The sequence below is a fragment of the Mustela putorius genome, unplaced genomic scaffold, assembly GCF_011764305.1.
Source record: "Mustela putorius furo isolate JIRA1106 unplaced genomic scaffold, ASM1176430v1.1 tig00000145_pilon_pilon_pilon, whole genome shotgun sequence".
Taxonomy (NCBI): Eukaryota; Metazoa; Chordata; class Mammalia; order Carnivora; family Mustelidae; genus Mustela; species Mustela putorius.
In genome coordinates this window covers 49,049,480-49,110,500 of record NW_025421294.1, presented here as the reverse complement: position 1 = coordinate 49,110,500, position 61,021 = coordinate 49,049,480, and the positions used below count along the sequence as shown (strand labels likewise).

Below are 61,021 nucleotides of genomic sequence, written 5' to 3'. Positions count from 1 at the left end.
CAGACACAGAGAGTAGATAGTGGTTGCCTCAGGCTCCCAGAGAGAAGAGGGGTGCTAGGATTGAAGCCTGATGGCTAAGGACTGCTGGGTTTCTTTTTGGAGTATTGAAAACATTCTAAAATAGGTTGTGGTGGTGGGCGCACAGCTTTGTGAATATATCAAAAGCCATTGAGTTGTATGCTTTAAATGGTCAATTGTGTAATATGTGAATTATATTCATTAGAGCTATTTTTAAAAACTTGGCATTCAAATTCTAGTAGCTAATGACGGCTTCAGTCTATAGAGTTGAAAGAATAAAGCCAAAAATGAGCATTTGTTTGTATATATTTGAATAACTTTGTCATTATTTCAAAAGTGCAATTCTTTCCCTTTTTTGGATCTACAGCCAAATGTAAACTCACAAATTGCTTATTTGTATAGACTTGCCTTTTGAGATTCAGTACTCAGTATTCTTCTTACCCAGTCAAGTTTTAAAATTTACAGAATTGAAATTACTCAGATTGAGTTTTCTAAATTTATTTGTGTAAAGAGACAAATTGCAAAATAATTTGAAAGCAGATGGTGAATTTTTCTGAAAACTGATATGACATTTGTGGTTTTTATGCAATGATCCAGTTAAATCCATTTGGTGTTTTTTTTTTTTTTTTTTTTTTTCCCCTTCTGCTCCTCTTCTCTTACTATCCATTCTTCTGGTAGAAAGGGCTGGGTTGAGAGTCAGTGGCAATAAAGACCTCAGTTGCTGGACTAGCCAAGCATGTTCTGAAGTCAGGCCTGTTCAAAACAATAGTATTTTTCATGATTAAGTACACACCGTTTGTTCCAAAGCATCACCAAGGAGAGCAGGCTGGTCTGTACCTGGATCCCCATCCTGACTAGGTCCTTCTGGTTTGTCAACAAGGATCGAAACACTGAAGGCTTGTCAAGACCATGGTTTGGGTTAAGTGCCAATGACCACCCCAGGGAGGTACACAAAAAAGTGGAGCCAGCCATGTCTTGTTTTGGATGACAACACCCCAGATTCGCAGGTCCTCTAGCTAACGACCCAGGACCTGATAGCCTGTGGCTCATCAATGCAGTTGCAAACTCTAGAATCACCCTTCATAGTATCTTTGAAACCCAGTGTGTTTTACACATATCGTACATCTCACCATGTTTCAAATACTCAGTAGCCCCATGTGGCTGGTGCTAGTAGTGAAAGGTGCAGGTGTGTGTGTGTGTGTGTGTGTGTGTGTGTGTGTTGAACTCAAAATTTGGTTCTGATTCTATAGCAAAGGAGGAGCAACCAGGCTTGCTTTTTTTTTTTTTTATAGTTTAAATTTTTTATTTTTTTAAATTTCTTTTCAGTGTAACAGAATTCATTGTTTATGCACCACACGCAGTGCTCCATGCAATACGTGCCCTTCATAATACCCACCACAGGACTCACCCAACCTCCCACCCCCCTGCCCCTTCAAAACCTTCAGATTGTTTTTCAGAGTCCCTAGTCTGTCATGGTTCATATCCCCCTCCAATTTCCCCTAACTCCCTTCTCCTCTCCATCTCCTCATGTCCACTGTGTTATTTCTTATGCTCCACAAATAAGTGAAACCATATGATAATTGACTCTCTCTGCTTGACTTATTTCACTCAGCATAATCTCTTCCAGTCCCGTCCATGTTGCTACAAAAGTTGGGTATTCATCCTTTCTAATGGAGGCATAATACTCCATAGTGTATATGGACCACATCTTCCTTATCCATTCATCCGTTGAAGGGCATCTTGTTTCTTTCCACAGTTTGGCGACCGTGGCCATTGCTGCTATGAATACTGCACTCAGGCTTTCTTATGAGCTTGCCCAAATGTGGGTGTGGGGCAGGACTTAAGAAGGAGGGGTGAGGATTAAAAGCCATCGACTGTCAATCATTTAAAAAAAAAAAAGAGTTGGAATCTCTCTGTATATGTATCTTTATTAATATCTATCTATCATCTATATATCTACCAATATACTGTACTCTTCCACATGTGAAACATATTCAACATTACACATTAAAAAAAATTCAGTGCGGGATTGTCGGGGGGGAGAGTAAGTAAATTATAAGACACTAAAAGCTTAAGACTTAGTAAAACAAGGCTGTGTATGTATAGCAAAAGTGCACCAGTTTAGGGAAGGACATACAACTCCTCCCACTAGCAAATAGGGCCCAATCGTTGCCCCTGAAGCAGAACTCGGCACCTGCTGATCCTTTTTCTGGAATGTTCTCTGCCCAGCCCCCAACCCCCGGCCCCCCAACTGCGGTGCTTCAGCTCTCTGTCACATCTGACCCCTACCCTCATTGGAGGGGTCTCCTGTCCATGCTATCTGAATGAAAATAGAGCTTCCCTTGCCCCTTACTCTCTTCTCTTCCGCTGCTTCATGTTCCCTCATGAAGCTACCATTTCTGAGATTCATTACTGTGCTTGCGGTTGATCTCCCGCCCTGACTCTGGAAGCTCCATAGGCCAGGGGTTTGGGGCTGTTTTGTTCGTGGTGTTGGCCCAGCACTTGGAGAGGAGGCTGGCGCACAGTAGGTTTGACCAAGTGCCTGCTTGATTAGGAGGACAGAGGAGGTGGCCACAAAAGAGAAGCAGCAAGGCACTACTGTTAGTGTGACAGGGTTTTCATAAAAGACGAAGTCAGGCTTTTTTCTGTTTTAAGAAAAATAGTTGCACCTAGAATAACATGAGGCTAACTAAAGATTTCTGGAATGCTCTAGGATTTGTTTTAATGAATAAATGGAAATTATATCTAATTAGCATTAATTTTTATGTGTAAATGGGTACATCCAAATTGTATAAAAGCAGTTCTCTTGAATAATTTAAACACCGTCTTCCTTGCAAAGCATTTAGCACGTGGTTCCCTCAAAGATTCTATTAATGGGTACTAAAACCATGAGGTTGAAATGCAGAATAAGGAAAATTTTTTTTTTCCAATTATGCAGGCATGTAAGTGAATAGCTCAGAACTGTGCAGACCCAAGAAATCCAAGGATCCTGGGAAAGTCAACACAATGGCCTATACTGATATAACCTCAGATTTGGGGATGTTGTGTTAAAAATAATATAGGAAGAAAGGAAAGCCCTCCTTATGGTAGAATGCGAGTTAATAAATGTAGAAAGAACAATGAAAATAGAAGATCACCACCAGGGAAAGTGATTGTTGTAGCAAATGTCAGTGTATGCTAAAATTTGTGGCTAAAAGTATGACAAGAGAGAGCATACTAACATACTCTCAGAGTATCTCTCTACTAGATACATTAATTCTAAAGGAAAAAAAATAGAAGCTTTCTTGTGGGGAAAAGTGGTGGACACCACCTAAACCAAGTAATCAAAGTCAGCATCACTAGTCCTGGGATAACCTAGCTCAGGGTACCTCCTGCTAGGATTTGCTGAGAAAGGGGAAATGGCACACTGGTGTGGGATTCCTTTTTTTTTTTTTTTTTTTAAAGATCTTATGTATTTATTTGACAGACAGAATACAAGTAGGCAGAGAGGCAGGTGGGGAGCAGGGTGTGTTGGCGGGGTGGGGGGGGAGCAGGCTCCCCAAAAAGCAGACAGCCCAATGCAGGGCTGGATCCCATGGTCCTGGGATCACAACCAGAGCCCAAGGCAGAGGCTTTAACCCACTGAGCCACCCAGGCGCCCCTGGTGTGGGATTCTTGACAAAAATGCAGAACCCACATTTAATCATGAGGGAACATCAGGCAAATCCAAGTGGAGAGACATTTTACAAAATAACTGATTACTGCTTTTCAAAAATGTCAAGATAACAAATGATTAGGGAAGACCAAGAAACTGTGATTTGAGGTGATTATGGGGGCATGAAATTCCACAGTGTTCATCCTGTATTGGATCCTGGGGCCGAAAAAGGACAGGTGGGACAATCGACAAAATTCAAATCAGGTCTAGGATTGTTTAATCATGTATTAACATCAAATTCCTGCTCCAGATACTTGTACTAAGATTACGGATAATGTTAATACTAGGGGAAGCTAGGTAATAGTTAAAGGGAGCTCTTGTACTATTTTACAATCTTCTCCCTCTGTCTGAAATGAATTCAAAATAAAAAAAGTTAAATACAGATATAGGTATATTGATTCAGCAATGTGAACCGAGCATAGGAGTAATGTTACTAGTAATAATTCTATTGCAAGTTGGACTGTGTCCCTCCCCTAGTTCACATGTTGACGTTCTAACATCCTCAGAATATCACCTTACTTGGCAATAGGGTCATTGTAGATGCAATTAAGAAGAGAGCATGGGACGCCTGGGTGGCTCAGTTGGTTAAGCAGCTGCCTTCGGCTCAGGTCATGATCCCAGCGTCCTGGGATCGAGTCCCACATCGGGCTCCTTGCTCAGCAGGGAGCCTGCTTCTCCCTCTGCCTCTGCCTGCCATTCTGTCTGCCTGTGCTCACTCTCTCTCCCTCTCTCTCTGATAAATAAATAAATAAAAAATCTAAAAAAAAAAAAAAAGAAGAGAGCATCCTGAAGTAGGATAGTCTCTTAGACAGTGTCCTTACAGAAGAGGGGAAGTTTGGACACAGGCGGGCATAGGGAGAATGCCGTGTGAAGACTCCGGCAGAGACCTGAGTAATGCAGCAGATGCTAAGGGTCACCAGAGATGGCTTGCAAACCTCCAGGAGCTCGGAGAGAGACATGGAACACATTCCCCTCCCCTGCCCCCACAATCCCCAGAAGAAACCAACCTTGCCAACGGCCTGATCTTGGATGTCCAGCCTCTCGAACAGTAAGACGTAAGCACCTGTTGTTTATACCACGTGATTTTTGGTACCTTGGGAATGGGCCACTGCATATGAACACACGAGTTAATGTGCATTGAAAATGTGCAATATGGAAGGCTCTGTTTTGAGCACATGCATTATTTCATTTCATCTCTACTCCGCAGAAAGTGCTCTTACTGCTTCCAAATGATAGCCAAGAGAGTTGATGCTTAGGGTGGTAGGGAACTACATACAGCTAGTAAGTGGCCAAGTGGGTTAAAACCTCTACAGTGACACCCGTGAGTTCCCAGGAACAGCAGGATCTTCTTAACGCCTTGCTTTCATTCCCAACAGCCTCTTCTGAGCTGTCAAATGGTTGCCTTTGATGAGTTTCTCTTTATACCTTATATACAAATTCCAGGGATGAAAAGTAGTACAGTACACATGCAGATGCCAAATCCTGTTCACTCACCTCCCGTTTCTCCGCAGTCACCCCAGCATGGTGAAATAAAATGCCTGCTTATTTGGAAACACTTGACATCTGACGTCTTAGTCCTCCCAAGAAAGGAGCATTCATCATCCCAGGAGAGGTTCCATTTTGAAAGTGAGAAAATAATTTAAGTGAATATCGGGATTAAATTCAGTGATTCAAATCATGCGGGACTGCATCCTGGGGCAGTGGAGCTGCTTAAGGAAGGTGGAGAGTAAATGTTTCCTCCATTTGGTAGCAAATAATCAGAGAGAATTGCCCACTGGGGTCCATCTTGTTTGCCTTCTTGAGTCATTCTCCCATTCAATTAACCTTTATTGAGCATCCCTGGGCTTCTTGGCACCAGGCTCAGCCAGCGGGATTTGAAGATGACAGGCCCAGTTTTAGTTTGTCTCTTACTCAAGGTTGCTCCCAAGGCACACAGTGGAGGCGAAAGCTTTTGAAGGCACATTCCCATTTCTCAGTTCTTAACCCCTCTCCTCCTAGGCGTTGTCTTATGAATGGCTGAAGGGGATTTTCTTGCATGTAACGGTGATCCCCAGCTCCCTATCTCTAGACCACATTTCATTTCACACATGGGCTCTGAGCCCATCGATGGGCTCAGGTTTTAAGCAGTGAAATGATGGGCTCAGATTTTCATTTTACCCATCGCGTTTCTGCTTAAAACCTTTCAACAGCGTTCTGTTGCCACGTGGCGAAGCCCAAGCTTGACACTTGAGGACACACCTCCTTCCGTTTATTTAGGAGGATTTAGTTCCGACTTGCTCCCCTTCCTTGTTTTTTATTTTTCTCCTTTCCTTCTTGTCCCTCACACCTCGCTTCGGTTCAGAAGAGTTTTCGCTGGTTTCCAAACATGTTTTTCCTCTAGACTTGCACTCATGCTACTCCTTTACCTGGCAATTCCTCTGAATTCTTGTGGTCACAACATGGATACATTCTCATTTGGGAATCTGCTTCAGTTTCTATTGCTGCTCCAACAAACTACTGTGTATCTAGCTGCTTAACAACCATGCCCATTTACTGTCACGGAGGTCAGAGGTCCAGGGGGGCTTGACTGGTTCTCTGCTTAGTGTTTCACAAGGCAGGGCTGTGTTCCTTTCTGGAAACTCTTGGGGGGCAGTCTGGTGCTAAACTAACTCAGGTGCTTGGCAGAATTCAGTCCTGTGTGGTTGTGGGAGTGAGGTCCCCATTTCTCTGAAATGTGGCCCCTTCATGTTCAAGCCAGCAACAGCTTGAAGGTCAAATCCTTCTTGTGCTTCAGGCGTCGGTCCCTTCTCCCTCTACTGCTTCGGACTTCTAAGGGCTCATGGGATTACCTTCATTCTACCTGAATTATCTGGAACGATCTCATCCCATTCACAGGTTCTAAAGACTAGGCATGGACATCTTGTGGGAGAGGGGGGCATTATTTTTTCTGCCACCGATATGCCCACCTTCAAACCAAGGTTCTGGGTCCCTCCTTTGCAGTCCCATGGGTGGCACTGTTGGTTGCCTAACCAAGAACCATTTCCCACTCAGCTCCTCCCGTCAGGGCCTGCCTCTGACTTCAGAGGCAGCGATTGCCAGATTCCTGTTTTCCCAGCCTCCTCGTAGGTCGGGCATGGGCATGTCTGCCCGTGGAAAGGACTCTGGAAAGACTGTCTTCTCTGATTAAAAACAAGTATTCAAGGAGGAACTGCCCTTCTAGTCTTCGGGCACGATGATACGAGGAATGACGCAGGGAGCCTCAGCAGCCATCTCACAGATGAGGACAAAAGCCGCATACCAAAGCTAGTGGAGAAGAAAGCTGAGAAGCGTCTAAGCTCTCAATGATGTCATCAAATTGCTGAATTACATCCTGCCACGCCCTTACCTCCAGACTTCTTGTTCAGCGCCCTTATAGCTGCTTATTGCTCAAGTCACTTTTTAGTGGGGTCTGCCTTATTTACAGCTTCAAGCACCTGTGAAGGCAACCCCCACAGATAACTCCACAGAGTTTTCCTAAACCACACTGTCCTCTCATTGTCCTTGCTGCTCGCTTCAGCCCTGTTGAGGCCGTTAAGATCTTGGAGGCAGCAGACCTGCCTGCCTTGCTTATGGATTCTCCCCTGCACCTCTGTGCCTGGTACAGTAAACATGAGTCATTTTTTGCTGAATGAATGAATGCATGAATGAATGAATGAACAAATGATGGAAAGCCCTCCTTCTCCTTCAAGGAGAAGTGCTCCTTCATGGAGCACTTACCACTGTCTCCATGACCAGGATTGCCATGTGGGTTTGGGCAGGTTGTGGCCTGCACAAAGGGCCCTGATTGAGAGGTTGAGAGAGAGCAGAAATCGAGCCTGCTCTCCGCTCAGGAAGCCAGGTACTCTGGTATGGGGCTGTGTCTGCCCGGAGGAAGGGACATCTTTTTTCTTATTAGCCTTAAGGTGCTCTAGGGCTAGTAGCAATGCTGTGGCAGCCCAAATCCTGACTTTTCTTGGCTTAGAGGGTACATGTCCTTGCTGCTTCTCTTCCACTTTCCCATGGAGTGGAGCAGAGGAAGCCCTTCAGCTTCCCTGCACCACATTCCAAGGAGCCTGGCAACTATTTTGAGAAGCTGATTAGTATGAATGTGTCTGTGGGAATCCCTAGATTTTCATGTGCCGCCCCTCGCTGGTGATAAGCTGGTCATTTGAAAAGCAACCTTCTGGGGATTTTGGTTCAACATGTCAGGAACAGCCAAAATGGGAGTCAGGGGACCCAGATTCAAGTTTGAGTCCTGGCCTTAATCAGGCTCTGGGTGCTTGGGCAAGACCTCAGACTTCTCTCACCTTCAATTTCTTCCTTTATAAAAGTAGAGGTTTTCAAACTGGGCTCTGAAGAGTTTAGGGGTGTTGAGATGGGGCCCCAGGGCGCTCACTGGTGAGAGGGGGAAGGGGACCTAATGGACAGGAGGCTTCAGACAGAGCGACTCAGCTTTTGTCTGCTTTCCATAAAGGACTTTATAAAAAATTCATTTTTAATTATTCAGGGACTATGCTAATATATTCTTCTTGCAAAGAATTAGAGCATTGCTGATAAAACTAAAGTCCCTTTGGCCACCATTCTCCCCGTGCCTATATAGGGTGGGACTTCATTTAAGATTTCCACTTGGACACAGGGAGTCCAGCTTGAACAAGCTGGGAGACCATGGGTCTGGTGAGCCTCTAGGGACCCCAAAAGGGCAACAGGAGGGATTTCAAAGAAAGAGGTCAGCCATGGCTGGAGAATGTTTTAATAAGGTCAAGCAGAAACCCATGCAGTGGTTGCTGAAACAGAGCAGAGCTCTGCATGCTGATTTGGGGGGGATGTCACTGCTGGGTGCTGGGTGCTGGCCCAGGAGATGGCTGCTGGGTGGAGGACAGAGATTTCAAGTCAGGACTGGAAAACTTTTGTACATGTCCTGAACCAGCACTCATCTCCACGCAGAGGGAGGAAGCGGTGGGATTAGCACTGCTTCTCCTTTTTGGCCTGACTTTATAAACACAGAAACTGCAACTGACTTTTGAGGTCTTGCCAGGTGCTGGGTGCTGGGAGCCTGGTTTCCTTACATTCTCACACCATCCCCAGGAAGGTGGCAGCACTGCTAACATACTTGTTTTGGGGGTGGGGGGACTGAAACATGGAGAGATTAAGGAATAACCTAAGGGTGCAGAGCTGGTAAGTGGACAGCAGGGATTTGAGCGGAGGTCTTCTTGCCCAGGGCCAGGTGCACGCACATACCCCCTGCATTCTGGATCCTTCCAGCCACTGTAGCCTCCATTCCATCAGTGTTCGTTGTGTGCTTGTTGGCTGGTGGGTGTGGAAAGGAGGAAGCGGATTGGACATCATGGTTTGTCCAAGATTTGTTCCCCAATTTATCCTTTCCTCCAAACCCAGGGTCACTGGCAGAATATTCTGCTCTCTGGACCCCCCACCCCCACCCCACCATTCTGGGGGTAGCGATGGCCCTTTTTGCAAAGAACCAGGGAAGCATCCTGGTGAGCTGGGGCGAAGGCCAGGGGAGAGATGGTTTATGTTCCTTATGAAAGAGGCCAGGAGATTAATGAGCAGCTGCAGAGTCCTGCAGCGGGTCATACACCCGCCCCTGGGCGGAGGGGCTGCACAGGACCCCGGTGGCCGGCTGCCAGGATGCGCCGTGTGCCTGCAGACCAGACCTGCGTGAAGGTAAATGCAAATCAGCTCTGCCAAGCACGCTTCCTGCAGAAGGAGGGTTTTCAGTATGCGAGCCTGGTTTCCTCTGCCCTCAGCCCAAATGCTGATTTTATTTTTGCATTTTATGAGCTTGAGAGAGGAAATTCATTTCCTTGGTTATAATATGGCCCTATGGAGAAAGTCGTGTCCACATGCATTTTGCTCACAGATGCTGTCCTAGAAGAGGGGCCATACTGCAATGAAATGGAAAGAGATGATTAAAATCTGATTTATGGGTCAGGTGAATTGGTCGGTTTATGTCAAATTATTGCATCCAGGAAGGCTAAAGGAAATGAAAAAGCTCTTCCTGGGAGCTGAAAACCTTTGTAAAAAGAAATATTTAGGATGTACATACCTTTATCCCAGCCTAGCTATATTTTAAAATATGTATTCACCATGTTTGCTCCTTTTAGACCCCAAAATCCCTGAAGGCAGGAATTGGGCTCATTGCATCTTGGTATTCCCCATGTGGGGATGTTTCTGTAATTTTATTTATAAAAAAGGGATTTTACACTGAAGAGCTTGACTGATCTCTTCATTGACCGAGTAATGCTTCCTCCATCCCAGTCCACCTTCTGAGACATGTCACCACCTCCTAACTATGGTCCCTCCATGTCCCTCCCCCCACAAAAGCATAGGGTCCTGAATTACTCTTTTTTTGGGTTATAGATAATATAATAAGAATATTAGCAATCGGCTTTTATTGAGTGGATTAGGGATTTTTATAAGCACTTTCTAAGGGTTATTCCATTAATCCTCACAACCACTCTGTGAACTGGTTGCTGTTATTATCCCATTTTACAGATGAGAAAACTGGGGCTTGAAGAGGTTAAGTAACTTGCTCAAGATCACAGAGCCAGTCCATGGAAATAGCCACCACTTACCGAGTGATTCCTATGGGCCAGGTACTGTGCTAACCCCATTAAACAGATTATTTCTTTTTATAGAGCTCTTAACTCTCAAGAAAGTGTCCTTCAGTGTCCAGAATTTTAAGCACGTAATCTCTTGGAGACTGGAAGCTGTGAGAGAGCAGGTCTTGTTTAGCCTTGTATCCAGAAAGTTGAGGATGGTGCCAGGGAAGCCAGTGACTCAGAAAAACATTGTTGAGTGAATGAAGGAAAAACAGAGGTGTCTTTCCCGTAGGAGCTGCTTGCCCAAACACCACCACCACCACCCACCTTAGTCCTGCTCAGGCTCAAGCTGCCCTTGGCACAAGCTTCCTGACCACAGTTACCTCTCTTCAGGCAGGCAAGGTATCACCAGGACCCCACTTGGCATCCCTGGATTTGGCTCCAGGGTGTCTCAAGGGGTATATCAGATGCTCCATAAGGGGTAGACTCAGGTGTTCTAATGCCAGTTCCCACCAGGGCTGGCCTGACTTCTTTTTCAGACATGGTCAGGTGCCTCTCCTAAGCGGGGAGCTAGATGTTGAAGAGAATATCTTTATTTAATTTTCAGTTTATTCATTTTCTGATTTGGAAATCAACATGGGAGGAGTGATTGCTTAATGGGTACAGAGTTTGCTTGGGAAGAAGAAGAGAACATTCTGGAGATAGCTGGTGGTGACAGGTTGCAGAACAATTTGAATATAGCAGATGCCACTGAATGTGACACCTAGAGATGGCTAAAACGGTACATTTTCTCTTATGTGTATTCTGCTGGAATTTTAAAACCACACACATAGGTCTCTCTTTCTAACACAAGAAGTTTGGGGTAGGTAGTTACAGGGGTCGGTTCAGCTTCTTGATGTTGCTAGGGTCGCAGAGTCTTTTTATCTTTATAGTCTCAGCCTGGTGGTTTCCATTCTGACTGCAGGGGTTTCCTCTGAGACTTCTTAAATTTCATCTGTTCAAGAGAGGGAGGAGGAATGGGTAATGTTTGCCCTGGCTCTGTCTTTTCTCAGGAGAACGCCAGCCAAATTTTCTTATGTGTCATGGGCTGGAACTAGGTCTCGTGGCCTTGCTGAGCAGCCAGCGTGGCTAGAAAAGTGATTACTTAGCTTCCCAAACCTAGAGCTCGGGAGGGCCACTGGGAGAGGAAGAAGTTGAGAGTAGGCAGTGATGGGACCGCCAGAAGGTTGTGCCCAGTGTCCTGTCGAAGATCACACGGACATGTAGCAGGGCTGGCCAGGCCCAGGCCCAGTCTCCTGGTTCACAGTCCTGAGCTTTTTGCTAGAGCATTTAATACATTTGTAGGGAATAGACACCCCATAGAATAGGACTGTCCTGAAGAATATCTTTCAAAGACAAAAACTCTTCAGTGCATGTGCTGAAATTAAAATTACTTGAATGCTAAGAGGTCATGTCAGGTGGGAGCCAGACATCTGAGCTCTGCCCCATGCTGGCCGGAAGTTTCGGGAAAGGTCCCCTGATCTCTGTACTTATATATGTGATTAATTATTTTTTTTTCTCAGTTAGCGTTGTTCATTAACTTACCATTAAGTGTTTGGGTCTCTCTAGATGAAAGGTCCTGTAGGAGGACAAAGAGTTGTTATTAACCAACCATGTGCTATCAAGTGTGGGCTCATAATACGAGATGATGGGTTTCCAAAGTCGTATTAGGATGACAACCTTTCCACCATTCCTCCAGGTCGGAAGCAGAGTAGAATAAGGGCTCCAGGAAACACTTCAAATAAGGTCACGTACAACATCCCTATTACAGTTCCTTTAGGAATAGCCCAGGTATGTACACTTTGCCATCGAAGATCGTAGAGAATGGACGCCGTTCTCTTGGATCCCCCCACTTGCTCTTTCCATGGGAGGCACCAAAGAGGAGTTGGCAGGCTCTGCCCTTTCTTTGCACGCCCTCCTTTCTCCATTGAGCCCTCCTGGTCAACTCCTGGTTACACTGATTCTTCTCTTTTGTTCTTATCCGGGGTACCATAAACCGAACATTTTAGCATTTCATGGTACTGAAGTTAACGTTTCATCCCTATCTTCTAACTGTGCCAGGAGTGGGCACTATTTGGGGGAAGGCAATGTGAGGTTTTCCGGAACTCCTCAACCTCAAGGGCTAGCACATGTCCAGACACATGATGAACCCTCTGTGAACACCAGATCTGGCCCTCTGGGCTGGGATGCTCGTGACTCTACCAGGTTGGAGTTTTATTTCATGATGCTTTGGAACTAACAGAGTCAATTCCAGGCTAGAAGGGGAATGAAGCGAGAGCATCCAACCTCTAAAGAGAGCACAAGGCAGTTCAGTGCCCGTGCAGACCACAGGGACATTCCCCTGAGCTCAGCGAGACTCTGACTTTGGGAATCCTATAAAGGGAAAGGGCAGCTCTGCAGAACTGGAAGTGAAATTGCTTCAAAGGAGGGCAGTTCTGAAATGGCAGGGGAAAAATAATGCGGTCCCAGTCGAAGTGGGAACAGGAGCCTCAAGTCAGCTGAGAAAGCCCAAAATATCATTGCAAAGAAGTTCTATTTTTATTGGTTCATCGTCAGAATGTAAACACAAGTAAACAGAAAACAAATGAAATCATTTTACAGAAGGCACATTCATTACTTAAATTACTAAAAGTAGCACCTTAGTGCTGGGCACCTTCTGGTCACATCCCACGGGTCAGCTTCTCTCACTCTGACAAGTAAGCAATTCGTGATCATTTTCTTTGCAGCTGTGTGCTTTCCTGCGTGGCTATTAAGGAGCAGCTGGTGAATCTGACAATTTTATGTGGTTGGCCCTACTGGTTCTCCTTCCTGAATCCTAAGAACTTTTTACTTTCCAGACACTTAAGATGTCTCTGGTCCCTCTTCTAAGTCTTAAAGATGGATGGCGTTAAGGACTGCCTCTGTGGCAGAAGCCGAATTTTGACTTCCGCTATTTTTTCAGCCCTTTCTAAATTCAGTCATCCAAAAACTAAACCTGCTGAGAAGGGCAGGTGGCCCTGCACTGCTTTACCAACACCACTTCCAGGAAGTCTTCATGGATACAGAAACTAACATCTCCATCTCCAGAACCTTCTCAAATGAATCCGTGTCTCCATGCCTCTATTTAACTACTTCTGTGTTCTCATCCATCACAAATATATCATGGTGCTGGCATCAGAACATTGTGCTCTCACTGGTTGTCATAAAACAGAAGTTCTTGTAGTCTCGCTTGAGAAGCTGTCAGTATAAAATAACACATAATTTCACATTTTGCAATAACAGCGCCTCTTCCTTACAGACCAGGTCCTGAGAGTAGAAAACATACAATACATCTTGGCACACAAGTGTTCAATAAAAATAATAAATTAATAAATACATAAATTACTTAAATATTTAAATAGCATTAAGGTCAGTGGCAACCTGGTCACTGGAAAACCTATAAATAAAGGAGCTGATTATTTCAGCGGCCATTTGGCATATAAATGTAAAAATACTGCAAAGACATGATCACGATCCTTTACAAAAAAGCAAATTAGGTAGCAAGTAACTTTTGGGGGCCTATTCTATTCAGTCTTTAGAAAATGTTGCATAATAACGTCCACTTTCCCTTTAAGGTTTCATCCTGGCATTGGAACCTGAAAAAGAACACCAACAGTTTCTGTGAATTAGAAATGTGGCAGCAACGCCTTCTTATTTCACACAACACATGACTGGGGCAGTTGGGTTTGGGACTCCAAGTTGGAAGGGCCCAGCCTGTCCTTATGTGGTCTAGGGTTCGGTTGCCTTTGGTGTCCCCCCACCAAGGGTGCCCAGGATAAGGGTCTCACTCCTGAAGACAGCTTGCAAGCTATTCTTGCTCTGACTCTTAACCACCTTTCTCTCTCTCTCTCTCTTGTTTGCCTTCTCCAGGAAGGCAGGACCCACACCCGTTTTCCTTACCACAGTATCTCTGTACCCGGCATAGTACTCAGAACACTCTGAGCATCAAATAATATCTGTTTAATGAACAGATGTATCTTTCTGACTCTGGTGACTGTCTGCCAGGCCCCCTATCTCCCTTTTTGTCTCCCACCCTGCCCCCCCCACCACTGCCCTGCACCCGGGGACACTGAGTGTGCAGGTGTAGGCTGGCCTTTGTGGGCCTGCTCACCTAACTGCAGGACACAGATGCCCAGTTGCTCCAGGATGAGCTATAGTAGCGGTCTCGGGCTTGCACACGGATCTTGGCATCCTTATGGCACGTGACCTTGGCTGAGGTCTTGTCCACGCAGAGTCTCTCTTTCTGAAAAGGACAGAGAAGTCTTTGGCAATGCAGTCACAAGATGGGCTAGGTGTATTTCTGCAAAGCTTGATCTCCCCAAACAAGCACACCTTGGTTTTTGGGCACCACAGGTGCAATGAACAGTGGAGTGTGTAGAACGGGAGCCACCTACTGATAGAATCTCTAAATACAGGTGCAGCTTTTCTACTTCAGCCCAGAGGGAGAGATGGTTTGGTTCAGGTTTCATCTTTCTAGAACAGCTGTCTTGCCTGAAGGCCCCGTGCACACTCACCCCTGTACTAGGCCAATGGTGGGACAGAGGCATATATGCTCTATCTGTCCCCTGGATATTCTGAAATACTATATCCTGATCCTTTTATCAGAAAACGTGCTGAAATCCAGGTATTGCTAACTTTTAGCTGTGTGACCACAGGAAGATGATCTGGGCTCTGTGTCTCAGTTTCATCCTTTATAAAAGAGGGATAGGAATTATTCCTATCTCACAGATGTGTAAAAGTTAAAGGTAACCCTCATGTAAAATCCTCAGCTAAGTCTTTAGTCAGTAGAAAGTGTTCAGTCAATATTATTTATTAATGATATAAATCTTATGTAGGGAAGATACATATCAAGATTTTAAATAATACTTAGGTAAAATCTATTCCAGAATAGCCCATATCCATACAAAAAATAATTCTCAGGGAGTGACTAAATGACTGAATTTCTACCAAATGTGAACACTATCCTGAATAAGGCCTTTATCCAGTGGTTTCTAAAACCGGGATCCCAGGAGGGTTAGGCTTTGTAAAAGTGCCTTCTGGACCTTGGGATTAGGATGCCAAGGCAGGAAAGTTTGAAAGCCACTGTCTTAGCCTATGTAAGCACTAACATTCTGCTCAAAATCACTTCATGATAGGTTGGGAATTACCCGTTTGGGGTGAGACATCGCATGCATGTTCTAGCATTCATTATACTCACTAAATTGAAACAACGATGATTTGAGGTTCCTGGATCTCAGATTTCCTACATAAGGACCAAGTCTGAGCACAAAAATTAATGACCACCCATCCTGGAGGAGGGAGCGTGGTTAGGAACATGGGATCTGTGCCCACCAGACTGGATTCCTGGTTCTGATCCTTCCCAGCAGGTTTAACTCTGGGGATGTCATTTAACCTGCCTGAGCTTCACTGTCTTCCCTGGTGCAGTGTTGGTAATAATACCGTCTGCCTTTGTAGGGTTACATGAAGGATTAAGTGAGATATCCATGTGAAACCCTTGAAGCTGTCTCGGGCCAGGAGAAAGTGCTAAGTGGGCTTCCATAAACCTCCACAAACCTGACTATGTGGCCCTGGAGTCACAGCTTACCTTCTCCCTATTGTTCTTGCCCTGGCCCTGTACGCAGAACGTCAGGGAGAAGTAGGAATGCGGGGTGCTCCAGGTGTCGGGGTAATCCCAGCTGACCTCCACATGCCGAGAATTTTGTAACGGCTTCAGCTGTAGGTTCATGGGTGGGTCTGGTTTGACTGTGGAAGAAGATAAAGCCACGCCCTTTATTTGGCTGAGGGGGCTTTGGTGTAGGGTAGCTCTGGCTTCTGATCCCACTTTCACCTTTGACCAGCCATGAGTCCATAGAATGGTTACTTAACTTCTCTGGGCACCCGGTTGGCAGACGTGAGGCACCCCAACTGCTGGTGCTCACGCTGGTGTTCTCACCTCTTGTCCCCTCCTCTCTGGCTGAAACTGAGAGAGGCTCAGAGTCCTTCTCATCCCTGCACAAGCCGATGAGCCCCGGCAGCGGAACTATCTCAGCGTCATGCTCAGAAGAAATACCGTAGAGACAACAAGAGTCTCACATCTGGGCAAGGTGGGGAAGGACCACCCTCTCTGTGCTCAGTACCCCTCTTGACACCAAACTTGGACCTGACCTGAGCCTCTCGCTAGGGATGAGATGAGAGATTTTCCATCTCGTGCTCTTTCTGTTGTCTTTTCACGACATCTGGCGCTGACTTGCCTTGTGGCAGTTAAGCTCGATTGTCTCTATGCTCACTCATTCATTCATTCATTTGTTCAGTAAATGAGGAGTGAGCACCAGCTATGTGCCAGCTACTGGACTACGTGTGGAAGATATAGCAGCGAGTACTACAAAAGACTCTGTCCTCAGGTAGCATGCTTTTGTCTAGATGAGGGCAGGGGAGACAGTCTATGGAATGTCCAAAGCCCAAGGACCATGGTCCCTAGTAGATGCTTTTCAGATACTCTTCTCTCTGTTCTTAGCACAACTGACATCTTCTTTTCTTTAGAACTCAGCCAAATATCACCTCCAAGAGACCTTTCCTGGGATCCTCTGTGAACCCAAGCCTCCCCCTACCTGCCAAGAGTGATTTCTCCACAAATGCTCGAGCAAGCTCTGTGGTTCTATGAATTTTATCTCATGAGGAACGCCCAATGGCTAAATGGCAAAGGAAGTGACAAAAGGCAAAGTCCCCATCTGCTGATTGAAAAAATAGATGTCGATTTTGGAGGGGTTTTTATTCCAATAATGAAGATTCCGCCCCACCCCCCAAATGCTAGAGAAAGACTGTCTGGGAATAATTACAATTAGCAGAGAAGCCTTCATTCTGATTATAAATATTATGCTTGAGGGGGTCCTCCTGGATTCACCATGGAAGCTGCCTGGGCAGCAGGCAGAGGGTAGCCAAGAGCCTGCTCTTTCCAATGGGGCAGAGCTGGGTCTGAGTGGCTAGCTGTGAGGTCCGGGGCAAATTATTTAACCTGTCTGAGACTCAATTTTCTCTTCCTGAAAATGCAGAGAATAGTATCCACATTGTACTCTTTTGGGGAGTACGGAATAAAGGAGACAATGCAATGTAAACCCCTCACCTCGGTGCATGGGGCATTGGGAACATGTGACAAATGGCATTTATCCTTATGAAGCATATATAATTCAGCAAACTCACTGATGTCCCTGATGAAGAAGCTGCTGGTGTAGTTTTCATACTTGAGCTTGTGAATAGCACCCACCACAACCTCGATGGGCAGGCTCTCCTCGGCGGCAGGGCAGGCACTGCCCTCGTAACATTCCACCGTGTACTTCTTATAATCCCTGTTGTCCACTCTGACCCTCTCTGCTGAGAGCGTCACTGCTCCACACGTCACCCCTTGGGTGTCAGAGAGGCTGAAATCAAAGCAGACATTACCCCGTGTCATCCATCTGTGGTCAGTTCCCAACGGCTGGAGTCAGACAGCTGTCGGAGGACACGAGTTCTCCAATGGGTTTGATTTCTCCTCAGGGGGTAAGAAACTGCCCTCCTTGGGAAAACAGGCTTTACCACAAGAGGCGGTACAAATATTTAGAGATAGCTTTGCATGTCCATGCCTCTGGCCTAAATGAATCCAGAAATGTTTAGATCCAGAGCCCTTCGTCAAATTTCCTTACTACAATTTTAAATGCATTTTCCCCATTGTAATGACAAAATCCATACGTGTTAATTATAAAAAAATTAAAAAGATAAAAATGCATGTAAATGAAATGTGTGTGTCTCTTTTAACCCTAATCTCACTCCCCAGATAGAAACCCTATTCATAGCTTGTTGTATCCCTACAGACCGTTGTCTCTGAATATTCAAAGCAATCATATACCCACATGTACATATGGATACACGTATATTTGGTCTATACGTATTCAGTACGATTTTATTTTTCATTAAATAAGATCCAACTATGTATATGTGTATGTGGTTTATAACCATCTCTTCCCCTTCTGAACATACGGGGAGCACTCCAAGGTAGACCACACAGACTGGGATATCCATTTTGATGGTGTCACATTAAGCTAGAGGATAAGGCACTGGACTTTAACTTTTCCCCTGCTGATTACCAAAAATATCACAACGAGCACTGGCATTTGTGTCTCTGCACATTTGTATAAGCGTTCCCTTAGTAAGCATTTTCATTTTCAAGATGGAAAAGGGAGACCCTAGAGGTTAATGTGCTCAATTAAATGGTGGCCAGACCAGGCTAATCACCTGGGGTTTGCTCTGTCACCCCGCCTTGTTCAGGAACCTAGATGGTGAGTGAGGGAAGGCACACAGACTGCTTAACATAGGTTCCGTATCCATGGAAACTGGTTTCTTAGGGGAAGTCCAAGTGCATCGGAAAATGAACTTAGGATTACTGGTGTCGGCAGAAGGAAAGGAGTTGAGATAGCTCTGGGAAAATTTCTAGAAGCCTCAGGGTTTTGGAGTTGGCTTCAGGGCTTTCAAGATCTATGCCCCGGAGCTCTTGTTTCTATTTTCATCTCAAGGTGCAATTTAGGCACTCATTCGTAGCTTCGATGTCTCCTTTTATCCCTCCCCATGGTGCTATGAGCCTTAATGAAGCACTGCCAGGCCATCTGCATGAGTGGGTTCAAATAAGCAGAGGCTATTCTCAGGCCCCAAGAATATCCTGTTCTAACCCACACATTTGTTCAGGCGATTAGCTTAAATCTCCATGTTCTTTCCCCAATTTAGGCAGGAGGGGGTGTTGAAAAAATATAGGCTTGACTTTGTTTTCTCCCTTATCATTAACTGATAGCCCATGGCGGGGTCGCCCTTACTTTCATAATGAAATAGTTCCAGCAAAATACTGAGAAATCAACATGGTTTCACTTACCCTCTGCTGCTTTTGACACTGAATTTCAAATCAGTACTGATTGCTGTCAGCCACCAGCAGGTGAAACGTCCAGAATAATTCTTTGCCTCACATTTTAGAAAGACCTTATTTTTGGATTCTGGATTTGAAAAGAACAAAAAAATTCAATATTTGGAGGTTTTCTTTCAGATCGATTTTAGTTGTGGTGAACCACAGGCCACCGAGGGGTTCAGGAATGAAGACCTTCTATTTATTCCCTTGGAAAATGATGAACTCCCTGACAGGCAGTTCAGCAAGGACTAAGAATGTCTCAATACGTTGCTGATGCTGCAGAGTACACCATGCACTTAATATGTCAGAGAGAGGTATTCAGGTTTTCAAGGCTACCATTCCAGGGCTGATATACACATTGGTTAATTTCCATTAGCCATTTAAAAGAACTTTAGGAAAATCACCCAGCTTCACCATGAAAATCTCTCAACATGGCATTGGGAGGGCTGATCTCCCAAAGTGTCTAAGAAACCAAAGAAGAACACAGGTGGTTCTGTAAGGGATTTGATATTAGTTGTTTCACTACACTAGTCACGTCTTAATCTTTTATGTTTTTTGATTTATTCCTTATGGAGCACAAGAGAAAACTGACATTCTCTGAGCGAACGGAATTACCTTTCTGTTCCTTTAAGATATCAGTGGACCAAATTCCGTCTTCCTTTTTGTGAATCAGCAGGAGCGAATGGCTCAGAACCTTGCCTCCTTTATGACAGGTATACCGGCCAGCATCTCCAAATTCTTTGACTTGAATGGTCAGACTTTTACCGGAGCCTAAGACGTCACTGCTCTGGTCCGAGGTCCAGGTGATGTCATCTTCTTCAGGGGTATGGCAGGTGAGGACCACCATTTCTCCAGGGGCGTCCGGGTGCCAATCCAACTCTACAACATAAACTGGAGAGCACAGGGAGTGGAGAACTGGACTGTACACTCCATGAACCCCGGCACTGGGTCTTAGGAACCCCTCTGCATTTGAACTGCAGAGCACGACCTTGCCTTGCTGAGGCAAATGCTTGCTGAGATAACTGATCTCAGGTCACTGGACCCTACTTGGGTTTAAGGTCATGAAAAGATAAGCAAAGAGTTTTATGGAGTCATTAACTGGCAATCTGTCTTTAATAATTAACCTCTGATTCCCTGGCAAGATGGGGAAGGCCTTGATGCAATCAAAAAATGCAAACAGCACAAAACTCTTTACCAAGAACTTTCCAGCATAATTTCAGTTTCGTGGAGAATATGGCAGGGCACAGCCATGTCAAGAAAACTGACCAGCACTGAGATCATGTCCCCACTAACTGGCTAGGGGATTTGGAACAAGGTAATAAATCACCACAAGCCTCAGTTTCCTCATCTGTAAAATGACAATAATAGCACCTATGTCATAGGTTTCGCTATGAGGATTAAATTAAAAAAAAAAAAACATGTAAATCACTTAGCATGGCGCTTACCACTGTAAACTCAGTGTTGGTTATAGTTATTCACACAACAATGTTTGGTCAGATGACTGTACAGAGAAATTGCCCTAGAATTTTCCATGGGCATTTGAGGATTTAGTTCCTACTACATAAAACTCAGTAATGGTATTTGTTCTATTTTTTTAAGCAATTTTACTCTCTTATGAAGTGGTTCAGTAGATACTGGTCTTCCCATGTCATAGAGGAGCATGCCAAAACCAAGAAGCTACACAAGCTTACATCCAGTTAAAGCACAAGAGCAAAATCTCAGGCCTTCTGCCTTGTTGGCTTGGCATTGGCTCTCTAACCTGAGGAATGGCCCAGTAGGGTATTTCAATGAGTGCGTCACATTCCAGCTTCATTCCTGTGTGCATCACTTACTAATGAACTAGAGTAATTTAATGCCATGGTTCCCCAAGCCTGATCACTGATCAGCAGCAGCACTAGGAAACTGCAGGAAATACAGAATCTGGGTTGTCGAATCAGGAACTTTGGGATGGGCCCGAGGGTCTGTCATTTATGCTCTCCAGACGATTTTGATGCCCTCTCAAATTGAGAGCCAGGCACACTGGTTAAGAGCCTGGATTTTGGAGTCACGTAGGTCTGAGTTTAGATTCACTCCATATCTTATACTTGCCCGTGGACTCAGGCAAGACATTCAATTCCTCTAAGCTTTGGTGTCATCATTTTCAAAATGACCAAAATTATTAGTGCTTGCTTCAGCAGGTTGAGACATGGATGATACAATCAAATTCATGCAACAGCTTAATATGGTGCCCTTAAATGCTCTATAAATGGTGACTCTTATTGTTGGCATCCAGATGTAAAGCACTATGGGATATAAAGTTCTCACTTTACCTTAGAGGGATTTATAGCTACTGAATGGGTAACAAAGACATGAGGTAAAAAGCAAGTCTTTGGAAATGATTAGTTTTGCTGACATAAAACCATGTGGCACCTTTGGCTTTCTCTAGTTCTACCAGTAACTGAACAGCAAGGCTATTTTCCTCTCACAACTAAGACTCAGAAGGCCTAGAAGACCCTCACCCAGGGGGAAGGGGACAGCAACTGCAAGAGGGAGCCTGAGGAAGGGATTCTAGAACCTAGTGCCTGGCCTCATCACCTTATCTTGCCTCCAAAGTCGTCTGCCCTCTCTTCCTCACAATCACTTCCTGGAATTTCTGTGGTTTACCAAATTAGAAGTAACTTTGGGGTTTACTATGCAAGAGCCAAGCTTCCTGAGCTCACTAAAAATCCCAGGGTTGGAAGGGATTTGGCATAATCATCTGGCTCAGGCTTTTGCCTTTACTCAAGGGAGGGTCTAAAGCTTTCAAAGCTTCCTCATGCAGAGGGGACATGGCTGGATTGTTACCTCCCCAAAATGATTAAGAATGGTGGGATAGACCAAAATTTTTTTCAGATATCCATTTTTTAGGGTGGTGCTCTTCTGACTACGCACAGATTATTTCTGGTCATCAGCTGAAATGTCTTTACTTCTAACTCATGCCTATTTCCTTCTGTGCTCCAAGCACGTAGGAAACATTGCTTTACGTCTCTCTTATAAAACCTTCTTCAAATACTTAAATGAACAGACTTTGAAGTGAGACAGAGTTGGGATCAAGTCCCTGTTCTATCCTTCCCAGGTCTGTTAAACTGGGGAAGTTAACTTAATCTCGGTAGCCTCTATTTACAACATCGGTAAAATGGGAATGGAACAGTCCCTAATTCACACAGTTGTGAGAATTAAATGAGATACTGTGCTCAATTAATATTAACTTTCATTACCATTATACAATTACAGATGGTAATTGCCAACATTATGTTGGCTTCCATTAGAAACATTTGAAGATCTTTCAGGAACAGCTAACAACAATTAATACATTATTTATTGTGTGAGAGATAATAGAAGGATACAGGAACCCCTTTTACTAACGCCTACCTATTCTATTATTCTACTAGTAATTTTTTGATCATTGGGCTTATAAACTGGTTCTCTTGAATCACCAGACATCATTTTAAATAACCAGAACAGTCCTGGCTAACACTACTCTCCCTTCACAGGTGTTGAGTTATCCCCTGCATTCGTTAACATTCAATCATCCATGTATTAGGGGGTCCCTTTAAAATCCCTAGTTCACAGTTGGGGAAACTTAGCCTTAGAGGTGACCCAGCTCAAGGTCACCTAACGAAGAGTGGCAGAGTCAGCCTTTGAGCCCAAATCAATGTGAGCCTAAATCCTATGCTTCCCCCAAAGTGCGTGGTCAGAGGTGAGTCCTCTCCGTGCTACAGAGGGAGTGATATTGTGAGGTGGAGGGCGGATGATGGAACACAGCTCTTAATCTTCCCACATCCTTCACTTTGGAATTTTCATTGTATGACATAGTTGGGTTTTAGTAATACTCATGAAGTCCATATAGCTTTTCCTAACATAGTCTATAAAAAGTTCCTATTCTGGAATTTAATATGAAAGCCAAATGACATGGATGCCCTCAAAGGTGAAGGAATTACAGATGGCCCGCATTTTCCCAGTGATGGCACTCACTAGGAGGCCCCAAGGCCTGGTTGCCCCTTTTGGTCTGATTTCCCCCCAGGGCCTGCCTGATAAGTCTGGGCTTGGGTTTCGGGGCCACTGCAGAGAAGGAGAGCCTGGTTACCATTTTTCTCCAGTTCCCAAATGGCCATAAGGGGAGATGCCAGCAAACTCAGGGAAATCCAGGAGATGACCAGCTGCCAAGGGTGCATCTGTAGGAGGGGGAGAAACAGGAGAAGAAGGAGGGAAAGAGAAAAAAGAGGAGGGAAAATAGAAGAGATGATGTCAGTAGCTATTCAGTTGCTTTCCAACCCAATCCATTCTATGCACATTATTTTTATTTTATTTTATTTTATTTTTAGGATTTTATTTATTTATTTGACAGAGAGAGACACAGCAAGAGAGGGAACACAAGCAGGGGGAGTGGGAGAGGGATGAGCAGGCTCCCTGTGGAGCTGGGAGCCTGATGTGGGGCTTGATTCCAGGACCCTGGGATCATGACCTGAGCCGAAGGCAGAGGCTTAACCCACTGAGCCCTCCAGGTGCCCCTGTACATTGCTTTTAATCTTAACTTTTCTCTTTCCTGTCTGCACTGTCAGACAGATACGATGTGAATCACAGGAGCCCTGTGCCAGTCTCTGGGTAAGGACATCTCCAAAGAGAGAACCACAGACTGTCTGGAGCTGAAGGAGACCAACCCTCTGATAGTCTTCTTGTTTTGAAGCTGAGAAACCGGGGATCCGAGAAGGAACACGACTTGTCTGGGTCAACATTCAGCCAAGATATCCTTGGTACTTACCAGGTAAAATAGCCCTTTACCTAGTAGGTATGGGTAAGCAAGTAATGCTGGGCTAGAGTCATTAGGAGAAAATTTGGGGGCTGGATCCTGCCTTCTCGGAGCAAACACTTTCATTCAACAAATATATGATCTCTGGTCAGGGAGACCAGCCAGGGGGTGGGGGGGAGGTGGGGCCTCATAATCTGCATTTCTTAAGAGTTTCCAGGTGAAGCTGATGTTGCTGGCCCAAGGACCACACTTTGAGAACTCCTGGTTTCACCTGTGTTCAGGGCCTGCTGCTCTGAAAATCAAGATGTTCTTTGGGAGAAGCCCATAAAATATTGATATACCCACTATGAGAAGTGAAATGCATCACTTTGTGCCCCATCAGCCACCATCTCATAGTAAAACTCAATCTAGAGCAGTATCCAGGATTTGTGCCAATAATTCAAATGTGAAAATTGTGCCCTACTTCTGAATTAGGTACAGATGATTATTATTTAATTTCATTCTGAAACACCTCCATCTGTCCCAGAAAGCACCAGTGTTCTCTGAGCTGGACACGGGCTCTGAGACCACTGAGTAAATCATACGAAGAATAAGACTCAAAAGTTTTGGTCAAATACCTTAAAAATGAGCATCCCTTGGCTGGAGTGATTGAATATTGACAAATCATGGCTTTGTTAGGACCGCTGCTAACCTAGGGGAACCTTGCCATGCACTTTATTCCCTTAGATTACAAAAGTTGTGAGTGGCAGAGATGGGACTAGATCCGGCCTTCCTGTCGAGACCACGCCCTGTCCCCGCAGCTTTCACAGGCATGTCTAATAATCTAGTTCAGGTTACGACTGTGCCAACACACCGGTTGCCACAGGGCATCAGTTAGGACATTCACAGGCTTGGAGTCAAGCCGATGTGGCCTTGAATCTGGTTCCTCTTCTCGCTAGTTGTGTGATGTTGCTCAAATGATCTCGGAGCCTCAGTCTCCTCATCTATAAAATGGACATGATACCCATCTCAGAGGGTTGTTGAGACAATGCAACAAGATGACATATTGGTGAAGGCGACCAATAACATGTCAGCTTGCACCAAGGGGAAGAGACAAAGGAAAAATTTGATATGTCTGTTTTGTATACAACGGTAGGGAAATGCCCTGAAGGTATTGCAATTACACAGGCTCGTAAAGCCCAGATGCCGGCACCCTGGGAAGGGAAATAAGAGATTCCTGGCATCTGCTGGTGATTCTTTTGCTCTATCTTAAGGCTGGGGTTTTCCCTTTGCCTCTGCGTCCACCACTTCCTCCTAGGGCCTTAGATGTGTTTGAGAATTTCAGGTCAACTGCACCTCAGGGTCTAGGGAGCCCTGGTGATGATTTTAAGAAACAACCTGCATTTTAGTATCACCCACATTTTAAGCCATGGAACCCGGGGAATCCAAAAAGGGGGCAGCATAGTTACCATGTCACTCTCCAGATCAGTGGATACCCAATACCAGAGAGCTATACTCTGCAGCCCACGTTTCACTGGCACGCTAAATTTGAGAGTCTTGAGGATTAAATATTTTTCCATGTAATCTTGTAAGTTTTCTAAATGCTTGAAATCCTTGTATAAAGAACACAGGGGCCCCAGGTCCTCTGGTATGGTTACACTCCCTAATGCTGGTGCCAACACGGACATGCCAATGACACTTGGGTGGGCATTTCTTTTCCAAGTTTTATCTCGCTTGTTACTTTTTAATTTAAAAAGAATTATGATTAAAAAATTAAAAGACAAAAAAAAAAGAAAGAAAAAAAATTAAAAGACATAGTCTTCAAAGGACCTCAGTTCCAGAACTAGGCAGACCTGCACTGGCAGCCCAGCTCTGCCACTGATGAGTTGTGGGACTCTAGGCAAGACTCTTGACTTCTTTAAGCCTCACACTCCACCTATAAAGTGGGCATCCTGTTGTGGTGAGGACTTAGTGAAAGAATTCAGGTAAGGTATCCGGCAGAGTGCCCAGAAGTCAGGACTCTTGCTTGCTTGGTTATATGCTCTCCCTGAGTCCCATTCATAGCACTTAATACAACTGCAATACATACATACATATATAACAATTTAATACAGTTCTTTATGCTTGTCTTCCCTGCCACACTGAGCTCTCTGATGGGAGGGTTAATGTCTTTCTTATTCCATAACATACCCACCCCCAGAGTTTAGCATTAGTATTTTAGCACAGAGGAATTTCATTAATTATTAGAAGAATGAATGAATGTAAAGAAACCATAAAATCTCAGACAAACCATAAAATCTCAGACCCCAGTAAAAGGAACACTAAGAGGTAGTCCAAATTCTTTCAAATATCTTGAAATTCCTTATTTGAAAAAAAGTGGACCATCAGCTGGGGTTCGGTAAGCTCTTGGTTAAAATATTTTAACTTGATTGTTATTTTTTTTTAAACCTGAAAATTGTTGCACACAATTTACCTGGGTGACTATAAAGCACTAGTACAGTATAATCTTTTTTTTTTTTTTCCCCTCTTCACCGATTTAAAAACACTTTAGGAAGTACTTTTAAACAATGCAGTTGTTTTTTATTTTTAAAGTAGCACCAAAGTTAGTAAATCCAAAAAAATCTTAACAACCCAGCTGTTACTCTGGTTGACTGTCCCAATTGACTATTGAACCCAACACAAATAGGGAGCAAGGATGCTCAACATCTTCCAGTTATGAGGTGTAAGTACGAATTCAATTGTTTACTGAATTCATTCTGACTTAATGAATGAACAGCTTTTTAAAAAGTTTACAGTACTAAGGAAAGCACCACTCATGTTATACAATTTAACTGATGGGCATTAATATTGATAAACATTCTTTTATGTACATACCACTTTAAAATAAGACAAAACAAACCTTTCTATAAAATGCACATTCATTCACAGAACTAGGTGTACAATTATTATTAGTTGACTTCTAAAATGAATACTTTCTACATCAGTCCACAAAGTACTAACTTTGCGCTCATGTCCCCAGAGGTAAGTTACCAGGACTGCCTCCAGAAATCCCCCCAACTCCACAATGCCAGGCTCAGGGGGAGCATTCAGAAGGTGCCACCCCTGGCCAGCCTGCGAGTCTGAGGGTCTGCAGAAGGGTGTCAGGGCTAAGGAAATTCTTACCTTGCTTCTGGCTAGGCAGCAGGGTTCGCTGGGTCTGAAGCTGTTGTTTCTTCTTCTGCTGCTGCTACTGTTACTGGAGCTTATATATCTGACTCCTACCAAGCTTTCTGATGGTAACTTAAACTAGAAACTGACTTGTTCAAGTTGCAACACTGAAAACAACTCTCAAAACCTTCTAGGGGAATTTCAAGAAGTTCCTTTTTTTTTTCCCCCATGTGTATCAATAATGCTGAGGGAACACAGGCATCAAAATCCCAGGTAATCAACTACGAGGAAATGAATTTTGGGTGGGGAAAAAGGAAGAAGATGGGATGCTCACTTCTTTGGACTGACATCATGGTCAATATACTTAGAGCCTGAAGCAGGCAGTCACCCTGGGCTCCACAGACTGGAGAAGGAAGGTCAAGGAAAGATCACACAGGAGGCCAGGTTCAGGTCAAGATCAGGCAATTGTCCTCCAGAGGGTCCAAAAGCAAACCTACGGTTCTCCTAAAGTCAAAGAACATGAGACGAAAGGCAAATGATTTAGTATAGTTGACATCCCCCTCCACTACATTATTCCTTTAACATCTGGATTTTAGAAACATACCATTATCACCTACTGTGGCTTCATGCACACACACAGCCCTTTTCATTCATACTGGCACAGCCCTGGGAAGATGATAAAAGTGTGTGTATTACTAATCAGACACCAATATGTAGGGGTACAGCCCATGCTCATTGGTGCTTGCTCACGGACAGGTGGGGGCAGAAAGTGAAATATCCACAATCAGGCATATAGACAATGATGCCACACTCAAGGCACACAACCTTGGGCACCTAGACTATAACCTCACACTCTTGCACACATAACTACAGCCCTAGAAGCTCTATACAAACGCACAGAATTAGCAGAATTAGAAATTCCTAGCGGAATTTAACATTGGGGGGGGGTGAAAGGTGAACACAGTGTTAGACACCCTCACGCAGACTGCGCACGAAGAGGGAATAAACACCTATACCAAGAACACCTACACCGAGAACGAGCGCCCAGACGCGGGCCGTACCCAGAGCCGCCGACAGAGGGCGCTCCAGCGAGGTGGTGCCGGACCAGAAGCCTGGGACCCAGCAGGGCACTCCCGCCGCTGACATTTCCGTTACCGCGCGCGGCCCCTCGTCCCCGCGGTGTTGGGAAGTTCCTGGGGTCCCGCCGAGTTTCAGAAGGGCGCAGATTCCCATGCTAACTTTCTCTGTAGTTTCTGCGGGCGGGAGAGCTGGAAACCCGGGCGAGAGCGGCGGAGCTTCCCAACCGCACACTTCCTCCGCCTGTCCCATCCAGAGAGGGCGGGCGCTGCTGACTCGGCAGTCCCACTGGTTATCCCACCTGGTGCTCCGGCTGGGCGGAGACCCGAGACCGCTCAGAGCGCCCTCTCCCATCTCCTCTGCCGTGTGGGCTTCAAGTGAAGCAGAGGGTCTCCTCAACTTAAGAAAGCGAGGCTTCCTGTATCTAAGACAAGACGTATGTAGATATGAACAAAGTAAGTTGCACTGTATTTCGGTTGTATAATACCGTGTGTGTGTGTGTGTGTGTGTCCGAGTGCACTTTTGCTTTTTACGATGGGCACCTCTGAGGAATATAGCTAGACCATGATGGGGAAGGGACCTTTCCGCAGATCGATTTTCCTTGTCACATGATACACATATACACTCACACACATACGTAGATTAAAAATATGTATCAGCTGGCCAGAGTTCTTTCTGTAAAAACATATTTATTACCCCCAACAAATCATCAGAGATTACTGAATGGAAAACTTATTCTAAAACTGGCCTGAGATAGTTTCAGTAACTCATGTATAGTGGCTGCATTACTGTAGGTGAGCCCTTTTGTGACCTTCCACAAGTATGTACACACACACATACACGCACAGATGTATAAATCAGACAAATTAGACAAAAACATTTGACCAATGTGTTCATAAAAACATCTCCAAAATGTAAGAAAAAAACTGGTTTGGACATAAAAATGAAAGTAAAAATAATGTGCTAGTTATGGAAAAGAAACTTCAAAGTAAGCACCCCCCTTTCCACTCAGATTGCAGGACGGGTCCTGCGTGGAAAGTGTAGGGCCACTACTCTTCACCTACACCATGGACAAGTAGTGGCAGGTGTTTAAGAGCAGGGACTCTGGTGTTAGAGACCTGAATTCCAGCCCCTACGATGCATCTTCCTTCTCTAAGGCTCCGTCCCCACACCTGTAAAATGGGTTTAATCATAGTACCTGATCTTCGGTTTGTTGTGAGATTAAATGAGGTCAGATGTAGTGCACTTAGCACAGCATCCTGGCTAAGTGCTTGATAAATGGCAGCTTTATCAACCGATTTATTTATCCTGCCTGTCCCAGGAAGACTTTTGGTAGCTTGCTAGGGGACATAGAAATTGAGTGACAGAATTAACGCGAGGAGCCAGAAATAGAGCTCCTGATGGTCATCAAGCCAGGAAACCCGGAGGCTCCAGCTGAGCCCCTCATTTGGCTCTGAGCATCCAGATAGCCAGGATGAGAAACATGAACCCGCACTTGCCCCACAGGACCAATTTTTTTATTTAAGATTTTATTTGTTTATTTGATATAGAGAGAGAGAACACAAGCCCCGGGAGCGATAGGCAGAGGGAGGGGGAGAAGCAGACTCCCTGCCACGCACAGAGCCCCACATGGGGCCCCATAGGAGGATTTTGATGAATCCAGTTTATCCACAGAGAAAGTTGTTCTTTCAGGCAATAAAGAATTCAGGTTCTCAGGCCCTACCTTCAGAGATTATTAGTAGATCAGGGGTGGGGCTCAGGAACCAGCCCTTTAGCAAGCTTGCAGGTGATTCTGATGTGGGGGCCGTGGCCCACACTTTGAAACACTCTGCCCAACTCCAGAAACAGTGTTGGCTGTTCTATCTCCAGATATTCCCAAGGCCCGCCAGCACACTTGTAACACCCTTGTAATGTCAGCCAGACTTGGTTTGTCCTGATTTCACAGAAGAGGTTTGTCACCTTGTCCCGCTTTACAATCCACACCCTGGCCCCAAGCAAAGGGAACCCAGAGATCACAGCTGTGATCTGCCTGTGGTTCTTCCTGTGGGAAAGTAAGGTCCACTGACTAATAGCAGGCGCCCTGAGCTCTAAGATGAAGAGGATCCCCCTAGAAACCGAAAATAACTTGAAGAATTTTTTGACCACAATTTTTTTTTTTTAAAGAAGAATGCTCTGAGCTTCTAATGCAAGTTTCAAATAAAGGGGAAGCCACATATGCTTCTTAAAATTAAAATGTTAAAAAAATTACATAAGCAAGACATATATGCGTGCTACCTTAAAAACTTCAAGCAATACAAATATATATAGAATAAAACGTTGAAACCCTGGTTCACATTGCTGGCAGAGGTCACCATTGCCAATATTTTGGTGTATATCCTTCTGGAGTCTACTCCCGACTCTTTTCTATGTATATATATCTATCTGGCTATAGAAATGGGATCATACTATACACATTTTTCTTTAGATTGCTCTTACAACAGTGTATTTTGTGTCTCTTTGTTTTTTGTGTCTTGCTAGAGGTCTTCTAGAATATTCTGTCTGGATCAATGAAGGTGATTTAAACTTTACTCTCCAGCTAGCTTCTCTCAATCTCCTAAAATAGCTTTGCAATTCCAGGCATTAATCCACACAGAATAGCATTTCAGATCTCATTTAAGATACCATTTTTGTCTTGTGTGTCTCTCTTAGGAGTAAAGAATTTGTCCCAGAAGACCCCATATTCTTCTCATCTCCCTGGTCACCTATAAACTGATCCCTGAGAAGGAGAGTGGGCTTACAATGAAAGTCAGGTTTTAGATAAGTTGGGTTTGCCCTGAGCTGGAGAGGATCAGTATCCCTGAGGAATGGATATTCCAACTAGGTGGAAACTGATGTGGGAAACAAAGGCAGAAGAAGAATTACTGAGTTTCCTTACTACCTATAGCCCACTGAGAAATCCTTGAAATGGGCAGGATGACGTACCTCAAGGAACTCAGCTGCCTCGATGTTAACAACTTCACTAAGGGCAAGACGCAATCTTAGCCCAACCCCCAGGAGCCTGTAAGTATACTTTAACGTATGATCCTGGGGTCCTGGGATCAAGCCCTGCACTGGGGCTCCTTTTTCAGCAGGGAGTCTGCTTCTCCCTCTCCCTCTGCCTGCCACTCCCTTCGCTTGTGCTCTCTCAATCTCTTGCTCTCTCTCTCAAATAAATAAATAAAATCTTTAAAAATGTTTTAAAAAAACATAAAAATTTCTTTGGAAACTTCTTTTATCTCTACCCTCTCCCCACCTAAGGTACATGTTGGCAATCATCCTCAAGCATATGACCCAGTGATATACATCTGCAGGGTCTCATGACTAAGGCTTTATTAGACAGTAATAAATTATATTTTCCCAACAACAGCTAGCTCCCTCAAGATCCTGGAAAACTTGCTTCCAAAATTCCTTAGAGACTTAGACTCTCCCTAAGCACCACCCCCCCAGCTTGAAAGTACATAATGGGCCACTAGAGTAATGCGCCCAGTGCAGCTCTCTCTGCCTGCGTGACTTGTCCTCATGCTTTAATAAAACCACTTTTTTGTACCAAAGTTGTCTCAAGAATTCTTTCTCGTCTGTCGACTTCAAACCCTAAGGTCTTTCCTACATCAGAAACCAGGTAGTCAAATATATCTGTTAGGTGAGCCCAAGTGGTTAGGGCTGTCTTCAAAGTGAAGAAATACAATTATGTAGCTATCACTCAAGTCCAAAAGTTCTTCTCCCAAATGATTACTTGTTTTTGAAGGGACACTTCTAGTTCAGGGGCATGGGAAGTAGCTCCCACCTGTGTGGAAGATGTGTGCTTTTAAGAAAAAAGACTGGTAGGGGTTTTGGGGAGGGGAAGAAAGACAAAAAGAGAAAAGACTCGGGGTTCTATGGTCAAAATTTTAACAGTGACTTTACTGAGTGGCATGAATGTAGATGATTTTTATTTTCTTCCTTATGATTTCCTAAATTCTCCAAAATGCCTATCATGAACTTGGATTACTTTTCTATTCAGAAAAAATGCCATTCAGAAAAGACACAAACGAAACACAGAAAAAAGGTAGAATACGCAGTGGTTTGGAATTTGCGTTCTAGAACCAGACAGCCCTAGGTTAGCTCCTGATCCACATTTATTTCATACAATTGAAGGCGTTCCTGGGATGAAAGTTGCTACATCACTGCCGAAGGGCTAGACTTTTCTGAGGGGTGATGGAGGGGCCTCAGTTGTGTGTGGTGTTTCCTGGAGGCAGGGGACAGCCTGAAGTAATCTCATGGAATTTCTCAAGTATCCTTCAAATATATGTTTTTGTTCTGATGCTTTGTAAAAGACCCCAAATGTCAGCTTCTCTTTTAGAGGGGCTGAGATGTTTTCGCCAGCCTCTTCCCCTTCAACAGTGAGTCTGGTCACATTTCTAGAAAGTCATCCTTTCCATTTGGGCCTGCGCTCTGAAGGCAGTGGGTCAGATGTCATCACGGCTGAAGTTCATCACCCCTGTGGGCTTCTTTGCCTGCTAGACGGGACTGACTCCACGCCACTCCCCTTTGTCACGGGTGTTTTCATTTGCATATGCAAATCTTTTTCTCTTCCTTTTAAAGTGCAATTTTATGTTAATCCCAGTGAAAGGAATGGGTGTGCCGGCAACCCAAGGAAGTGGGTGTGTCCTGCCCTAGAATTGCTGATGTGTTTAAATGCTTCTGTTAGAAAGAGGTGGGAACCATTGGTCTGGTACTGCTGTCACTTAAGACAAGAAGAACAAGGCAGGTGGGGTCCACCGTGGAGAGGGCAAGCTTCTGGAGTGAAGTACTATCACGTACCGACTCATGGCCCCTTTCCACATCAACTCAAACCAAAAGATGATTATTATATATCCCCCTCCCCCCAAATGTAGGGTAAATTGTTAAATCATCATTCAGTAAAGCATGTTTCTGCTGCTGGAATTCCTTGGAGCATGGAATTCTCTAGACAGGAAATGATTGACCAAAAATCAGGGCCTGAGATTGGGAGCATGGTCCACTGTGACTGTTGATTTGGGACTCATATGAGTCTATGTTCATTCCTCCTTTCATTAGGAACTTACATTCATCTGGGCTTTTATTGTTTCTTGCTCTGGAAATCTGCCCTGGAAGGTATTTATTGCCCCTGGTCTGATGTCCTGTCACTCTCTCTCCAAGTTTTGGGCTTTAAAAATCCTATCTACTTATTAATCTACCTTTATTTATTTTTGATGGTGCTTTAAAAAATAACTCATGCCCCTTGTAAAAAGAAATCAAATAGGACAAAGGTTATTGAGTGTTATTAAGTCCGTCTTCTTTAGGTGCCTTCAGGACTCCCCAGTGTGAAAATTGTTTATACCACGGATCCCAGGGGGGCTGTCCAAACTTACCCTTCACATCTGGTGATGATCTTTCAGTCTTTTTACCTGAATATGTAACAACTAAATAGAAACAATTTTATTTATGTTTTTGAAGAGGTGAGAAATGTTCCTTTAGATGATGGGAGACCGTGGGAGATAGAATTGTATGACTTCAGCACGGCCTCCAACAGGCTCCACTCATTTTGGGGAGAGAGGCATAAAGTTAAATAATGCCAAGGTAAAAGCAAGGCTAGGTCCTGAGCAGTTAGTCATCAAGCTGATTTATTCCTAAGGCATTGTCGTGTTTGTGGCGTAAGCACCAGTGATGATGAAATGCCACCCTGTAGTCTCTGGGAAGCCAGAGAAATTCAGCCGAAAGGAAAAGCAGCATCCTCGGTCCTGGCAAGCAAGAAGCAGCACCGCAAACAGACCCGGTCGTTGACTGGTGTTCGTTTCAGTCTTCATTCTGTTCTGCCAGATGGATGATCTTAGGCAAATTCCTTCAACTTTCTGAACCCCAGTGTCCTCATCTGAGGAAGAGGGACCAGTGGTAGTACCAGCCTCAGAGAGCAGATAGAAGGATCAAATTACATTTTGCATAGAAGTTGGATCACTAGATGGCAACTCTTTTTTTTTTTTTTTAAGATTTTATTTATTTGACAGAGACAGAGATCACAAGTAGGCAGAGAGGCAGGCAGAGAGAGGAAGGGAAGCAGGCTTCCCGCTGAGCAGAGAGCCTGATATGGGGCTCGATCCCAGGACCCTGAGATCATGACCTGAGCCGAAGGCAGAGGCTTTAACCCACTGAGCCACCCAGGCGCCCCTAGATGGCAACTCTTATTAAATTAAATAATATGAAAAAGGAATGTGGTTTGTTGCCAAGCGAGTTTCTGGTCTTATCAAGTCACATAACAGCAAAGTTTTAATGATTTTGTCTTCATTTATTTGTTTGTCTAATTACTTTTCCTTTGACCACATGTTACAGAGCACCCTCTATGCCAGATGCCATGGCGGCGTAGTAGGAACTGTTCCCCTGCCTTGATGCCCTCATGTATCCTAGGGGACCACCAAAGAGCCCAGAGGCCATGATGCTGCAGTGTGACACATCTTACAATGATGATCATCGCAGGGTGCTTTAGAAGCATAGTTGTCTTTTGGGGTGGTGGTCATGGAAGGCTTCCCAGCAGAGGTGATGTCTAAGCTAAGACCTGAAGAACAAGGAGTTTATATGAGAAATAATAAGAGCTACCATGCTTCTGTCTGCCAGGTACCATGCTGTGTTTCACATGTGTTTTCCCATCTAGGACTCACAATGAAACTATGAGGTAGGTACTGTCCTGCCCACTATACAGATGAGAAAACTGAGGCTCATAGATGTGAAGTTAACTTGCCAAAAAAAAAAAAAAAAAATCTAGCTAGTAAGCAGAGGAGCTGAGACTGAGACACAGCATGTGTTCGAGTCCATCTGCCATGTGGGGCCAGCCTGCGTTATGCTTATAAAGTGAGGGCAACTCAGGTTAGCAGGAAAAGTTTTTCCTATATATGGCTATATAGAAGGCCAAAGGAATAAATGGTTTTCTGATGTGTGGGAAATAGGAGAGGAGGTGAAGTGTGTGATTCCAGTGGTTTTCAAGAATAATGTGTCCAGAAATGAGGCTGGGTGCGGAGAGAGTGGGGGCAGAAGCCTCAGAAAGGAGAGCGCAGCAGCAATCCAGTACGAATGGAGGGAGATGGCACTCATGTTCCTCCCACTGCAAAGGGCGGGTTGGGGGGAGCCACATGGCCTTCCGCTCTGTGCGTATGAGCTCCCCAGGTACCACTGGACAGATATCAGGGTGCACTGCGCTTTCATGTAAGTCTAGCAGATGAAAGGGGCTGGTTAAGAGGAAGAAAGCAAAGGATTGGGAAGATCAAGCAGACACACTTGGTGTTTGGGGCCATAGCGCAGACTATATATAGACAAATTAGCAGGCATCCAGCTAATACTCTCCAGTTTTGGATAGTCCAGGTTCCATACAGATTATCTATGCTTCCAATCATGAGTTGAGCAAGGGATACTGATGGGTCTGGGACTTAATTGCTCATGTATGACTTTTTTGCAGTGATCCGTGTATTCTAAAATGAGCAAGAGTCATTTGGACCCAGTGGTCCTCATAACAACCCTTTTTTAGGCAAAGACATGGGAGGTAGAGACAGAATAAATGTCTGGGATTCATGATTTCAAGTACCACCTTGGACCAGAGACCTCTGGCCAGGCCTGTGGATACAGCTGGCCCATGTTTCTGTGTGACCGGCTGTTTTCCAGAAAAGCCTTTTGAACACTTCAGGGCCATAGTTAAAATTCTGGCATTTGTTTACCTCACAGTTATTTCTCGAATGACAGTTAGGTATAAGGCACTGTGCTAAGTGCTGTGGACACAGCTGGGAGCAAATAGACTCTGCCCCGTGGCGGTAAATATGTATGTGCAAAGGACACTCTGAAGGAAATGAACGGTGGACAGGATGGAAGAACACGGCGGCCATACTTCGGTAGGTTGGGGGAGGCCTGTCTGAGGAGGTGGCGTTTAGGATGGGACCTGAAAGTGAAGCAGGATAAGAGCAAGCAAGAAGTCCCCATGATGAGAGAGCACTGGGTATGTCTGAGAGGCTAAGACAGGCTGGTGTGGGTAGAGCAGAGGACTGTGGGAGATGCCCAGCAAGGCTCGCAAGGCCCTGGCCTGTGTGCTGCAGTTGGAATGGCTTGAGGAGTGGGCGCCTCTAGCACTGACAGGTGGAAAAGTCACTGAGCTGAAGCAGCCACAACACCCACACCAACAGGCAGGTACACTTGCTACAAAGTGTACCAAGAGCAGGGCAGAGGAGGTCCCCGCCAGCCATGGAACATCACTGACTGGACCGGAGGTTTCTGAACCTTCTCAGCTGACAGAGCCCTGAGGGCCTCAGTGATGCTTTTTCAAGGCACCCTGAGGCTGAAAGAGATACCTAATGGTTTCATTTATGAAGTAGTTGGGTCCAGACAATTTCCTAAGTCTGTATGTTCTAACAACTTTTTAGTAGTCATTTGAAACAAGTGATAACACACTTGGTATTTCCGTTGCTTCTCAAGTTGACCGATTACTAATGGCTGTGGGGGGGATCAGATTGGATGCTGCCGCCTTCATTTCCTGTTCCACACTGATTTCCTTATGCCGCTGTATAGTGACTGGGAGACACGGCTTGGCCAAGATAGGCTGGCATTGAAAGGAATGTGGCGAGGAGTGTCTGACATTGACACGGAGACCAGCCCTGAGTTGGACAGTGTTCAACAGGTGGTGAGCATCCTGGGTTTCCTTTGCAGAATTTCAAATATCTCACAGCATTTCTGTGAATTTACCTGGTAACCTGGGGGTGATTGGTGGACAGCGTGGGGATCGTGGAACTAGACATATTAGTTTCTGATTACGGAACCGAGATCATCCTTTGGTGCTAAATCCAAAGCCACATTTGAGTCCATAGTAGCATTCTGTGTGAGGACTCCAGGAAACAACGGTGCCAGTCTTTCTGAAAACTCTTATCTTGTTTGCTTTTAAATCCATAGGGATGCCCCAGAGTGCTAACCTAGTCTGACTACTTTGGATAGAGAAGAGAGGAGGGAAAGCAGGCAAGAGCGTGAAAACATGTGCCATGGAATATAAGAGGACGTCGGTGTGTGATATACAGTAGTGATTCGGAGCCCTTATGAAGAAATAAATGCTCCGATTCTGAAGGGTTGGTTGTTGTCAGAACCTGTAGTTAAGCTGGCTAAAACTTGGGGCGTTGCCCTTTGTAATCAGGAACATCCATTCGGAAGGTCACTGTAGAACATGAGGAGAAGTCAACATCCGGCTCCACCAGCATATTTCTTGGGTTGCTCTCATTGATTTCCTTAGCTAGATGCCGTTCTTGGTGAGTGAAAGGAAGTGTGAGGGTTAGTGAGTGAGTAGATGAGCAAACCTGTCTTAGGAATGCTCCAGAACCTGGCTGCAGTATCAATACTAGGCTATCTCAAAGAACAGTAGTCAGGAGAACCGGTTGACTTTAAGGCAGCTTAACTTTCTCTTTGTGCATGACATCATGTGTATAAATTTTCCAGGCTGGTTGAAACACGGATGAAGCCAGTTCCCGTGGCAACAGGGAGACATCCTTACATCATCCTTGTGATGGCCCGATCCAGGAAATCAGTGGGAGAACCCACTGTACCACACAGAGGTGGGATGTGTCCTCAATGGTTAACCCTGTAGGCATGAGAATGAAGAAGTGCTCTTTGGTTGGCTTTAGGCCATCCCACTCTACCTGGCAGTTGCCCAGAGAGACACTTCCTGGGGGGGAACCCTAGCCTTCCTGGGGGGGAACCCTAGCCTTGGAAATGTTTCAAATTCGTGTCATCCTGTTGAATGGTCCGAGTCCTATTTGCATGGCGTAGCCATCAGAGTTTCCTTCTGGGTCCGCTGACTTTGGTCATGGCATGCCACCAGGAGAGTGGGTCCAGTGGTAAATTTATGCAGAAAAAGCATGACTTCCTTGGGGGCTGGGGTGGGAAACAGTGATATATCCTTTTTTTTTTTTTAATTTTTATTTATTTATTTGACAGACAGAGATCACAAGTAGGCAGAGAGGCAGAGAGAGAGGAGGAAGCAGGCTCCCCGCTGAGCCGAGAGCCTGATGCGGGTCTCAATCCCAGGACGCCAAGATCATGACTTGAGCCGAAGGTAGAGGCTTTAATCCACTGAGCCACCCAGGTGCCCCAGTGATATATCCTTTTAAGCTTGTATGACCTGACCTGGAGCCACCTTTTCTCTCTACATATTTCATTTAAATAAACTCTACCTTTGGAGGTGGAATATAGGGCATAGTTAAATGTAATGGTCTCCAAGAGCTCAGATGCTTAAACTCAGATTTATTGTTTATATGGCACTGGGGAAGGTACTCAGTTTTTCTGTTTTTATTTTATTTTATCTTATCATTTTTTAATTTTTAAATTTTTTTATTAACATATAATGTATTATTGGCCCCAGGGGTACAGGTCTGTGAATCACCAGGTTTACACACTTCACAGCACTCACCATAGCACATACCTCCCCCAATGTCCATATGTTTTAATTTTTTTATTAAAATTTTTTTTAAAGATTTTATTTATTCATTTGACAGAGAGAGAGAGAGAGAGAGCACAAGCAGGGGGAGAGGGAGAAGGGGAAGCAGGCTCTCCACTGAGCAAAGAGCCTGATGCAGGGCTAGATCCCTGGGATCATGACCTGAGCTGAAGGCAGAGGCTTAACCTACTAAGCCACCCAGTCACCCTAATTTTTTTTAAAGATTTTATTTATTCATTTGACATAGAGAGAGTGAGAGAGAGAGGGGTACTCAGTTCTTCTATGCTGTACCTTCCTCATGTTAAAATGTGGGCTCCTTTTCTAGTACTCATCACAGAGGACTATTGTGAAGATGGAAGTACGTACTGCATATGAGGACTCATATGTGTTCATAACAGAACCTGGCTTCTATCAGACACTTGGTACCTACTAAGAAGTTATTTTTATTATTTTAAGACTGCTTTCCTCCAGGGATAGAGGCATAGATTATGAAGTCTTTCGAGTCAAGATGCCTCATTCTCTTCTATGTCTTTGAGTCTTTAGAATAAAATTGGGCACAAAATTGATGTTATTGATAAACAGATTATAGAAATTTCCCCCAGTGAGCCCTCTTACATTGTTAGTGGGAATGCAAGTTGGTGCAGCCACTTTGGAAAACAGTGAGGAGAGTCCTCAAAAAATTAACAATAGAGCTACCCTATGACCCTACAATTATACTACTGGGTATTTACCTCAAATATACAGATGTAATGAACAGAAGGGCCATCTGTACCCTAGTGTTCATAGCAGCAATGGCCACAAATGCCAAACTGTGGAAAGAGCCAAGATGCCCTTCAATGGACAATGGATAAAGAAGATATGGTCCATATATTCAATGGAATATTACTCCTCCATCAGAAAGGATGAATACCCAACTTTTGTATCAACATGGACGGGACTGGAGTTTCGAGATTGTGTTGAGTGAAATAAGTCAAGCAGAGAGAGTCAGTTATCATATGGTTTCACTTACTTGTGGAGAATAGGAATAGCACAGAGAACATGGGGAGATAGAGAGGAGAAGTGAGTTGGGGGAAATCAGAGAGGGAGATGAAGCATGAGATACTGTGGCCTCTGAGAAACAAACTGAGGGTTTTGGGGGGAGGAGTATGAGGGGATGGGTGAGCCTGGTGGTGGGCATTAAGGAGGGCACGTATTGCATGGAGCACTGGGTGTGGTGCATAAGCGATGAATCTTGGAACACTGAAAAAAATAAAAATAAAAAAGAAATATGCCCCAGTGGATACTCAGGCACTGCTGAAGGCTACGAGAACTCACAGGGTCCTTGGTCATGAAACCAATGCAATGAGATAGTCCACAATTACAGTTCCAGAGGCTCTTATCTCCTTTTCTCCTATATCTACTCAAAATTATTGAATTTGAATGGAATATCTTTATTAAGATTCTCTCATTGTTCTATGGGAAATTTTTGGATCTAAGGCTCGAAGTCAAGGCCCCCTATTCTGACAAAATCTGAGGCTTGTAGGAGCTAGGTAGGAAAAGTAAATAAGTAAAGGGTGCCACGTGTGTGACTCAGGATGTCACTGGAGACATCAAAATACCACGGTGCTCACACCCTATCTAAATGCATTCAAATTCAATTTTTAAACATTAAGACCTTTACTTTTTAGAGCCGTTTAAGTTTCCCAGCAAAATTGAAGGTAAGGCACAGAGAATCCTCATGTGCCATCTGCCCCGCCCCCACACGCACAGCCTCCCCATTATCACCAGAGTGGTACACTGGTGACGGTGGATGAACGTACACTGATGTGTCATTGTCACCCAAAGTCCACAGCTTGCATGACGGTTCACTCTGGGTGTTGTTTACTGTATGGGTTTGGACCAATGTATGGTGACATGTGTCCACCATTATGATATTGTGTAGATTATTTTCCCTGTCTTAGAAATCCTCTGTCTGCCTTTCCATCCCTCTTCTCGCCAGTTCCTGGCAACCTCTGATCTTTTTATTGTCTTCATCATTTTGCCTTGTCCAGCAGGTCATAGCGTTAAAATCGTACACTATATAGTCTTTTCACATTGGCTGCTTTCACTAGGTAATATGCATTTAAGTTTCTGTCATGTCTTTTCATGACTTAATACCCATTTTTTTTTCAGTGCTGAACCATATGTCCTTGTCTGAATGTCCTGCAGGTCATTCATTCATTCATTCATTCATGTAAGACATCTTTGTTGCTTCCAGGTTTTGGCAGTTCTCCGTGAAGCTGCCGTCAACATCCATGTGCAGGTTCTTGTGTGCACACAGTTTTCACCTCCTTTGGGTAAATACCAAGGAGTGCAGCTGTTGGATGGTATGGTCAAAGTACGCGTAGTCTTGTAAAAAACCGTCAAGCCCCTTCCAAAGTGGCTATGCCTCCAATTCATTTCTAAAAAACAGTATTTTTTTGTCACTACAGACAAACAAACAAAAAATTTTTTTAATCACTACAACAAACACATCTGTGGGTTGAATTAGACTGTACTGACGGATTACAGCTTTGGAAAGGTTGCATAAAACTTGCCAGGGTCAAATAAAGCTCAGAATTCTGCACCAAGACTCCTAGCGAATATGACTTCTTTTGATATCTCCTTGGTCTCTGTGAAAAATGGGATGAATGAACAATGATCTCCTCTTCAAAGGGCTCAGGATGAAAGTGCTTTCGGTGTAGTGCTGGTACCAAACCCATCCAGGAAGACAGAGATCCTCTCCCAGGAAGCACTGAAACAAGTGCCTTCATTCATTCATTCACTCGTCCATGACACTTTCATTGAATGTGTAGCGCATCGTTTGTTTGGTTGAGAGAGGATCCGTTTTCCTAAGGAGTTTACAGTTTAGCAGGGGCAGTAAACCAAGTGCTCGGCTGGCTGTTAAACAGGACAGGACGAGAGACGCGCTCCGAGACCGCAGAAAGTGCAAGGGGAACTTAAGTGACAGAGAGAGTGTGCCCAATGAAGAGGATGAGGGCAGATGACGTGAAGCAGGAGACTATCATGGTAGACGGGAAGGAAGGGGCTACCTTGTGATAAGGAGAAGAGGGAAGGGGAGGGGGCAATGAAGTAAGAATATGCAGGGCCCACATGTCGAAGAGATGCCAAATAGTTCTTCCCTTGAGTTTTGTGTCCACTGAAGAAAAAGTGTAAGCTTTGCGCAGTGGCAGTATCGTAGCCAATGAGGTTTATCCGAGGCGCGATTATTGCTAATTGAAGAAAAAGTAGACAAGGAAGCTGCACAAACAATTGCTCCTGGGTTGAACCCTATGAACAAAGACCAGTTAAGGTCAGAGAGACATGAGAGCTCTTCACTGAACATGGGCTCTTTTCTCCAAACTCTCTATGCTTTGGTTTCTTCTTCTATAAAATGAGGATAATACCAGCACATTATTAATGACTTCTTGTAATGTTCTTACAAGAAATACTACTACTTATTGAGCAAAAGCCATGGGTCTGATTCTCTGCCATATGCTTTATAGACATTCACTGATTTTATCCTTATAACCACTTTACGAAGAAGTACTTTATAATCCCCAGTGACATCTGAGGAAAGTGAAGCACAGAGAGGAAAAGTAACTCAACATATGTCACAGAGATAGGAAATGGCAGGGCAGGGATCATGAGAGCCTATGTAATGTACGATTTGGTCGAGATCGTACAAAGGAGCTCTTGGTGCCTGTCCATAGCACTCACTCAGTACCTAATACTTACTGTTATTCATTCTATTGCCGTTGTTACTTAACCGGAAGGATCACCTTAGGTCTCGTGGAGGGGGTGATATTTGCAATCAGCCTCGAGAAGGGCATTCTAGGCCATGGGCACAGCAGGAGCTGTGTAACCTTGCCACAGAGAGTGGGGACAGGAGCCTCTGAGACTGGGTGCAAGGCTCCGAGGGAAGCAGGAGAGAAGGGCTCTGCTGACGAGGCAGAGCAATGGCCTGGCTGTCTAGCGGTAGACGGTGTGTCAGCATTCGAGGTTTTAAATATAGGAAGAGAAGAGATCAGAGCCTTTGCTTAACTTTCTGTTTTGTGAGCTAAACTGCCTGTGCTTGAGGTCCTGCTGCCCTCCAGGGCAGCGCTCCAACCCTGAGTCCTGGCTGGGAAGTGCCCACTTCTGGTGGTGATGCCCCGGGGCCAGAAGAGGAAACAACAGCAATAGGAATCTCCACTCAGGAGTCCAGCTTTCACTTGAGACTCCTCCCTCGGTGGGGACAGGCCATCTCCGGGTACTTGTGTGTGTGGAGGGGAAAGAGAAACTCAAGAGGAGAAGCGCCCCCGTGTCATGTGGCTTTCTGCACCATCTCTCCCGTTTCTCCCTCCCCTGGTGACACTTCCTTTTAAGATCCAAAAAAGCAAAAGCTGACTTAAACCATCTCCAGGACCAAACATTCCTGGGTGAAAATGAGGGGCTTCTCAAGAGGAAATGAAAGAAGACAGAGATGTGGTGACATTAAGAGTTTTCTGCTGTGATCCCCTGGACAGAGTCATGTTGAAATAGAAAGATGGGTCCAAAAGCGTGACGCAAACGCAGGTGTTCGGAGCTCCTGCTGGACACACACAGAGGGGAGGAATTCTCCAGAATCATCTTGAGGTGGAGTCTTTGGCTGGGAAGCAGGCTGTTGAAGTGGAAAGGGCATAGAAACAGAAACCAGACCACCCGGGGTCTTTTGGTTTAGTGTTTTCTGAAGGGCAAGTGTCCTGCGAGGTGATTTTAGATCGCAAAGGAACAACTTATTAAAAAGTCACAAATTGGGATGCCTGGGTGGCTCAGTCGGTTAGGCGTCTGGCTTCTGCTCAGGTCATGATCTTAGGGTCCTGGGATTGAGTCTCACGACGGGCTCCCTGCTCTGTGAGGAGACTGCTTCTCCCTCTGCCTGCCATTCCTCCTGCTTGTGCTACCTTTCTCTCTTTGACAAAGAAAAAAATAGCTACAAATCCCAAATGAGAACTTCCCCCATTTCAGAGTCATTTTTCAGTTCCTCAGATGCCATCAGGGAGGAAGCGTCAGTTTGGGGCTAGCGTGTCTTCAAGACCTTCCCATCACTTGTGGATCTCCTTCGAACAGGGCGCAGTCCTCAGGGACAGAGGCTGTAGCAGGCAATCCCACTAGTCCAGCCTTGGTTCACTCTCCTATTTCCTCAGGAGAACTTTAAAAAATTATTAGGGCTGGGCTTCTCTCTCCCCTGAGGAATTCTAGTTTAATAGATCTGTGCAATGGGACTTTTAGAAGCTCTCCAGGCAACAGTTTCTAATTAAAATCATTTTATATTGTATTTATGAATCTAGTCATGGCAAGTTATACTGCTTTTCTATTTAGGTAACGAAGTAAAATTTCCTTTCAATATCAATGACTTACGTTAAAATATCAAGTGCCCGTTAAGAAAAAATAAAAACAAACCACTACAGAATTGTGCCAGTGGTATTTAGCTGTGGCAAAAACAAAATATACATTGAGTGAACTTTGCAAAGCTCTGTCTTGGATCTTTGCTCAGCTCTACCATATCTGACCTCCTGTGGGTCCAGTCTTCCTCTCCATGACAAAATGGAAACAATGATCCCAGGTCACCTTTTTTCTCAGTGCGTTTACTGCAGGAATCCAATTACTGATCTTCAAGTTTGACTTACTAGACAAATGTGAGGCAGGAGATGACCCATGCTACAGGGAGGGGCTGATGGCAGATTTCTAGTGAGCTGGATCTGGGGCATCTTAGACCAGGCTATTTGGAACTTCTCTTTCTCCCTGTCAAGATGACCCACTGGTCTCCATGAAAGGTCTCATAACCTCCAGTGAGTGATTTTATTCCAGCGGTGGTAAACTAAAGACCAGCTTAAAGTCCCACTAAGGTCTCCAATGGTTGCACATTTGTTTTTTGTTTGTTTGTTTTTTAAAAGATTTTACTTATTTATTTGACAGAGAGAGAGCAGGGGGAGCAGCAGACAGAGAGGGGGAAGCAGCTCCCCCACTGAGTGGCAAACTTAATGCAGGGCTCCATCTCGGGACCCTGGGATCACGACCTGAGCTGAAGGCAGAGGCTTAACCGACTGAGCCACCCAGGGTTGCATGTTGGAATGGAAGCTGGACATCCTGTATTCCCACCCTCTCAGTCAGCATCTTCCAAAATATTGTCATCTCCAGCTGTAATCAGTGCCTTAATTAATTAATGAGATACTTTATATTCTTTTTCTGTTCTCAGTCTGAAATCTGAATTATTCCTCTTTATAAAAAATAGCTTTAGCAATCTATAATTCATATACCATATAATTCTCCCATTTAAAATGTACAGTTCAGTGTTTTTTAGTACATTCGCGTATGTGCAACTGTTTCCGCAGTTTTAGAAACTTTCATCATCTTGGGAATGAAGCCCCAAACCCTTGCCTTATCACTCTGCAACCACCCCAGCCACCCTACCTATCCTAGGCAATTATTCATCCACTTCCTGTCTTTATAGATTTCCATATTCTGGACATTTCCTATAAATGGAATCATGCAATATATAGTCTCTTATGATGGGTTTGTTTTACTGAGCGTGATTTCAAGCTTCATCTATGTTGAAGCACGTATCGGTGCTTCATTCCTTCTCATGGACAAGTCACATTACATTGTATGGATGTGTCACATTTCATTTACCCATTCGTCCATTGGTGGACTTTTGGATTGTTTCCAGCTTTTGACTGCTATGAATAATCCTACTATGATATTCGTATTCAGGTTCCTGTGTGGACACACGTTTTCATTTTTCTTGGATAGTTACCTAGGATTGGAATTGCTGGGTCATATTGTAAATCTATGCTTAATCATTCAGGGAACTGCCAGACTGTTTTCCAAAGTGGCTCCACATTTTACATTCCCATCAATAGTGTATGAGAGCTCCGATTTCTCTATATTCTTACCAACATTTATTGTCACCTGGCTTTTTGATTGTAGCCATCTGAGTGGGTAGGAGGTGATATCTCATTATGGTTTTGATTTACATTTCCCTGATAACTAATGGGATAGAGAGTCTTTGCATGTATTTATTGGCCATTTAATATCTTTCTTGGAGAAATGTCTACTTAGATCCTTTGCCCATTTTTAATTAGGTTATTTGTCTTTCTATTATTGAACTGTAAGAGTTCTTTATATATTCTAGATATAAGTCCCTTATCAGATATATGATTTGCCAATATTTTTCTCGTTCTGTGGGTTGTCATTTCACTTTTTTGATGGTGTCCTTTGAAGTAAGCAAGTTTTAAATTTTGAGATCTCATTTATGTATTTTATTTCTTTTGTTGCTCATGAAGCAAAAGCAGTCCTAAGAGGAAAGTTTATAGCAATAAATGCCTACATTAAGTTAAAAAAAAAAAAGAATCTCAAATACAGAACCTTACTTTATACCTCAAGAAACTAAAAGAGGAAGAACAAAGAAAGTCTAAAGTTAGCAGAAAGAAGGAAGTAAAAAAGATCTCAGTGGAAATAAATGAAATACAGAGTAAAGAGAATAGAAAAAGGTCAGTGAACTTTTTTTTCTTTTGAGAAGATAAAATAGACAAACCATTAGCTAGATTTACCAAGAAAAACAATGAGAGATCTCAAATAAATAAAATTAGAAATGAAAGAGGAGACATTACAACTGATAACACATGAAAAATGTGAAGAATGAACAATTATTACTCTTCAAAGTCTCAATTTGTTTTTTCTTCATTTCCAGACAATGATATGATATTTCTCTTTATTCTTTCAATGTGGTAAATTGTAGGTATCGATTTCTTTTTTTTAAATATATATTTTTAAAATATTTTTATTTATTTATTTGACAGGGATCACAGGTAGACAGAGAGGCAGGCAGAGAGAGAGGAGGAAGCAGGCTCCCTGCTGAGCAGAGAGCCCGATGTGGGACTCGATCCCAGGACCCTGGGATCATGACCTGAGCTGAAGGCAGAGGTTTTAACCCACTGAGCCAGGTGCCCCTAGGTATCGATTTCTAAATATTAACTCAGACTTACATTTCTATAATAAACTACTTAGTTGTAATACATTGTCATTTACTGCTGGCTTTAATGCATCAATGTTCATGAGTGAAATTAGTCTGTAATTTTCCTTCCTCAGAATACCCTTGTCAATTTTTGACATCAAGACTACGGTGGCCTCAAAACCAGTTAGCGAGGGCTCCATTTCATTTATTGTAGAATCTGACATTATTTCTTCTTTAAATAGTTGGTAAAACTCACCAGTAATGCTATCTGGGCCGGTGGTTTTCTTTTGGGAAAGATTTTTAATTATGTATTCAATTTATTTAATATTAATAGTATTGTTTCAATTTCCTATTTCTTCTTGTGTTATTTCTGTTAAGTTATATTATTCTAGGAATTCGTCTATTTCCTCTAAAATTTAAAATTTTGAAGTACAAAATTATACCTTATGATCTTTTTAATAATAATGCCCCTTTCCATTTCTGGTATTGGTTGTTCCTTCTTTTTGATCTTGATTTACCTCAGTAGAGATTAATTTTCTATTTAATTATTTTCCGTTCTTATTTTCTTTCTTCTACTTTCTTTAGGTTTACTTTGTGATTTCATGCCTGGCTTCTTGAGATAGAAGCATAGATCATTGTTTTTTCATTCTGTCTTTCTTTTTAATATATGAGTTTTAAGATTGTTTATTTTTCTGTATGCATGATCTTAGAGCTTCCAAATTAATTTATTATTTTGGTTACCTGCTGTTACATCACCAGCTCTGATCAGAGTGCTCAGTCCCTCCTATGCTCAAAGTGTCCTAAAGGCTTCTTATTTCATGTAAGATAAAGCCCAGATCCTTACACTGGCACACTTGTCCCACCATGATTTAACCCCAGCTCCCTCATTGGTTTCATCTGCTACTGCTCACTCCCATATCCAGCTTGCTCCAGCCACGCTGGCCCCCTGATGTTCCTTAGAAGCATCAGACACAATCCTGTCTCAGGTCTTTCTTGCTTGCCACTTGCTGCCACCCCTCTCTAGAAACTTTCAATCCCAGGACCCTGGGATCATGACCTGAGCTGAAAGCAGAGGCTTTAACCTACTGAGCCACCCAGGTGCCCCAGTAATCTGTAAATATTAATTGAATGAATGGACTCTGCTTGGAGTAAGGAGATCTGGATGAAATACTTCTGAATCTGTCATCATCAGCCCCACAACCTTGAGCAAATTTAACTTTCGAATCCCCAGTTCTTTTGTTACAATTGTGCCCATCAGATACTGAACTGGAAAGTTCTTTATGAAGTATAAAAAAATTATAATAAGACATTTTTACTATTATGGTCAGAAAATGTCTTACATGTCCCCAGTTTCTTTTCTTTTCTTTTTTTTTTTTTTGGATTTCCATAGCATTAAAAAGTTCACTCCTTTAGTATAAGGCATTTTGTTTATGTTTGGCTCTACGTACATACATAGGTATGTTTATTGGAAAGGACAACATTTTCACACTTCTATAGCCACTAGCAAGTCAGTATGAATGGGTATAGGATTCTTCGTCACAAAAGGCACAGGATATAGGAGAGGCGTGTTTTGATGGATAAAGCAGCAAGTAAAGGGCTAGAGCATGAGGGAGAGGAAGTTCTGGAAGGACAGTTTCAAGGCACTGGGGAAAAAATTAAGAAGTCTTTTATTGCTCGGGTTAGACTATGTTATGCTGCAGTAGAAAACCACCTCAAATTTTCAGTAGTGTAACCAAGGAAAGGTTAGTTTTTTGTCTATATAGAATCTGCCATGGTTTTATGCTACTTACCAGGGGTATGTTTGGATATGTGTTTATGTGTGGGATTTTGTAGGAAGCCTTGATTAAACAACTTCAATAAATTTAGTAACATTTTGTATGAGTATTACAGTCCTATGTGTTAACAGAAGATTTCAGAGAGTTTATGTGGGAATATTCTTGAATAATCTCACGTGACTTTGTAGCCCTTTCCACACAGAGTTTAGACATAGTTGATGCATTCTGCAACTGAAAGTTGTCATGTGTTTATGGGGGAATGGGACATATTATTTGATTTACAACTTCAACAAAATGTTGCTATTTATTGAGCACTTCCTGTGTAACAGGTACAAAGCTAAGGGTTTCAGACATCCTATCTCACTTAATCCTCAAAACAACTCACTGAGGTAGGTCTTATTATTCTATGCACTTTATAGTGAGGAAACATGTTCAGAGGTATGAAGTAATTTGATTTCAGTCCTATAACTAAGTGGCAGAACTTAGACAAAATTCAGGTCTGCTTGGCTCCAGAGTTCATGGTCTTATGAATGGAATGTGGCCCCACCCTTCCCTACCTCCAAGTAATACATCCTAAATGAAAAACTGTCACTAGCCTATCAACAGACCAGAATTAATGATGACAACGATGATGATAACAAGTATAGTAACAAGGTGAGGGCTGTATTTGATATTATAGCATTTGGGCCCTGGTTTGGGCTGCCAAAAATGTCCTGTTATATATGTTTTACATTCCCAACATTATCATCACTCCTTTGGGCTAAGACTTCGCTGGTGGTGGACCCCAGTTAAAATGCAAATTCTTTCCTGGGAGCAATTAACACCAATCATTATGACAGCATCAGCCAATTTCTGACATCAGGGAAAACAATCAAGTGGAGAAGACAAAATTTATAATAGTTTGTTAGGAAGCAATTTAATGTAGCACATACTCAAATGAGAAATTAAATATAATTGAGTGGAAGGTATATTTCACATGAACATAGTGGGTAGGTCAGTGAGGGAAGGGTTTCATAACTGGGAACAACTATCAATGAAGTCTTCCTAGGGTAGCACTTGATACAATTCTAGAAGTTGTGACTGATTTGAAAAACATTTATTTGTCTAACAATCCAGGTTTCCTAAAATCTTTTATAATAATTCTCTAGTGTTTTCTTCTGCCCATAGCTGTTACCTTTCTCCATCGTCTCTGTTTCAGGGAAATACTTTTTCCTTTCCTCCATGTGACTTGGGTGGGAGCTGCCATCTTTTAAAAAGCCTCTCTCCCAAACAGCATTAACTGGCTTGAAATAAGCACTTCATCTAATTTGGGCCAATCATAATACCCAAATTTGTGGCTCCAGTCGATGAGTTCAGTGACGTTTACCTGACCCAAAATTAGCTAATTAGTTCTTGTTGGAATTTTGAGTTTGGTACTAGAGAGAGTGAATCTCAGTTCTTCTATGGGTTTGTGCTTTGTTGAGTTCTGAGATATGGAGCTACAGTGATCATCTTCCTAGCTGGTCTATTTTAAGAAAGAATAAGGTTGACCGGCAGAATGAAACAGAAATGAGGGGCACAAAGAGTTTCTTGGTGGCATTTAATTATGATTCCCGGGCTCTCTGAGATCCACATTTATGCCTTGCTTTGGTTGATCAGTCTTCATATAAATAACTCCTCATAATTCCCACTGCTACCACTATTTTTTGCCCTTAGCTAGTTTGCCCTATTTTTTGCCTGTACGTAGTTTGAGGTGAATTTCTGTCACATATATCTAAGAGCTCTGATGATTATCTCGTTGTGACTTTAGCTGAAATAGGTAGAGTAGGGATTATCTTTATTTTACAGAGAAAAAAAATGAGGCTCATAAAAAAAAGAATGGAACCAAGATGCTAAAAAAAATGAAGAGCTGACCTAAAACAAATGTCCAGTCTTCTCTCCCTGGAGAAAACATCGGTGGGTACAAGGAGATAAGGACAGGAAAAGTCTGCTGGCTTAGGAGACTCAGTATATTAACCATGACTAGGATAGCTTCCCATTGCTGTGGGACTTCTGAACGATCTGACACCAAATTTTTGTATAATTTTAGCTTTTTTCCCCCCCTTGCCAGCAAGCTTTGGCTTTTGAGGAAACAAAGGAAGCCTGGTTCCACCACAGCACCCACTTTCCATTTTACTTTAGGCCCATGGGGTTACCCAGGCCTGGAATCAGTCATAACCATCTGTTTGTACTGTAGTGATGTAACTCTGAAAGAATGGCTTTTGACAAGGACTGATTTCAAAATGATCTGAAATGACTGATTTGTCTCACTCTTACCAGAGCATGCTGAAATTCTTATTAACCTGGAGATATAGAAAAACGCAGTAAGAACAATCTCTTGAGTTTAAGGACAAGTTTTGCTTATGTTGTCTTCCAAAAAAAAAAAAAAAAAAAAGGAAGACAAGAGGAACTTGGGACTTAGGAACTTACGAGAAATATAAATCCTATGACCAAAAATAATGCATCCTGGGTTCTTACAAAGAGAGAGCTGTGCTAGATAATATAAACGGTCTCAGGGGCCCATTCCCTGAGACCCAGGGATAAGAGTCACAGCCCTGGTTCTCATGGCCGGGAGTATTATTTCTCAAATTTTAATCATCTTTATGATTTATGCTGTATCTACTTACTACATTTAAAAAATTATTAACCAAAATATATATATTTTTTTTTTTTTTTTTTTTTTTTTAAAGATTTTTATTTATTTATTTGACAGAGAGAGATCACAAGTAGGCAGAGAGGCAGGCAGAGAGAGAGAGAGAGGAGGAAACAGGCTCCCTGCTGAGCAGAGAGCCCGATGCGGGACTCGATCCCAGGACCCTGAGATCATGACCTGAGCCGAAGGCAGCGGCTTAACCCACTGAGCCACCCAGGCGCCCCCAAAATATATTTTTAATGTAGTTTTTATTTGGACTCAATTTTAAACTTAATTTCGTTTTAGCAAGATAGATGGGCTACTTCCATTTTTTAAGACTCTTCAAATTAAAAAGTTTATAAGTCATTGATGAAAAATATTGTATTACTTTTTTCTTATTACTTTTCCTAAAGTCCGATATGTATTTTATATTTATCTCAATTTGGACTAGTCATATTTCAAGTGTTCAGTAGCCATGTGTGTCCAGAAGATACTGTACTTGGTAACAGCATAGCTGCAGACCCTTAACAGTATTGTATCAAAACATCAGACCCAGAGACTCACGCACGTTTGCATACTCATTATATTAAAGTAAAACCTTCATTAACCAAAAAAAAAAAAGTTTATAAGTATTAAAATTAAAAAGTCTATTATGACCTAAAATTTTCATATGTATTCCTAGTGGTATGTGGGCCATACTGTGGGAAACCCTGGCTCAGGGAAAAAGAAAAAAACCCACATTTGAAGAACTATGACCTCATTGCATCTTCTCTCATGAAGTATTATGAGCACCATCAGAGATGAGTAAACCGAGGTTAGGACTTGTGCAAGTTCCCCAAAAACCACGCTGGGATGAAACTCAAGTTTTCTGAGCAAAGTCAGATTCAAGCTTCTAGCTGAATGTATGGAGGGTCTTTTCCCATACAGAAGTTCAAGCCCTTTTTGACTGTTGGCTCTTTTGCTTCCTGCCAGAATGCCTCACCTGCAGCGTGGTCTGTAGTGATACCTACCTGTGGTTATTGGAACCCAGCCTGCTGGACCAAAGAAAGGAAGTCGGCCAGGCAGATGTGAAATCCAAAAGAGGACTTTCATCCACTGCTATCAACAGCTCTACCACCACATGCCCCCATGGATTTTTTGGGAAGTATTTTTGTGGTTTACCAGTCTCTCACTAGGCAGGGCCATTGTCCTGGGTTGACCTTATCCGCTGGTGGAAAGTACAGCTGGGACATTTGGAATGGTTACAGTTTGACTTTGATTCTTGGCAGCTCACTGTCACTCTGAAGTTTTTTGGTGAGACCTTGAACCAAATTTTGTTGTTGAGGATTGCAGGTTGCCTCCTAATCTTGGGGGACATTTTGAGTCATAACTGGCAGCAGCTTTTTGATGACAACTCCAGCAAGCTCAGAGGAGAAGCCATCTCTCTCTCTTATAGGAATATGACTTTGGGTAAATCACTTTGAACTCTGGACCTGTGGGTGTGATCTATACTCCCACTGAGCTCTGATTTGCAGTGTGAGGCTTTTTATCCTCCTCCTCGTACTACTTCTTCTTTTATGAATAGAAGTAATGTTCATGTCTGCATCTTTCTCTAAAACAGATTTTTTAAGTCTCATAGTTAAATTATTATTTAAAGCCTTTTTATTTTGAGATAATTGTAGATTCATATGCATTTTTATGAAATGCTATGGAAAAATCCTGTGTACCTTTTACCTAGTTTTTCCTAATGATAATATTCTAAAATAAATTTTAGAATAACTGAGATACAACTTCGTATATAATAAAACTCACTCATCTAAAATATACAATTTCATGAGCTTTCACTAATATATACAGCTATGTAATTGCTATCACAAAATACAGAACATCTCCATCATCCCCAAAAGTTCCTTCATGTCCCTTTGTAGTTAATCACCTCTCCCCATTCCCCGAGAAGCCACTCGTCTCTTCTCTGTCCCTATATTTTTGTCTTTCCTAGACTATCTTTTAAATGGAATCATACGGTATGTAGTTGTTTTTTTTTTTTTTTTTAAGATTTACTTATTCATTTTAGAGCACACATGAATGCAAGCAGGAGCAGGGAGGGGCAGAAGGAGAGGGAGAGTCAAGTAGACTCCCCATGAGCTCAGAGCCCGATGTAGGGCTCAAGCTCGTGATCCTGAGATCCTGAAATGAGCTGAAATCAAGAATCAGAAGCTCAACCAGCTGAGTCATAGGCACCCCACAGTATATAGTCTTTTCATTTAGCATAATGCTTTTGCGATTCATCCATGTTTCTAAATGTATGACTAGTTCGTCCCTTTTTATTGCTGAGTAGTATTCCTCTATATGCCACAACTTGTTAATTCATTCACTAATTGATGGAAATTTGCATCATTTACAGCTTCTGGCTACTAGAAATAAAGACGTTATAAACATCCTTGTATAAATCTTTGGGTGGACATCTATTTTCATTTCTCTTGTGTAAATTCCTTAGAGTAGGATTGCTAGGTTTTATGGTAAAAGTATGTTTAACTTAATAAGAAACTACCAAATAGTCTCCAAAGTGGTTGGTACAGTTTTGCATTTCCATCAGCAATAGTGTCAGTTATTTGGAAAATTTAGCCATTCTAGTGGTATCTTATTAATGCACTTTTTTTTCCCTTCCTATTTGTATATCTACTTTGGTAGATGTGTCTTTGAATCTTTTGGCTATTTTCTGATGAGTCACTTGTCTTCAAGTTAATGACTTGAAAGAATTTTTTAATATTTTCTAGATATAAGTTTTTTGTTAGATTTATTTTAAAAATGTTTTCTCCAAGTTTGTGACTTGCCTTTTCATTTTTAAACAAAGCAGTGTATTTCAAAGAAAAATTTTTTTATTTTATAAAGTTCAGTTTACTAATTTTTAAATTTTGTGGTTTATGTTTTTATGCTTTAACACATTTTCCTTAATGCAAGGTACAAAAATTTTCCTCATGTTTTCTTTTAGAAGTTTTATAATTTTAACTATTGTGTTTGGATCTGGATCCATTTTGAATTAATTTTTGTATGTGAGATGAGAAATGGGGTTTATAATTTTCTCATTTGAATATCCAATTATTACGGTGTTATTTGTTGAAAAGACTATTTCTCCCTACTAAATTATTTTGTCACTTTTGTCTAAAATCAGTTGCAACTAAATATATGTGGATCTATTTGGGGGCTCTATTCTGGTATGTTGATCTCTATGTCTATCCATCAATACTATCTTGATAACTGTAGGTTTATACTAAGTTTAAAATCATTTATAAGTTCTCTAACTTTGACATATATTTTAAAGAGTTGTTTTAGCTATTTAAATTCCTTTGTATTTAATATAAAATTTAAAGCTGTTATGTCAATTTCTACAAAAAATAAGCCTGGTGGGATTTTGATTGAGATTGTATTAAGCCTATAGGTTAATTTGGGGAGAATTGACTTTTTTTTTTTACTTCTTAATAATATTGAATATTCTGAACCATGAACATGGTTTAATCTCTTTATTTAGCTATTTTTATAAGAAGTATCTTATAGCTTTCAATATAAAAATCTTGCATATATTTTGTAATATTTATTAATTTGTATGTTGGCTCTGTATTTTGCAGTCATGCTAAGCTAATTTATGAGTTCTGATTTTTTTCCCCCCCTTTGGTAGATTCCTTAGGATTTTGCTTATAGATCATCATATCATCAGCAAATAAAGGCAGTTCTTGGAATTTTGATGCCTTTTTGTTTCTTTTATTTCCCTTAATACACAGGCTAAGACCTGTAATATGGTGTAGAATAGAAGTGGTGAAAGCGGACACCATAGCCTTGTTACCAACCTTAGGAGAAAAGTGTTTAGTCTTTTATCATTGAGAATGATATTAGCTGTAGGACTCTTGTAGATGCCCTTTATCAGATTGGGAAAGTTCCTTTATAGTCCTAATCAGTTGCAAATTTTATCAGGCATGAATATTTATTTTAGTCAAATCCACCTCCCCATCTATTGACATTCATATGGATTTTGGGTTTTTTTGTTTTGTGTTGTATCATGTGTTTAAGGGTAAAATGTGTTCTCTCAGTAATCACCTGGTTATGCCTGATTTTGCCTCCAAATGGCTTGCTGTAATTTATTGATGAATTCAATAAAGGGTTCTTGGAGGCCCTGCTTAATACAGGCAAGAACCCTGCTTAATACAGGCAAAAGAGCCTTGAGGAGTGCCCTGATCAGGAATCTGTTCCCAAGTTCATTTTGCACAAAGAGAGCATTTGTTCAAAGACTTGAGTGTCCATAAGAAGTTGTCCTACATCTGCATATGGACCTTTCCCCTGAAGGGTATTAGCCACTAGAGGAACTCCTGCTAGGTGATTTTAAGCAGCTTGTGGTTCTCTTCCCCTCCCCCTCCTTCTTCAGCCCCACTCCACCTCCTTCTGACTTTATTTTTAAGTAATCTCTACACCCAACACCGGGCTTGAACTCAAGAGTTGCATGCTCCACCGACTGAGTCAGCCAGGTGCCCCCTAATTGAGATTCTTCTATGTAATTAAGGGAGGGGTAAAAGTTTCTCTTGAGCCTGCAGGTTCTAAAACACCTTCAGCTCAAAATAATCCACATACCAAAGTGGCATGTTGGGGGAGCGAGGAAGGGCTGTCCTGAACCCCTTCAGTATCGCTTCTCGGCCTTTTGGCTAAGATCAAGTGTAAATGTTTGGTATAATTCCTAGGAAAGTCATCTGGGCCTGGAGTTTCTTTATGGGAAGGATTTTAACTATGAATACAATCTCTCTAATAGATGAAAAGACCAAGTTTTCCTTTTTCTCTTCAGTGTTAGCAAAAAATTTGTCTATTTCATCTAAGTTGTCAAATATATTACCAGAAAGTTGTTCTTAATATTACGCTTTCCTTTTTAATGCGTAACAGATCTGCAGTTGAAGCGGGAGAGCTAGGTTCTGGTCTCATGGAGTTGAAGAATGAATCTTGCGGACAAAAGGAGAAGGAGTAAAGTGATAGAAATTGATTAACTGAAGATACAGAAGAAGCACTCAATAATGAGAGGGGTCCTGATAGGGTTCGCTACTGAGGGCCTTTAGGGTTGGTCTTTTGTAGAAAGCTAACCAGGGGAACTGAAATCCTCTTAACAGGTATCACACTATTGAGCAGGGACTAGTGATAACACCTTCAATGGCTTACTTCCTTTTCAGGGTCTCATTATTCTTTGTTGGTCACAGGTGATTATCATAAAAAAAGACACCCACCCAACAAGCTTAGAGCACAGTGATCTGGTTTGTTCCCTTATCTCTGGTTTCCCCACACCTCCACATTTTTGAGATTTCTGTGAGCCCCATCACAGAGTCCCCTATCTCTCCCTACTTAGCCCCACCTGTCCCTTACTCACGATGACAATCCCTCTTTCTTTCACAACATTGGTAATTTGGGTCTTTAGCCTTTCTCTTGGTCAGTATCCCAAGAGACTTACCAATTTCATTATTCTTTCCAAAGCACCAGCTGTTGGTTTCCTTGACTTTGCTTACTATATTTCTTTTCTCTTTCAATTTTTTTGCCCTTATCTTTATTATTTCCTTCCTTTTATTTACTTTGGGTTTAATTTGCTCTTGATTTTCTAGTTCCATAAAATGGAAACTTAAATAATTTATTTTAGACCTTTCTTTTCTAATATGAACATTTAATGCTATTAATTTCCCTTTAAACACTGCTTTAACTGGATCCTATAAGTTTCTAAGGTTTGTTATCATTTTAATTTAATTTAATTTAATTTAATTCAATAATCAAAATACTGTCGAATTCCCCTTGCTATTTCTTCTTTGACCTGTGGGTTATTCGCATGTGTGTTGTTTATTATCCAAATATTTGAGGATTTTCTTGGTGTCATTCAGTTGCTATTGTCATTCCTATTTCTTTTTTCCTGGCCCTTTCATTGGGGCATCTGTGTGCTGCTTCTAATGCACTGGTCCCTGGAAGAATTCACTTCCTGTTGCCGAGAGCCCTCAGGATGTCAAGGCTGCATTTATTCATTAATTCAAAAAAATACTTATTGAGGGTCCTCTATGGGCCAAGTTCTGTTGCAGGCATTGCAGTCATTGGAGAATTATCAATTGTGAACACAACAGAGATAGAGTTTGCATTGTAGTGCACAAGCCTGACAATTGTGAAAAAAATTAAATGAGCAAAACATTCCCAAATGCTTATGATGATGGTGAAGAAGAAGAGAATGGTGATGTGGTAGTAGAGGATGAGTAGTTGGTACTTAAGGTTAGCTGTGCAAGAAAGGCCACAAAAAAAAAGTAATTTTTTATTTAAAAATCTGGAGGGGAGTGCCTGGGTGCCTCAGTCCACTAAGAATCTGCCTTCAGCTCAGGTCATGATCCCGGAGTCTCAGGATAGAGCCCTGCATCACTCTCCCCGCTCAGCAGAGAGCCTGCTTCTCCCTCTGGCCCTCACCCCACTTATGCTCGCTTTCTTGCTCTAAGAGGTAAATAAAATCTTAAAAAAAAATCTGGAGGAAGGGACACCTGCGTGGCTCAGTCAGTTAAGCCTAGGCCTTTGGCTTAGTTCATGATCCCAGAGTTCTGTGATCAAGCCCCATGTTGGGCTCCCTGCTCTGCCGTGAACCTACTTCTCCCTCTCTCTCTGCCTCTCCTCCCCCCACTTACTTGCTCTGCTCTCTCTCTCTCTCAAATACATAAATAAAAAATCTTTGGAAAAAAAAATCTGGAGGAAGATTGTGTTAAGCTAATAGAACAGCAAATGCAAAGGCCCTGAAACAGGGCTAAGTTTGGCTTATCCAGGAACCAGGCAAATGATCAGAGTGGGTGGAGCACAGAGAATAAGGGAATAAGAGGAAGTAAAGAGGTCACTAGAGTTAGCCCGGGATGACACCACATAGACTTGGGAGACCAAGACAAAGATTTTTGTTATATTAAGTCCTCAGTGGAGGGTTGAAATAAAGGGAGGGACAAGACCTGATGTATGTTTCAAATGGATTACTCTTGGGGCAGCATGGAGCATGGATTGGAGGGAAAGAGGACGGGAAGCAGAAAGCCATTACCCCCTATGGATTACCGTGGAATAGGTAGGGGAGGCAGGGAGAATGGTTCTTTCCCCAACTCTTCTTGATTCACTCATTCATTCAGTAGCTCTTTCTTGAGGACCTGTTGTGCGTCAGCACAATGTACTACAGGATCTACGCTGATTTATTGTCATGAGCTATGTTACCACCGAGCTTTCAGTCAAATGTCCCTCTCCGTTTCCTGAGTCCTCAAGCAGTGCTGGCTGTACACATGGTCTTTCACAGACGTTAATCCTACAGGGGCTCACCTGAATCGCCAGCACCTTCATGCGCGGTCACCACGGGGTCAGCTAACCATATAGGATTCTCCTTCCTAGGAACCGTCTCTGCAACTTCCTACGCCCTTCGGCACAGGGGATGCAAATGTGGGGGTGCAAACTGGGTGCAAAGGGGGAAGGAGGCGTTTGAATTTACCTGCCCCTAATCTTGAACCTGACTAAAGGCTGTACACATGTTTGTGAGCATCAGGTCCTAGAAGTCTTTCCCTCCTGGGGATCATTGAAGGAATTATAGGTTATAAAGATGATCTTTCTTTGTGGTCTGTTTTCAAAAAGGTCAGGCTCTTTTAATTTTTCAAGATAAAAAATTTTAAGGTCGTGAAACAATATTGTTTAGTAGGGGCCACACTTTCTCAGATTCAGTTTGTAACCACAGGGTCTTGTGTGGAATTCTGGGTGTCACCACATTTCTCAAATGGTAAAGAAAGTAGGCAGTCAGCTTTCTGCAAATGCAGCCAAGGATCTAAGATACCATCTTTCACTACATAATGGTCAAAGCCTATGAAACCAATTCCCAGCAAAGTCTGCTGGGTGGGTGAAACTCCTCTACGTCTTCTTGATAGACTATGAAATGTCAGGTACACTTTTTCTTTTTTAATTTTTTATTTTTTAAAAACATATATTTTTATCCCCAGGGGTACAGGTCTGTGAATCGCCAGATTTACACACTTCACAGCACTCACCAAAGCACATACCCTCCCCAATGTCCATAACCCCACCCCCTTCTCCCAGCCTCCTACCCCCAGCAACCCTCAGTTTGTTTTGTGAGATTAAGAGTCACTTATGGTTTGTCTCCCTCCCAATCCCATCTTGTTTCATTGATTCTTCTCCTACCCACTTAAGCCCCTATGTTGCATCACCACTTCCTCATATCAGGGAGATCATATGATAGTTGTCTTTCTCTGCTTGACTTATTTCGTTAAGCATGATACGCTCTAGTTCCATCCATGTTGTCGCAAATGGCAAGATTCCATTTCTTTTGATGGCTGCATAGTATTCCATTGTGTATATATACCACATCTTCTTGATCCATTCATCTGTTGATGGACATCTAGGTTCTTTCCATAGTTTGGCTATTGTGGACATTGCTGCTATAAACATTCGGGTGCACGTGCCCCTTTGGATCACTGCGTTTGTATCAGGTACACTTTTTAATGGACAGAGAGAGGCTTCAAATTGCAAGGAAGCAATAGGGAGTGCAGCAACAATCTAGTAGGTTCTATGTGGCAGGGACCTACTCATTTGAAGTGAACAAAGATAGGAGGAGAATTCTGGCAAAAGGACAGGTGAAAAATCCGTCTGAACCAGTTCCAGAAAGATTTTTCCATAAGATCGTTATTTCAGAATGTTACTCAGAGACTCAATATACAAAAGAGAGAAAATAGGATCTTTTCTGAAGGTGGAAGGATAAGTAAGCTCAGCCTATTACTACCTACCCCGTGCCTTCTGATCCCTGTCAAGTCTTGGAGACTTAGTCCTTCAAGAAACCCAGCTGGAACCCTATCGATTTAAACCATGACAGAGAACAAAGATTGTTTTCCATATGCCCCCCCACCTCCATTTGATTTAGAGTATATCATACACTAGCCACTTTGCAAACAAACTAATTTACATATACAGCATTACTCTCCATCCGTGGAATGAGTATTGGTTCATCTGTTGTCAAGATGAGGAAATTAAGGCTCAGAGTGGCTAGATCATGTGCCCAAAGTCACTTGGTTACTAAGTGGCAAATCTTGGCTTCAAACTCAGAGCTGACACCAAAGCTTCTGCTTTTAACCAATAAATTTTACTTTCTCTCCCCTCTGTTGGACTGATTTCTTCACTTCCCATCAAGAGCAGTAACATTTGAAGGAATGTTTACAGAAAGGAGACAGGGAGGAGGAGGACAGGAGGAAGAAAGTAATGTGGAGGAGGCAGAGGGAAGAATAAGACTTAGGCTAGTGATTAAGAGGAAATTAGTGTAAAATGATAAAAACCCAAGGAACCAGCTGCTAAGAAAGGAAACTCCATGGAAAATCCAGAGAAATAATACCGTGAGGAGAGAGTGAAAGAAGAGAGGGGCTCAGATGTAAGGTCACTGCTTACTAGTGACAGAAATGCCAAGATTTCAGGCAGATTGCTTAGTCATTTAAAACTGGGTTAATGTTCAGTATAGCAGATCAGCACAGAAACCTGGCCCAGGACACAGGGAATCTCACAGGTAGACCAGATAACTAGAGCTGGACAGTCTTTTTGGGCGCCCAGCTCATGAGACTACACAGTGTGACGCCCCTAGATGATGGATTTCCATGACTTCAAATGATCAATTTGCTTCCATTCAGCTAGGTTGGTGAGATGGTTGACTGGATAGGAATCCATGGGCCAACTGTGAACCAACCCAGAAGCCAAGAATCGGCTGTGGGGTACATTGTTCTCCCAAAGAAAAAAAGCAGAGGAAATACCATGAGAAAGCTCTTGGCTTGTTTGGAGCGATCGGTCTTTGCTATTGTTTGGCCCACCTGTGCAGAATCAGTTGCCAGTACCAGCAACATCAACATCACACAGTACTCAGCTCCTGGGTAGAGTTGGTGGCAGAGCTCCTTCAGTTGATATTGTCTGGGCAAATGG

General features: G+C 43.0%; 1 protein-coding gene, 1 long non-coding RNA gene and 1 pseudogene across 2 annotated transcripts; 2 read left to right on the top strand and 1 right to left on the bottom strand.

The window, feature by feature from the left end:
• Nucleotides 1–12,824: 12,824 nt before the first annotated feature.
• On the bottom strand, nucleotides 12,825–27,274 carry IL12B (interleukin 12B). Its single transcript, XM_004737709.3, has 8 exons — nucleotides 27,138–27,274; nucleotides 23,334–23,421; nucleotides 19,844–20,119; nucleotides 19,199–19,316; nucleotides 17,503–17,720; nucleotides 15,911–16,068; nucleotides 14,438–14,569; nucleotides 12,825–13,922 (listed from the first exon to the last, which is right to left on the bottom strand). The coding sequence occupies exons 2-7, from the start codon at nucleotides 23,419–23,421 to the stop codon at nucleotides 14,438–14,440; spliced, it is 990 nt and encodes a 329-aa protein (XP_004737766.1). The 5' UTR covers nucleotides 27,138–27,274; the 3' UTR covers nucleotides 12,825–13,922.
• Nucleotides 19,973–24,449, top strand: LOC123390804. The gene is made up of 3 exons (XR_006605423.1): nucleotides 19,973–20,061; nucleotides 23,809–24,011; nucleotides 24,205–24,449. It is a non-coding gene; the product is annotated as an uncharacterized LOC123390804 (long non-coding RNA).
• Nucleotides 27,275–41,837: 14,563 nt separating the features above from the next.
• LOC123390859 lies at nucleotides 41,838–41,964 on the top strand (annotated as a pseudogene).
• The last annotated feature ends 19,057 nt before the right edge of the window (nucleotides 41,965–61,021 follow it).

Coding starts and splice junctions, on each gene's coding strand:
- IL12B (XM_004737709.3), bottom strand. CDS start 23,421: ATGCACCCTTGGCAGCTGGTCATCTCCTGGATTTCCCTGAGTTTGCTG. Junction 20,120..23,333: donor TTGGGAACTGGAGAAAAATG/GTAACCAGGCTC, acceptor TGTGCTCTCCAG/TTTATGTTGTAGAGTTGGAT. Junction 16,069..17,502: donor CTTCTTCATCAGGGACATCA/GTGAGTTTGCTG, acceptor CTTCTTCCACAG/TCAAACCAGACCCACCCATG.